Raw genomic sequence first — 60,948 nt, 5'->3', positions numbered from 1 at the left:
CTTCCCTTGGAAAGTGAAACTGGTGATTACTTAAATATCTGAAAGGCGTTTGAAGTTAATGCTGTGTTTTAACAATATATGAAGAATTTATCATTAACTAAAGGGCCTCTTCTGATACAAGTCTCCAACCTAAGTTTTGAGCTCAAATTTATTCCATTCTTCATCTGAGGATTCCAAACCAACTTTCATCAATTCTCCCACAACTGCATCTCACACCAGAAATTAGGATGCATTGTAATGCTTAAACACTCTTTAAAGATCCAGTCCATCTACTTAAGTTTGTCTAAACTGAATCAATTAAAATGGATAATTGATTTGATTGTCAATATGAGCTTTTATAGGCATGTTCTCAGGCAAGTTAATACACAGATGTCACTTATCAGTTAAACCCAAAACACAGTGTAATATTCTTTTCTGCTGTGTTAATGCCATACATAAAGTTCCAGCATAACACTTGCTTGCTGCAATTAACACTGCCTTTCCTCAACAAATATAAATGCCCCTTTATTATTTTTTCCTACAGCAACAAAAAATCCTCAGCTTTTAAAAATAATTTTATAAATAATTTGCCTTGCAGGACACACAACACAAGAAATGAATATGCTTCATATTTGCCCAGTTAAGCAGAACCTTCATTACTGTGATCTTTCCTTGGTGTTTAGTATTTAGATAAAATAGTATGCAGTAAGTCTTTCATTTAAAGGCAAAATTTTATTCTGATTACAAGATTTTCAAGATACATCTTGAAAAGGTTTTTGTTGACAAGAATAACTATCTTGACTTACTGTTTTATGTACCAATGCTTTACGCGTTTGTTGATATAAGCACAAGCTTTGAATTCTGCTTGCAGATGTTTAATAAAACAAGGTTAACTGGAAAGGCAAGCTTCTGATCAAGTTGTCATACATTTCCAGGAATATCCTTACACTGGAGGAACCCTTCATGGAAAGTAGTATGTTCTGGAAGCATGGTTTCATAACGCAGAACAGGATTATGCTTTTTTTCCAGTCTATTTTCCAGAAAAGTGATACTGCAGCTCTGCCACCAGGCTAGAGACTCACGATCCACCACATTTTCCAAGAGGCAAGTTAAAGATCACTTACTTGACCTGACCAGATACCAAGCCAAGTTACTTGTAGAAAGAAATTAATATTTTTTGCCATTAATAATTTAAGTTTTTAAATAAATATTTATGTGCCTTTTAGGGCAACTGTCCATTCTGGTAGCATCTGCTGTCCCAACAGCTCAGTATCCTTAGCACATAGATTTAAAAAAAAAAAAAACAACAAACAAAAAAAAAAACCCCAAAAACTTAGTCAATTCTGTTTCCACAAATAGTAAACCTGTCTATCTCCAACAAGTCCTTCTTTGAAGACCTGTGCTTTAATTCTGAACTGTCTTGGCTTATATCTTTTTCTTCTCCATCAGGAGTTGTCAGAAATTGATCAGAACTGCTTGTTACAAGTAAAGACGGCGTATTCTCCTTCTGATGCACAGGCTGACTGGTAACTGATGTAGATCCATTTTCATCTGTGGAAATTCCTGGTGGAACAGAAGACAATCACAAAGATAATCATGAATTTAACACAGACGTACTGATGCATCTATAACATCCAGATTCATCCAAAGCTGTCCTGAAAGTGTGCTGTATCAAATCAGCAGAAGCAAGAGAAGAATGCTTTGTGGAAGCCACTACCAAGCCACTGCCTCTTCTTGGTTTTACCGTAAGAGATTTCCTTTTCTAATTTGGTAAAAGGATAGAAAATTAATTCTACATAAGTTCAGATAATGAGCAAGAGCATAAGCAGCAGATATTAGGGGACACACTGCATTCTTGTGGTTTACATAGTCATTTTTGTTGGTTTAGGCAAAGAGATTTTGACAGTCATTGTGTGAATCACACAAATATTTTCAACTGAAATGAAGAAAAGGAATCTCTGTAGCAGGAACTAGATGTGCTTAATCCTCTACATAAGTAGAATAAACCTGGCTTCTCTAGGGATAGCTAATAAATGACTCATGCACTGCTACACACTTTAATAGCACTGGCTCCTAAAGCAGTTCTATTAAAGATGTCTATTTTTATTCCTGCCTCTTACTTCAGTGGAGTTGAACACTGGCTCCATTAACCTAAGACATTTTTAAGTAATATCCATGTATTGTTTCCACATTGTGTTAAAACATTTAAAGAATTAAAATGCACAAGCAAATGACAAGGAAATAAATTTTTCTTATTTACTATCTCCTCATAAAGACTGTATTATTGTTTCTAAAGGAATCTGAAAAAATTGGACTAATGTGGAGAGTACTGCAGACCAGCCCAAGGGAACATTTTTTGTCAGAATGGCAGCATTATCCAAATTACTACAAAAACTTACTTCTGTATAGCATGTCTTCACAGTATACCATCTACTACTTGAACGTACATGGATTACTCTCTATAGTTTTATGCAAGTCAAAGGTACTAAACTTGCATTGAGAAAGGAGACAAGTAATGCTAATTGTAGAACTTGGTTACCAAGATAAGTATTTTCTAACCCAGCAGCTTCCAGAGAAAGCTGGCCAGCCTATAAATGATTACCAGTAATTAGAACTTCCACCCTTCAAAAGCAAGTATGAAATTTTATCCTTCAAAATTTTAAACTGTTTCTGTGGACGAGGTTGAAACTCTTATGAAAATAAATTGACTTACATTATAAGCTGAAAGAAAGTAGACGAGATTAATTCCCTCACCCTCATTCTACTAAGAGATAGGTTGAGAGACTGTATTGGAAAAAAAATCTGGTAAGTGGGGCACAGGGATTAACCAATACTGCAGAGCCCAGCAGTAATAATGCAAATACACAGAAGCTGGGGAAGGTAACATCATTCTTTCAAATAATTGAGGTTTCTAGTAAATAAAGAGCTGTTAAAAAGTATAAAAAAACCCCCAAAACTGTTAAAAATTAGCTTTTTCACTGATGGAAGTTAGGAATATTCTAAATAAAATCAGCAAAAGCTTTTTGATTGCTACTTTTCAATCAAAATCTTTCCATTTGAGGAAATAAGCATCTCTGCTGACTGACCTGGTAAAATTGCTGCTGCTTCAGCTAAAAATAGGCTTCAGGATTTATTTACTGTGAGTAAGTTTAAGGGTCAATCTGAGTAAGTATGACTTAAGTCTCATATGCAAGTGTAGTACTAGAACGTTTAATTAAAAATTGTCATTATGACGGTCATCTAATGAAATGCAAAAGACATTCAGACCAATTCATATTACATTCTTTCATCAAGAAACTAAAGCAACCCTTTAAATTTAAGCTATTTAAAAATAAATGTCCACACCAAGTTTCTGCCTGATGTGATTTGACACAGGTGAGAGATTTACTACTAAAACAGTGACAGATTCTTAACACTGCTACTGCTGGCGAGACACTATGACGACTAATAAGCACCTTACATTTCAAGCTGTTCAAGTCTTTGGCAAGCAATAGAGTGAACACAATAAAAGCCTCACTGTTAAGTTCTCTAGGGCTCTCACTGAGCTCTTCACAGAGGAAGATATACAATCCAATTTAGTTGACTGGAACAATGAAGGTTTCTGTTTCCTTCTATAACTTGTGATAGGAACATAATGATGCCCCATTCCAATTACATATTAACCACTAATGCTGAGGACCTATATGAGAAAACCACGCTGCACAGACTTGAAATGAAGCAAGTAGAGACCAGCCGAAATTCCTATTTGGATTTCAGAAAGCTTTTCCTTAATGTGTTCATGACAACTACAAGTAATTATACCTATTGTGTGCCATGTTTTACATTAATTTCCATAAGAAATGCACAGATTTCTTGCTCATTAAGCTTCAGCACTGCCAGAAAGGATGTGTAAATATTTCCTTATTTGTGTAGTGACATGGCAGAGGGGGTTGGACTAGATGATCTTTAAAGGTCCCCTTCCAACCCAAACCATTCTATGATTATGATTTCAAACAGAAGCGTGCTACTGTTCTGATGGTTCTATCACCTCCACATATCAGGGTGGGATCTTATCAGAAAGATGAGTACTTGCAACCAAAAGAAGATGCATGAACTAAAAGCAATAAATTCTATTACATTTACACACTTGTGTTCACAGCTGTGATACAGTACAATTAAGGTCCAGCAACAGGCTTACTGTGCAGCAATGTCATACATCTGGTTTAACATTAAATTTAGTCTGAAAGCAATTATCATTACAGTTAAAAACAAAACAGGGCAGTTAGCCTTACCTTGGGTAGATTTAAACATGCTTTGCTGTTTGCCAGCTGGCTTCCCTGGGGTGGCAGTCAGGACAGGATTGAATAATTTCTCCTCCATTTTTGCCTCCTTTACATATTGACATGATTTCCCCAGCAATACAATACTGTTAAGGACTTTCAGAGATATTAACCTGAAAAAATAAAAGGATTTGTTTACATATTTGCATTAGCACATTAAAATAATTGCATATTATTCATACTGCAATTATTCGTATTAAAATAATTGCATATGGTTACTGCTGTCTTGGAAGGATTACCTAACAAATTAAATCCCTTCAATAGCAACATCAAAAGGTAATTTCCTTTTCTTAACAAAAACATCAAGTTTTATCATAGTTTAACAAAAGGACTACAAGGACAGTTAAGCAGCCATTTAATACATCAAATATTTAAACAGAGAACTAAAAAGGGCCTTCAACAGTGCAAGTCCAAATTAACTGCACTACTGTTAAAACTGTAGCCTTAAGTGTGCTCAGCCAAGGATCACTAGTGGACTTTGAACCACAAGAAATTAAGTATCCAGCTTTCACAAATTACAGGCTAATCATAAAAAGTCCTTTTTCACATCACAAAAGACAGTCCATGAAACTCAACAAATCCAAAGAGGCAGCGCTGCATTACCATCATAGCACAGCCCAGTTGACAGCAGATTCCTTTTCTATTATCACTAACTTGCAGCACAAACTTCACAAATCATTTAAGTCCCTTTAATACCTGTCTTCTCACTTGAACAGGAAGGTCTCATCTACCATCAAGCGCTTTTAGATTTACAACTCAAATGAGCTTTGTAAAATTTAAGTTCCATTACTAGTATTACACGACACGCAGACCAATGTCCACTCCAGGGTGAAAGCAGAGGTGAAGCAGGTGAAGGCTCACTACAGAACAACAAAGAAATCTATTCTCTGTAGGATGAACATAAATATCCTCTACACAAATCGACCTATATAACAAAAGTGAATGAAATGCAGACTCTAAATTCATTCTCCACTCTGAAAATCTGTTTATTAGTACATCACTAACAGACTAAAAAGCAGACTTGAAGTGAACATTCACAGATCCATGGAGCAGGTCTAACCACTTAATCATAAAGTGACCCAAGCATGTTTCAGCAGCAACTTCACTATCTCTCACTGCATTAATGTAAACAGAACTTGTCAAGCAGAAAAACAAAGCACACTGCACTTTTAAGGGATTTCTATGCAATACATTTAACTTGTAAAAGAAATTTAGAGAAATAGAAGAATGAGCAGAGCAGGCCACTTTCAGTACTCAGAAGAAACTGACATTTTAGCATCCAAGCAACCACAAAGAAGATATCATTTTATACAAGTTGAAAGCTGCAATTGTCTACAATTTTATTAGGTTATTGGGAAAGATTTTGTTTCTGAGAGTTGAGAAGCTCTCCTCCATGTTTAGTAAGTTTTAGAGGTGTTTTTCCTACACTCTTTATGTAACAAGCTTTTGTTCTGAGAGAGTAGGTGTTTACAGCATAATTTGACTCTGATTTAATGAGATTAGAAGTTAAAAAGGCCATAAATCAACACTTCACTGTATCAGTTCCAGCTTCTCATGGAAAATTATGCAGGAGTTTCTAGTGATTCTCCTTTATTCTTTTCTGCCAGTCCACCCCAGGCTCAAATTTCTAACAACAATGTAAGTTTGCAGTTGTACAAAATCCTAGAAAAAGAAAACTCTGGTTTCATATGCTGGGCAAGACTCTTTAATAGCATAACTTACAGTATTACCGTTGTTAAATATTAATACAAACCAATGTCCTCCATATTAGAGTCTCAATACTTTGCCCAGTTAACTGTTTCAGATTTTACCACATTGTTTCTCACATAGCATAGATATGATATTACTAATCATTACTAATCAGATGAAAAGCTGAAATTTACGTTCAGAACACAAATTACTTGAAAGGTGCAAGAGGTGAGTTAGCTCCACATCTAAGATCATGGCAGAAGTAAAAATCTGTTCTTACTTTTCAATAAGGACAAAATAAACCAAAATGTATTTACTCTTGTGACCTATGCCTTCGAAGAGCAGCATTTAATCCTTCATATTAATCACATTACTTCTTCCTGCCCTCCATCCTCCAAGCCACAGAGACAGGGAAAAATCCAGGGCTGGGCTGCAGCAGTGCAATGGTAGATGTAGGGAAATATTACATGTATTGGGAAAAAGGAAAAACCACTGAGCAGAATAAAGGTGCTGTGCTTGGTATACCACAGCTTGAATGTGATGATCAGGGGCTAGTGCTTTCAATTATATAGAGCTGGCTTTAGGGAGAACATGGGCACAGCATGTGGTACGCCGGGGAAGAAATCGAAGTATGGTCCAGAGGAATATGGCTAACATTTTAATATTTGGCCTATATGCAGTATCTCAAAGTCCTAGTTATCCAACACTAAAGAGATGTCTCTCTACACTGATGTGGACTAGACACATCAGACCAAGTTCTACGTTTTTTGCTGATCAAGATCAGATTAGAGATAAGAGTCTACCTATTCATAAAAAACGTGTAGCAATCCCGTTCTTTTCAGAAGGTATTGTAAAACAGCAGCCTCCTCTCTTCCGGTGTACATGCTGAACCACTGACCCAGACCTAGAAGCCTTTTACTTCCCAAGTCTTGTGGCCTTCAGTTACGAACACAACTTGGGAGGGCACTGGAAGAGTTATTCCCACAATACTGTAGGCAGGCTTTCTGTACTGCAGCAATCTGAATCACTTAATTCCTGATGATCAGTTTTAGGAGGACTCCCAGTATCAATCAGTACTGAGAGACAACAAACGCTGACACAGTTCAGTATGCAGCCTTCCTAGAAACTGGCCATACCCACATAGTCAGTCTCCAGCAAGTGCCTCAAGACAGGCAAACTAGACTGGATTTATAGTACAACTAAACGCATCTCAGAAGTACGTATCGACTACTGGGAAGTTAAGGATAACACAAGTATAAACTGACTTGGCAGTGAAGGGATACTTGCAAATCATCAGTTTTGGAAAACAAATTGCCATAGGACATTATTTTCCTTAACTAAGATTACTTACTGACCCCCCCCTTCCCGGAAAGGCAAGCCTTGCATTTACTTTTTTTTCCATATAGCAGTTTCCTAACACAAAGAAACCTTGCATTTAACTACCAGAGAGAATTCATGATCTGCTCAGAGCACTTAAACTGCTTTTTTTTGTTGGCATACTGAATCTTTAGTTCTTTTCACAGGAAGTTTCATTCCTTAGAATTCAATTTCCCCTTTTATGCAGAGATATGGTGCTTGTCTGCCATAAATTCTTTCAATCATTTTTCCATTAGTTATTTTCATTACTGAAGTTACTTATTGAGAGTTATAATCCCCCAATGCAGTTACAGTACTTAGGGACCAATCCGCACTCTCAATTTTGGTTTATGAGCATAGGTGTTTTACATTTATCTTCTACTGAACATAAACTGCGTTTACACTTAGACCTAGAAGTATCAACAGAAGCTTTTTTCACATATCTCATCAAATAATGGTAAATACTTTTCAACTGTGTGCATTTACTTACCCACAGTAGAACAGCACAACACAAACATAAGCTAAGACTCCTTGTACTTTTATTGAGCTTGTTACGACCCTGATGAGCTGTTTTAAGAATAAAAGTTAAACAGTTAAAACATATAGCACACAACTATTAATAGAATATTTTAACAGACATTTGTTACTTGGTAAATTCAAGACAAAAGTAGAAACATTTACATTAATAGAATTTATTCTAATGCCTCCCTTGGTAGCACTAAGTATTCAAGATTTTGGTTTGAATAAGTATTATAGTAGCACCTAGTTGCAACTTTCCAAAACTACAGTCTGATAATGTTTCCTTCACCACCGACTTCCAAATAAAATAACAAGTGAAAAAAACCTCCCCAAAAGTCAAGGGCTGGAAGCACAGTTAATTTTTGAGGAAAATGTCAAGGGATGCTGATGCAGTAAAAGACAATCGGTGTTTTGCACTATGCTAACATTTTGAATACAAAATTGCTTTGTGAACTAGGCATATGAATCCCAAGTTTCAGTAATAAATGATCCTGAAATCTCAGTTTTACTTTGGTATTTCACAGTTAGGGTTCCAAGTTAGCAAAGCGCTTCAGTTTGTTTAAAACCTATTAGCATCCAGGATATCATATCCAAACACAATTAACTTGAAAAAAGCACTTCAATTGAATTCTCACTGGATGTACTGCTAATAAAAGAAATCATGACTATGATCACGATTATGGCGGTTTTTGTTTTGGTTTTTGTTTTTTAAAATCCTGGATAAAAACTAGGCAAAGCCTGTCAATAGTCTTTTTCCCCATCTCTACGGGAGAACATTATATTCAAAAGTTAACTCATATTGATATTCTTCCAGGAAAATTACGAATTAGCATCTTTGCTGGCAAAGCAAGAACACATTCCCAGTATTATGATAACTACTGCTTCTCTACACATGTATGGCAGCTATTTGCAGAAAACATTCTGCAATAGTTAATTCAGAACAGACAGCATGTGGACACAATTCCAATAATGAAGTGATTCATTTTATAGTAGCATGTCCATGTAACAGGGTCAGCTATTTTAGAATCATGTATTCTACAACAGCTCAGAAGCTCAGTGCTCCATATAAAAGAAAACTTAGTCATTAAACACACCATTACAGGGACAACCACAAGGACTCCTATGAAAAACCTAAAAAAACTAGTACACTACTGCTAACCTTCTGGCAACCAGCTGCTTTGACTATTCCGAGTGAATGAACAGGATAATTGCCAAAAGGAATAAATGTTTAATAAGCACAGATGTAGTTTAATTCCAGTGCTACAACTCAACTGCTTATAAATTCTATAAGACTAATACATTTTCAATTATCTATGAAAGGCTGATAAACAGTAACACATTTGTGAAGTCATAATTAGTATGTGATATAGGTTATACTGAATGCTAACTCAACCTTGCAGCATCATTTCAGTTACTTAAGATGATCATTTTATCCTCAAAACATCAAAATGAGCCAGCTATCTCACAGGCATATATTCTCAAAGTGAGATCTTATTGACAGAAAACTGATAGGGAAGATACAACTTACTAAAACAGCCAGTGGAAGAGGAATGAAACCCATTCTTCTGGAAACTGAATCACTATAATCTGTATATGCCTAGGAAAAAAAAGAGGAAGAATAATGAACTATTTATGCAAAGGAATGAGCTTATTTTAGCTTGGCACACTCTCTAGATAAGAATCTCTGCTAACAAACACTATACTGCTATAAAGTGTATCTATTCACATTTTGAAATTCAAATGCAGATAGCTGTACTCTCAGACAAAAATGTAATACTACCATGACCAGTAAGATTAGCTTCAGTGCTCTAAATCAAGAGCAACTGGAGTATAATACAAATCTCTAAATCGAGAGCAATTAGGACACTGAATCCAAATGGGCTATATTTCATCTGTACATTATTACTAGCTTAGAGACCTTTTTGTATTAATTTGACTTTGATCCTCAAATACTGTACAGAAAAACCCGTAACAGGGATAAAAGAACAATTATCCATCACACTAGCAATTTTAAATTATTCTACAAACATCTATAATTAGCCTCAGGATAATTGTGTTAAAATAATTTTGAAAATATGTTTACATTGGAACTCTTAAAACACAACTACTTTGCATGACACCTTTCATACAGTATTGAATGCCATGCCAAGGTTAGTGCCTATATGATGCTACCTCATTTTCCACAGAGGATCCTTACGAAGAGTAATGGATTTTCAGAACTAATAAACCATTTGTTTTTTTTTTTAACAAATTATTAATGATTAATTATTTGTAATTGAAGGTGTCTAACTTCTTTATGAGGTATAACTACCACATTCCTAGCAATAGCTATTAAACATGCCCAAGAAAACTACATAAATTCTTATAATAATGTTCATTTAATAGTTAGAGCACTCATCCAAGAGCACTCACTAATAGTTAAGAGACTCATCCAGGAAAGGTGTGCTGTAAATAGTCTTCCAGAAAACAGTACTAATGAAAACCACAAGTAGTCTGTGTGTTCTGTAAATATCTGTGTGTTCTGTAAATACCCATGCCACAACAGTAACATGCATGGTACAAACATCCCTATACATCTGTGCATGCTGTCTGTGAAAAAATAAGGTAAATTCCTAATGAATATTGTATTTTGATTCAACACAGTTAAAATAAAGCAAAAAGAACAGTAATTTAAAATTATCTCAAGAACATCTTGTTAAGCTAGCTTACTTCCCATATATCTCAAAAATGTCAAAGTTGTTACAACCATCCCCTGACTATAAATGTATTTGGAAGAGATTTCTCAACAATATATTAAATAAAGCCTGAACTGATGTGAACAACTGGATAAATATGAGAACATAAATCACAACGAAATATTCCTGTTGTCTCATATTAAAAAAAGCAGGGTAGAATTTCAGTGCTGTAGAAGTGTAACAGCTCTGTATGTATTTCTTTAAGTGTTTGTTCTAATCCCCCCCCCCCAATAATTATGTTAGTTAATACAAGAAAATGTCTTTATTTTCAGGCTTACATTTTTCTGTCGACTGCTAACAAGGTCAAATGCAAGACTGGCTCTGTATTCACTGTAGACCTGGAAAAAATCCAGCACATTGGATGTGTGATTAATTTGTTATCACACTTTATAGAAGCAACAGAGATATTAATAAAATATTTCTGTAAATTATAAACACTTATGCATAGGCCGAAGGAGTCAAAGCCAGTTTTTCTGAGATCTAACTGCACACTTCAACAGATGAGCCTTTATTTCTGCAATAAAGTAACTTCCATATATATACAACAAACAACACTATGCTATGTTTTAGGAATTGAATGAGACTTTATAAAGCATTTACTGAATTTGAGGATCATCAGAAACACAAAGTAAGAGAAAACACATTAACTTTTTCCTACAGTTGATAATTTGTTTTAAGCAAATGGTAGCACTGGGATCAAATTAAACAAATGAGAGAGCTTACTAAGCAAGTGATCCCATGAAAAAAGCAAATTGTATCAGAAGATGAATGAAGCTTTTCTTTTAAGAGTTCTGCATATTGAGACAGAAAAGCACCTATTTTAAGGATAAACGGCAGGGCAACTTGTACTGCAGGTGTTCAAAACTTCTGAAAAAGTCCAACCTAGCAACCATAAATCTTTAGAACTTCATACAAAAAATACGAAGTTTGTTAAATAAACCTTGCAAAATTGTCACTCACTACCCCCATTCTCCAGCTGTTTCAGCACACTGAAGCATGCTATGTTTTTGGCTATCATGACTTCATTATTGCTCTTTTCCACACTCTCTATATGAAAGTAGGGCATGCATAAATGCCTCTGGCATAAGGGAGCTTATTAAGTACATCTATTAAACTTGTTTCTACACTGCACAATGTAGTTACTTTAGAGATGCTGAAAAAGACTGCACTTCCAAGTTCTGATCTCATTTCCTAAAAAGTAGTTTTAATAGTGAAAAAGCACTAACTCATCTCTTCACAAATTTATCAAGTGCATTTGAATTCACACAACATGCAAGACAAATGGCCAATGCATCATGCTGCAACACACAAAAAGTAACCATATCTACTACTTTAAAAGAAGGACTGCATAATATATATGGCCTAAGAAATTTCAGGAGTGGGAAACTAGCATAACCTACTTCATATTAGTGCTCCAGGGACACTGGAAAAATATATCTCTGATTTCAGATTCCACCTTTAACACACATAGAACAACAGAGGTTCAGCAGCCTCACAAGATCTGTTTTTCCTAAAGCATGAATTTTAACCTACAATCCATTCTGTTAGGAAAAGGTATAAACTCTGTCTAGACTGTAGAATAAGTAACCTTCTGTCAACTTAACTAGTGATCACTTCACAAAATGATCTGCTAGTTATGTGAATTGTAGTTATTATGTGAACTGTTATACAACACTTTCAATAATTTATGGATCTGGAACTACTCATTTAGAAGCAGAGGTGTTTGTTCCACATTATAAAGATCCTCAGAAGTATATTGTATCAGGAAATTACCAAGCTTTCTCAAATGATAGCCTATACATGAATAAAACAATTTTTACGTTTTCTGCACTGGAACCAATTTTAGTATTTAAAAAAATATTAGCAAAATAAACTACAACTTAAAATAGCATTCCACATTCCAAACAGGATACCTACATCTGCTGTGATGTCATTGAATTTTGTTATAAAGGCATGTTTCACAATATCCACCGCAATTTCTGAAGCAACCACCATGCAAACATCTGGGAATAACACCCAAAGATGATCTGAAGGTTGGGAAGAAACAAGTTAGGCTATTTAATTTGATGCCAGTGTACAAAACAAAAATTATAACACTTTTGCTCAATGGTGAAAAATCCTCAAGAGTCTGAAGAGTCTGTAAACTTTACATCACCATTCAGCACATGGTGTGCAAGTTCTTGCTTATTCCATTGCTGTTCTAGAAACTTATCAGTACTACACAATCACACCACAATTAGGATCAGATTCTAAAGCCTTTGCTTAGTAAAGCTTTATCTCTACTAGGAAGCCAACCTCTGCACATACTAGATAGTAGATGTTCAGTATGTATGAGGAACAGACAGAGCACCTGCGGTTTTAGATGCTTAAGGTAAAATTTAGGTAGACTGGTAACATTCAAGCAAAATACACCACACAGATCAGGGCTCAAAATTATTAAAACAAAGTTTTAATAAAATAAAATCAAAATTTTACTCAATATTTATTCAATATGGCATTAAAATCCTAAGTATAATCAATATTCAATTATGAATGGTAATTTTTAGATAACCTTCTATCAAATTTCAATCTCACTAGCCTCACAAAATAAAATTCTCTAGGGGATCCATCATCCTCAATGTACTCCAAGGAAAGGGAAGGACTGAGATGAAATCATTCAGGACACTAATTGAAACATAACTATGCATGTTTGTAGCATAACAGCATATCCTTCTAGCAGAAAGTAGAGTCACTCTTACAAGAAAGCCAGAAATACAAAAATGAGAATCTAAGGTATTTGACAAATTAAGATTCCTCAATTAAATGTCCTGGTTACCTTTATCTTTCAGATTGAGGAAAAAGCAAGAGATAACACTTGTTCATAGCACAGGAATTTGTCATTTTGTATTTAGTTCTTCTACTACTTTACTCACCTGGATTCCATGAGAACTGTTCCATATTTCTTAGACATACAATTAGGAGCAGCACATAATTGGTGAACCTCTCCTTTATATCTAGTTAAAAAAAAAAAAAGCTGTCAACTCCAAAGAAACATTTATTTGCATACACTCATTCTGAGGTTCTACCATTTATTAAGTCTTGGATTAGACAATCTTTTCCACAAATTATTTGATCGGATTCGAGGGGAGGGGATGGGATACTGGGAATCTCACCACAGACAGGATCTCTGCAGTATGCTGTAGCCTAACTGGACATCTGTCCGATGCTGCATCAGCTCAGGGTTCCCAGCATCAGAAGGGACTTAAGTTGTGACTTGCTATCACCTTTTCTAATATATTAATAAAGTAGTCATCTTTCTTGATAAAATCTGTGCATTTCTTGTGGGACTCAAAAAGAACCCGCACCTCCTGGTGCAAAAATGGAGACAATACACTTGTCTGTCATTCCAAGTTAGTAGCAAGGCAAATTTCATTTTCTACAGATCACGGATATCCAAATTGCTACATACTGGGTCCAGTAGTAGGGGGGAAAAAAAAAAAAAAAAAAAAGTGTTTCAAGACAACTATTACACTTTATTTGGAAGGTTCCCACTAGTCTTTCACATCGCCACCTTAAAAGGGAATGGCAGGATACATCAGCTCAGTTCTGAAAACCATAAGAACTATAACACAAAAGCAGTCTGACTTGAGATGGAGTCCTATGAATTGCCCTCCCAGACTAGGCAGGGTCTTTTTTTCTATTTGGTGCCCTATCTCCAGAAATGACCCATACGGCTTGCTTCAGGAAGCATTACATTTTTAACTTATTAAAAAAACGTCCATGAAATTGTATTATTGAAAAATGGGGTAAAACCTAAAACGTAATATCACCACAAATTAGCAAGTCCGAAGAAGTCTTTTTAGAAGACAGAACTATTACGAAAATCTGTGAAGATACTGTTATTGCCTCTTACACCCGTTAATCACTAGGATAGTAATTTCTTTCTGGGCAAGTCATCTCCAAATCCAAAGGGTTCATTTCCTTAAGCACCTCGAATATTCTGTGCAGTTCTATCTACTGGTTTTAGGACACAAGAAATAGAACTGTTCAGAAGAACACAAAAGGATCGAGCTGGCCGAAAAAACATTTGACTTTGACTTTGTGTCAGCAGCTTCCATCATCTCTGACTACAGACCAACAACGTTCATGGTTGCAATTACTATCTTCTAGCATAACAATATCCCTCATTTCAAAAAAGAGGTTTCAAAATACTGGCAAGCCTGAAGGAAGGGAATGAAAAGCAAAGAACAACTCCTCCAGGAGAGGGGAACGTAAAGCACACAAAACTCAAGAAGAATGAGATTGCATGCACACATGTAAAAAGGCACATTTGGGGGTACACAAACTCATCTCTCAGTATGGGCTGGGGAAGGGTCAGAGGAATCACAAGTTTCCAAAAAGAACAAGTGGCATATATACGGGGGAAGAAACAAGGAAATCCTTCAGTAAAATAAATTTAAATACCAGAAAAAACAGGACATAGGTGAAGTCCTAACTCTAATTTCTTGGTTTCCTGCGAATAACACTCCAACAAGCCAAGTATGTTCTTCTATGCTTCTGAATTCACCAAATACTGCCCAAATTACCAGAACACAGTATTTTCTGATAAATCTAGTTATGAGATTATCACTTGGTGCTGTCACCAATGGATTAATATGCTGTCTAGCATTCCTTGATCTATATTCTCTACCACAACCATTAGCAACTTGAAAATAATCACTAGTTTTCAGACTTTTGCCCAAAGTCTCAAAACCGTTTCATCTTGTATTTCCCACATTGCATACTTCCACACTGCCATAACACACCATTGATCAGCAATGCATATGACAACACACAGATCCCATCTTCAGCGCTTCAGATCCCAGGGAGGCCTGTACAGATAGAAATTCTGAAGTGCGAAGTAAGGACCTTAATTCAGGCCTAAACATTAAAGCATGTCTCAAGCCAATCCTTCAGCCATTTATTACCTGCTCAGTATATGTTAGCTCACCAGTCCACAGGATTAAATTGAGAAGGGACATCGTTGGCCTTAAATTTCCTCTTATGCTTTAATAATAAACATTTTTCCCCCACTGATTTCTGAGACTGGATGACAGGCTAACACCTATTCTTCCCCTCTGCTCATTTTTCTTGTTCTCACTGGCCTCCCTTCTGTTATCTCTGCTGCCACAGCTGTTCAAGGCTGCTCAGAGTGAGAGGAATGAGTGCGGCTGCTCTTCATCCTCATCCTTCTCATCAACTGATTGCCAGAGATGCAAGCAAGGGAGAAAGGGCATTTTAGAGCAGCTTCAACAGTAAACCCAAATGATTCAGAAATTCATTTCATTTCTCACCCTCATGGACAAGGACAAAAAAGGCTTCAGGACATCCAAAACAACCAAGGGTAACCAGTTCTAAATACCAATTAGAATTTCAGAGTACAGAATATGCACTAATAATGTTTCATAATTTATTATGAACTTATTTGATATTGTATTATGTTTAAAAAAAATACATGTACAAGTGAGGGGAATTTCCTGTACCATGTATTGCCACTTCTTAGATGATGTGGTGAACTATAGAACGAGTGAGGCTACACCCCTAGATTCACACTTATGGACATCATGCTCTTAAAAAAGAACAAAGGGACAGTAAATTACTGTATTTGTGAATCTGGGGAAACAGTGACAAGCCACCAGTGTTAGTGTTCAGTTATAGAGTGCGCAGGTACTGGCAAAAGAAAATGTCTCTATTCTGCTTTAGCATGATGAAGAGTAAAGTGGGAAGAAAAATGTATCTCTGTTCTGCATTCTCCATCATGACAATCCTTAGTAACATTGATATAATGTAACGCATCCCACAAAGTGTTGGTGATAAGCGTATCACAAACTTGTTTTTCAGTTAGAATACAGTATAGCTTTAATAACCCTTTCCATTATAAGACATTTTAAATGGTCTTCAGCTACCTCCACAAGCACATGATTAAGAAGTTTACTTGCTCACTTAAGAAGTTTATGCTCCTAAGTGTTGAAGAACTGACATCTACCCCTAATTCAGACATACTTATCCCCCTGACTGGTCTCCTGTCAGCACATCCATGCATAGACTGCATTCTAATACCATGCTTAAACTCTACTCTTAATAGGGCTGGCCCCAAAGCCTGGCCACACATATTATATACTCCCCATATACAGACTATTTTGAAAGGTGACACTGAATTTGCTTGTGCTTCCATGCATCCACTGGTGGTGCAAATGACTACATATGATTAAATTTTTTTTGTTTCCTTTAAAATACATATTTCAGTATATTGAACAGGGAAAGGAAGAATCAGACACTCCAAGACTCAGCACATCAGAATTTAGGGGTCATGTGTCAAAATCTAACCACAATACACCTTTTTTCATGAAGATAAGTCATGTGTACCTATTAGGGTTGTCATGTGAATAGGGGTGGTAAACATTTATTTCAAAGCCAGTAACGTACATACTGCCATAAATGCAATAGGGAAAAAAAGCAAGATGTACTTTTTTTCTATTGGTTCTGTGAAGTAAAGTCCAAAAAAAGGATTGCACATAGCCATATCATATTTTAAATACCTTCACCCTGCCATTCCAATTCACATGGCATTCTATGCCCATATTAATAACATATTCTGCCCTTCTATAAATCCTTCTGGAAAATGGCGACATTCAGTTTAAAGGACTGATAGCAACAGAGACCCGAAGTTTAATTGCCAATGTGTCAAAGGGTATCATCACTTGTAAAAAACATGTAAAAGACTACAGAACTAGATGTGATTGGAAATAAAGGATGTTCCTAAGACAGCACTGCATCTAGTATGGCCTAGTGTAATTAATTAGCCAACATCCCAAACAATTGATTACTGAACACATTCAGGAAGGACCTGAACTCTGAAGAACTTTGTAGTGGTGACTAATAAGAAGGGCAGTGAGATCCCAGGAACATAGATCCTGAAGTGGCACTTCTACTAGAAAACAGTCTTTAGAACACCTAGTTGTTTCCTTCCAGATTCCCTGACACATTATGCAGGAATCCTTAATCAGGAAAGAAAAAATAATTTTGATCATGTTAATCCCACTGTTTATATATTTAGACCAAAAGCTGGTTATAAATCATAGTGTGTAAGAAGTGAAACAAGATCTTTTGGTTTACATGTCAGCAAATCCTAAGTAGCTCTAGTGACAATTCCCTTGTAACAAGCAACCAGAGCACAAGAAAGGATCAAAGACTGAACAAGGAATCATCAAGGAGGCACCGATCTATCTTAAATGTACTCCTGCCCCCAAACCCCTCATCCTTAAAATGAAGAGCTGGATTAGAATAATGGTATTAAAAAAACTAAACTAAACCTCTCAAATTCAAGAGACCAAAAGGTAAAAATAAAGGCTGTTCGGTATTTTGATCAAAACCAAAGAGACCGATAAATTGGGAACAAAGCAGAAAACAGAATTAAGAAAGAAAGAAAAAAAAAGAGTAAAAAAGCATAAAGAAAAAAACTGAAGTTCCTAAAGCTTCAGAATAAATATGTTAAATTTTTGAGAGGAGAGATTTAAAAAACAAGGAATAATCTGTCCAAACAGCCAACTGAAGCAAGTAACGTAATGCCCTGCACCTAATGACCTTCTTCAGATGAGGTACAATTGTGTTTTGTGAAAAATTTAGTTTAGAGCACAGCTTGGAATCAAAATAAGACATTTAAAAGCATAAAAGAAGGCAGCATGCTGGGCTTTCAACAGTGATGAAGGAGCTTCTCTTTATAATTTTGGTCTCCTCGTTCACTAATCCTGAGCCCTACAAAGTTAGCTTACAGGTATCTACTTCAAAAAGACAATGTACTGTTTAAACATAGGGAAATACTTCTTCCTGCTACGACAAATATAAGGTTTTATGTCTTCTGTATAGAAGTCTTTTCCAACAGCCACAGTACTTAGATTGCCTGGGTGTACATAAATTTCCTAGCAAAAGACAGGTGACAATGCGAAAGTAGTTTTGCTGCAGCAGCCGATATGGTTGCAATAGCTGCAGGATAGGTGCAATCTCAAGCAGCTATACAAACCCCAAGATCTTTATTGACCTCCTGCACCTAAAAGATAACAGGTTTGGTTTTATTAGATAACTGTGTAAACAATGTATATCTCATAGTCTGTTCAATTAGTTTTTATGTAGATGATTCACAGTGCTTTTAGTCCTGAAGTTTTAATGAATTAGCTGTTACAGCAGAATTTTACATGTCCACATGAAGGTGAGAAGGATCACTGACTCCACTGACACTAAGTCCACAACTGGAAATACTGGGGAAAAATAGTACAGCCACACATCAGCTTGATATCCACAAGCCAGTACTGAGCACAATGCCAAGTGAAAATTATTTCACGATTTCCAAATCTAAATTGGTAGTTTGGTGGCACTTCATATCCTGGTGTCTTACTACATAGCATCTTCAACACCATGCAGAGCTCTGCAAGGTACTTTAATACATGATATAGGACACGCCTTAGAACGTACAACTGAAACAGTTCATTTCTGTTTTCACACTCTTATTCACAAGATTACTTGCTTTTGAATTCTATTTGTAGCAACTTCTCTTGATCACAATGTCTACTCGAGGTCACTGATATCTTACTTTTCTGCTAGTTCCTGTTTTTCTTTTGATTAACATGTTAGATAAGAAGGGAGTTTCACCTATTCATGACAAGTTCCTCAGATGCCTCTATGAGATTGACCTTATTTTTTTCCCCGCACAAATTAGTATATTTAGCTTCTGTGTACTGATCAGTACCTTTTCACTGAATTTAAACTACATTTGAGACAACAGTAATATTTTGAGCAGAGGCCCATATAAGGTGGGGCAAGGGGACATCCATTCAGTCTAAGTTTAATCAGCTGCTGTTGCCATGTTACAGCAGAGACTGCAGACCTGAGAAAAGAGCTGGAAGAAAACTGAGAGAAAGGTGGGAAGTATACGGGGGAACCTATATTCAGTGCTTTATTTCAGCAGTTTAGTTGAGTCCAGGCATGCAGTTTAAGCATAGTGTTCTAGGACACACAAGGCACTCCAAAGGCTAACTGGAAGCTCAGTCCACAGGACCAGACTAGCTTCAGTTCCAGGGGTAGGATATAGCATTGGCACAGCATGCCAATGCAAGATGCAGTACTATTTCAGCTGCAGGAAATAAAACATTTAAAGGATAACAAAGTTATTGGAATACATGAACTGAAGCAATACTGATCCATCCTTACTGAAACTGTGATGCAGTAAATCTGCTCAAGTTCAGAAGAGATGAGAATCTCTCCTAAAAACCTGTCTACGTTATTTATCTATAAGAAAAACATTGCTGTTTATAACCATACTGAGAAGTGTTCCAGGAAAAGTTATCTGTTTAAAGGGAATAAATTAGTTTGTTTCGTGCACTCTTCTATATATCTACTCACCTGCTTCCATCCCCATATGGTATAATGAATGTCATCGCTTTTTTTATCAAGTGATAAAGGGAGACCTGATATTTCTATTACAGGTCTTCAATAGTAATGTCTAGCAATAAAATAATGATATACATTTCTTCTAGCATACTATTGCAGGTGCTTTTTATGGAGGAAATTACTAGCCATTTCTAATAGCAGTCCCTCATTTATTTCAACATTTAAATCAAGAAAGAGGTCTCGCCTTTCAGTAGGAGAGCTAGGTGCCTACTTGTGTTTTCTGTGAATATTGTGATCAATGAGAGAAAATTTAAGAAAACTCATTTATGTTTTCTGTCATATTTTAGTAAACATCACTTTTAAGTGTTCTCAACTGTGAAGTTAAATCCATTTAATTTTAAAACCAGAAATACATACTATTAGTACAGAATTAACTAACACCTTATCAACCCAGCTGGGAAGATTATTTTTGCGGGGGTTTTAAGAACTTCTATGAGGTAGATTAAAATTTAGTGCTAATTTTTCTGTTATGTGATATATTTAAGATTTTATGTAAATAGTCTTTCATCCAAAGCATCACAAAACAATTGCCATTCAACATTTGCATGCAATACCATTGTAGTTTGGAGATGAATTGGACAAAAATCATACAATAGCCACAATTCAAAACCTGAAGCAAGCCTGCTGAAAGTTTAACTCTTGATAAAAAAAATCCAAGTAATCTGTTTTCAAATAAACAGCTACTTTTATTTTTTTTTTTAGGCTATTGAACATATGAGTTCTCTGGTTTAAAAAACTAGGAGTTGGAATGAAAAACAGTGTTCCTGAAAGTGGAATCCCAGTTGCATCCTACTGAACCAAACAGTTATAAGGGAGATGAGGAATTCAAGTCAGAATGCTCAAATTCACCAAGGTAAAGTTGTTTTAACAGTAATATTAAATAAATGAATGAAAAAAAAAAATCAGCCTCTCAATTCACATTTTCTCCTGATTAGCACAGCTATACATACCGCTATTTGACATTTGAAAAAGATTGTTCTTCTCAAACTTCTTGAAAACACTTCCTTTTATTTCAACGAACTGTAATTTTTAAAAACAGTTAGTTAGTTTTTATTGATAAAGGACCGATATAAACAAATCAGACAAGCAAATAATATGCAAATAGACATATGATACACAAAGATGAAGGATGCTGAAAACAATTAGGGTACCTATATAACAAAGCTACAGACTTACATTATTGGACATCATGATGGTAAGCAGTGATTTATTGTGGGAGTTGAAGGCCACATTAAGTGTTGTTGCTTGAACCATTATAAGAATAGCATGCAGGACTAGATAGCAGGGTTAAGGAAACATATTTGGAAATAATTTTTCTGCACAACACTACTGAGCAGCACTTAAACTCAAATTTCTATTTTGTTTCCAAAATTTAACAAAAAAAGTTCTCTCTCCCTGTCAACTAGATTTACACCAAGACAATACTTAAACTTATGTAATGTACAGTGCTTTGTAGCATGTAATAATTACGCTAATTTTTCTTGTTCAAAAAGAGCCCAATGACATTAGCCAGGAGAAACAGCAATACAACCTGAAGGAAAAAAATTCAGAATTAGACTAAAGATTTCAGAGAAAACAGGGTAAAGTACAAGAATTCTAAATTCATCACCATCTAAATGCATCGCATCTGTCAGACTATGTATCTCTCTACAGATCATTTTCATCAGTTCGCTGTAAGGTTACTTCACACTAAACTCATTTGCATCCTGAATATGCATGAGTTTACCCCTTCAAGAAAATGTTTTCAAGCTAGGCGTTTGTAACATTCCACTAAATATCAAAACCCCATGTCTTCAAGACCCTGTGACCCAAAATGCTCAAATACAAATCAGAAATCAAAGTTTCCATGAACTATCCAATTACTGGTTTTCATTTTACTACACATTAGGTATTTAAAAAGCTGTCTACCACCACAGTGGTATACCATTATTAAAGTTTTTTCTAAAAGCAGATTAAAAGGTTTTTTTCAAAGCAGGTTAACAGGGTTTTTTTCATTAATTTTAAAAACCTGTAGTACTGGCAATCTTCCTTTGAAAGTAAAGGAACACTGATTTAGGAATACTATCAGTTTTTCAAATATATTAAAATAAAACAATGCAGAGCAATTACTATGTAATTTAATTTAGAAAATTTTGCAATTTATTGAAGAAAAAGGATACAGACATACAGCACTGCCATGAAGAAGTGAGGAATCACACCTATGTGAGCTCTTTTTCTTTCCTTAGGTTCTGTAGCTGTCCAATAAAGAGCATCCAAAATATCTTGTCCAAATGAAGAAAACAGACGATCAGCCACCTAAATATGAAGAACTTTTTACTGACTTAAAGCAATATTTTTCCCTCCAACACTTGAATGTGCTGCCGTAAGTACAGCTCAACATAAAAAAAGTTTCACCTATTCATCACTTTTCATCTCTGTTCATTCCATTTCCACTCTGGATTTCACAGTGATACCGTTCCTTTTGTATACTCAGCAGCTTACTTTCCTTCTCAAATTTACTATCCCCTTTTCAACAGTATTTACAATATATAACCGTGTAATGTTATCTTAAATGTGTCCTCGAAGACATCGAAGTACAGTTTAAACTTCAGCCTTTGATAAAGCAACACGTATGTTGCATCAAAATATCTTCAGTATTTTTTTCCCACCCCTCTGGGTTTAATAGGGGAAAAAAAATAATGAAAAGTGAATTTCAAATGTGTGATAGGGAACATCATCAGCTTACAGGTACAAAAAGGACTGAAATTAAGATCTGGCTGTACTGTTTCCTTACATCTTGGAATCAAGTATATACTAAATACAAATCTCTGCATAAAGCAGAATTCAGAATTAAAAGTACTGTAAGACAACAGCAAGTGATCAAAAGGGACTAGAAATTCTGCCAAAAAGGGAAAATTAGTTTGAAAAAACTACAAACATCTGAAGTGTAACCCAAAGAATATATGCATAAGTAGGACACAAAACTAGCAGTAATTCTGAAGACACGAAAACCATGGACGGCAATCTGAGTTTGTAATTCAATACCACAGCAAGAACGGTCACGTGGAGTTCCACCAGTTCTCAACACTTTATCATCAGCAAGCATGTAAAACTGAAGATCATTACAAGGAAAGACTTTTTTTTCTGCTTATACACTACAGTTCAATAATTTTAAAACTAAGCGGCACAGGACAACAGAAATAGCACTTCAAAAATTATATTTGGTATCACAAGGCACATGTCTGGCTAAAGAAAAAAAGAGATACCTTTCACTGCTTACTAACTCAACCAAACGGAAATAGTTGAATACGAAAAACTGATTATCTCTACTTAAAGACAATTGATATTTTCTATTACTGTCTTTCTGTAAGACAACAATTTTGAACATGTTAAAACAATACATAGCAATATAGAACTAGGTGCACAACGTACCTGCAAATATTGAACCATACCTATGAACTAGAAAATAAGTTCTTGGGACAACATAGGTAAACCTAGATTTGGGATAATTTCCTGACTTTGTTAATTAAGAGTTCTAAAGGTAAATATACTGAAGGGAGAGAAGTCATACACTTTAACTTATTCAAGCCAACATTTATTGAAGTTTCCTAAAATACGAAGGCTGAATTAAAACAAATTTTTACTGGATGTCTCAAGTAAACTGTACTATATGCTACTCTTTAAGCATCACCTATGAAATAAAATGAACAAACCCATATGCTGATGAATTATCACAGATCTGAAGTTCAAAACCCCATCAGTTTGAGAGATATTTACAGTGGTATTGTTTTCGGCTTTTAAATTTTGCAAATTATGATGGTCTGCATTATTTGGTTCCTGCTCATTGTGATGACCCATTGAGTAATTACACCTGGTGTAGTAACACCAACTACAGAACGTTTAGAGTTTGGTAAGTTTTTGTTCACAATATTGTGAGGGTTTTAATAGATAAAATGGTGGCTTTGCTTTCCTTTTATTTAAGCAGTCCTTGTTTCTTAGCTGACAGTATAGAAAATATTAAAACCCACCACACAATATTGTTGTTTGCTTTTCCAAATATGACTTACCTAAACCCTACATGCCGGCTCCAGGCTCCAGCAGAATTCCATGGTGAGTGCTGTCACCAGCATAACGCACACTGGGGCTTCACAAGGAGCAGGAGCCGGTGGGTCTGAATCTAAAAAAGAAAAGTGTCATTTAAGCCAAATGTGCTGAATGCTCCCCTTAGGCTGTCTATCTGGAGCATTCAGCACATAGTTTTAAGATTTTGCATTCCTCGTATCTCTCCAGGACAATATTCCCTGGACTTGCCAACAGCCGAAAACATTAGGACATTGTAAACATCTCTGTTGCTCAGTGATTTAACTAAATTAAAAAGATCTTCCTATTTTGAAAACTTGTGAAAATATAAAGTTTATTACTTTAAAAAAAGCATATTTAACAGTTCCTTAAAAAGCATTGCTTGCATTAGTAGCAAGGACTTATAACAAAATTCACCGAAGTAGTCTAAGCAAGCCAATATTCAAACTCTTGAAAGCTAACTATCAACCAGGTCTTTCAGTGGGATCCCATGACATTTTCTGCCAATATTGTGGCTGCAACCTACCATGGTAAAAATGCCCCTTAAAGAACACGCCCTCTGCTTGGCACGTTGGGTTTCATGAGACACCATGGAAATTAAACACTGTCTTCAACTTCAATGTCTAGTGCAATTTTTCTAATAACTATGAGTGGTAACAGACTTCCCCCTTTCCTAAAAAAAACAAACTCAGGCAGCACTTCTTAGTTGAGACACACACTTTTGGTTCTGCCAAACATAGCAAAGAAACTCAGCTCTTCATTCAAAATGGAATGGCATATGGCTTCCAATTCACAGCAAACACTGCAGTCTCTCTTCAAATTAAGTGGTAAGCACATAGTGCTGTACTTTCTCAGCTTTAAGAGAAGTGACTTGAAGTAGTCTTGAAATAAAGAGAAATCACTATTTTGAGCACACAGATTTATTTAGTAAGTGATAATCTCTCACAGATTATGGAACTATATATGGATGACTATTTCCCAACACAACTAAAATGCACATAGTAATGCAGTGCCAATTTAATATTTGTACATGTTTTTCAGCGAATCTAAAATCAAAGGAAACAAAACCCTATGAATAAACAACTGAGGTGGCTTGTATGGTATTTATTTCACTTAGGATAATGAAGTGTGTTCCTTACGCAATATTTTCATATTTTATGAGGAAAAAAAAAATGTCTTTAGACAAAATATTCAGATTTTGCACAAACTGTAGCCCCATTTTAGCAGTCTTCAAAGTTATGACAGATGTTCAAACAACTGTTAATAGGTTATTCAGGGATCCCAGAATCCTAGGTATAACAACTCTTGTGTACAAAGCTCTGACTGAGCCCTTTCAAGAGGTTGTATTCCTAATAGGTCCTATATTTGCAGGGTGGAGATAAGATTGTAGCTATGAAAACATTATTTACTTTGTGAATCATTGATCATAGAAGTGCAATTAAAAATCTCATGCTTTGCATTAATAACAAAACAGAAACAATTTTTGTGCCCAGAATTTCTCTTACCTCTCAAAACAGAATTTCCTTTTCTTGTTTCACTATATTCATTCAACTTAATGTTTATATACTCAGGCTTTTGTCTGCTAGCCAGGACTGAGAAAGGTTAAGCAGTAACATGTGTCCTTGCACACAATGAAAGCTATACTTCCATAATGAATTAAAAACCAAATTCTATGTCTTCTACCATATTCCTTCTCTGCTTTCTCTCAGGATCTTACAACTATTTCAAATCAACAGTTTCTACTTTTCTCGAGTTCAAAACCTCATTCATTCCACTTCTTACATTTCAGTTTAAGACATTTCTTCTTCCATTTCCAGTTCTCAATTTTCATTCAACTAAACTGATAAATAAGCTCTAGGAACTAGGCAATATGAAACAGTATCTACAAAACTTATTTTTCACGAACTTGTCTGTTTCACTGCATTTAGGCTTATTATCATGGGTGTGTGCACATTTGTGAGAATACAAGACATGCCATATTGTAAGTACAAATACTGTAATAAAACAATATTTTATAGTCTGAAAAGAGCATGCTTGACATTCTGATGCCAACATTCTTACCTCAAGCATGTTATAGATGATGTAGAGCTTTATGACAGACTGTCCCCTTATCAGATGATACATCATAGAGTAGTCAACATAGTGCATCATGAAGTAGCAGATGACCAATATAACTCCTTTGAGAATGTCACATACCTGAGCAGGTTGTAGCAAACGTCTATCACTGAAATACAAAGGGCAAAAAGTTCCACTAAATGTCATATACCCACAAAACACAAATGTTACCAAGTCAATAGGAATTTACAGAAGCTGTGAATCAAGGATATATTTTAATGTAGTTTATTACTGTCCCTTTCCTGGCCCCTCACTCCAACACATAAGGAACACCATGACCATGATACACATTTATAGATCACACTCCTGAACAGGATCACATTCTCTTATCTGCCACATCCATTTAGTTAAAATACTGTATTTGTTGGGTAAGAGCTGCCACTCATTAAGAAGTTTCCGCATGCATACCCTTTGGTTTTTAATTTACCTTCCCTCTTCCAGCCAATTCTACTTATCGTTTTGACTTCCTCAGTTACAGAAATTGTATTTGCTATAACCAAAAGAAATGAAGCAGTCATCTTCAATTTCAGTATAATGAACCAGATGCTGAGGAACAAGTTCTAAACACAATTCCATATCTTCTTTTAGTTCTAAGCTCTGCAGCAGTAAATGCAAACAATTTGACATCAGAGCTTGAGGTTGATCTTGAACCAATATAGAAGTTTTCTATCTATAGTCCCACAAGTAACCCAGAAGATTAGACGAATCATTACACAATTTCATCCTATAAGCTAAAACTACAGGAAGAAAATAGTTTTATCTCAATTGCCACAATAGCAGCCATAAGCACAATGAAATTGCAAGACAGTCTTAACTTGTCTTACTTAGTTCAGTATTAATAGGAAGCAAAGCATTTAAAAAGCCTTTAAGTTAAATCAAAAGGTTATTTGAGAATTAAATATAAAAAAAATAGAGAAATAATTTCCTATTACGTGTATTTATTTTTAATATACACTGAAAGGCTTTTGCAGAAGTTAACATTTCACAAAAGTCAGAACCAATTAGCAGAATGCAAGTTATGAATTTTTGTTTTCTGTATTCTTAAATCACTAGGTTATCCAGAGATTAGACAATGCTCCCATAAACTGGTAACACATTTAGAGAAAAATTAGAATAAGTTGATAAAAATTCATGCTATTTTTAAAAAACATCTGAACAGTTACTTATGACCTCTGGGAATCAAGACATCCTACAGACCCCTGCAGACAAGTCAAAAATCCCATCTACCTGACTCGTTCTATTTAAATACAACATTAGAGCTAGAGTGTTATACTTCAGGTTTCTTTGTTGTCTTCCATTCAAAAGAAAAAAGCCCTGAAGACAGCATTCATGCATTATAACACTCACGGAACCACACACTGTCATTCTACAATAGACAAAGAGATCATGCTCATTTTAGGAGTAGCAGCGAGAAAGTTTCCAGAACTCTCAGCTTTACAGTATTACACTTTGAACAGAGAGCAACTGCTCCTTTTATTATATACTTTTTACTGCATAATCTGTATTAAAATTCATTATATTCTGAATAATAGAATTCAACCTGGTCCAGCACACCAGAACTACTTACAGTGGCTTTCTCTCCCTAAGAGACATTTTCTTGCTTTCAGGAGTCATTCAGTAACAGTATCCACACCACATTTTATTTCAGATTAAGTCTTTGACAAAAAGCCTCAGTGAATTTTCTTCCTTTCCCCCACAAATTGAGTTTTAACTGAAACACCCACTTAAAAACTTAAAGAAAACGGAAAGTGTCCATTTTCCAGCACATACAGTATTTGCCTGCTGCTTAAAGAACCTATGACTATGCCCTTGCATGACACACAAAAAAATGCACCCTCTCCAACCTGCAAAATTACATTTTGCAAGTTTATTGCCCTATTTAACTACATCCGACTTAAATGATTATACTTATTTAAATATATCAGTATATATTGAAACATCTACAGGATTTAAGCAAGCCCATAATTATGATTACCACTCATATGCTGAGTAACACAGTATTTTCCTTTTTCTCCAACCTACTTCAATTTTGGAAGTGTACCCAGAGTCATTTCAGTACAAGTCTCCCAGCCAACACTCATCCTCCACAATACAGATTGGGATAAAGTGGTAGAGGTATTATTACTCCACAACAGTAATACCAGGTCTTAGCATTTGAAAAAGAGAATCAGAATTTGTTACTCAGAAATTAGTATCTTCCTTCTTCCAGCCAACACCTACCTTATCATTAGAGAAGTAATGAGTACATGGTAGAGAAAATCTGACTAGCAAATGAGGCACCCACTTCAAAAGTCTATGTTTTAAAAGTTTGGCAAGGTACCAATTTTTACAATGGGATGGTCTCTTCTTGAAATGCACTAGTAAGCAGAACCTGTTTATGAAGTTTCTGAAGCAGCCCAGAAAGATTCTTACAGCAAAACGCTTTGATGACCACAAATCAATACAGACTGAAAATTATCATGTTAAAGGTTTTCTGGCTTACAAATAACATCAGATGCTTGACTACCAGTACAGTCACAAGCTACAGTTATTCTGTACTGTTAACCCTATCGCTCTTCTGCCTGTGTTGATTTTCATCAGTATGACTACACTCGAGTAAAACCAACTCAGGTGAAGCCGATGTAAAAGCAAATAGCAACCATCACAGGGGAATACAAACTCTAAAAACAGACTACATCAATCAAGAGCACAACTGCTCTTCTAAAGGCGGTCTCAACTCTGAAAACTAACTCAAGAAAATAATGCCATATAAAGGTGCATCCAAACTTGCACACAGCATCCTATACACTGGAAAGATGAAGATACTCTGAGAACGTGCTGTGTACAGAACAAACTGACTATCACTATGATTCAATTCAAAGGCTGCCCAAAAGGGTCAGATCAACTACACTTGATTGCTGTGCCCCACAGGAATTAAGCTTTTGTAGAACAGAGTACATTAAAATAATGTTTTTAGAGAATTTTACCTCTCAAAGTGACTTGGATTTAGTTTCTCAGTAGTCTGTACATCTAGAAAAAACTGCAGTAAACACTGCACTTCTTTCTGACGTTTTAACTAAAAACACACTCTATTCATGTTCAAAGTTGTGCAATAACTTCTTGTGCTTCTCATCCACACAAGAAGCAGAACCAACAATAGTGCTGTGACTACTTCTTCAGAACACATCTTTAAAAGAAGTCACAAAAATATCCTCAGTTTCAATTTACTCAGTTTGATGACAGAAGGGCTGTCAACATCTCTAACCCCTGGCCAGTACAAGGGATTATTGCAAAGGCTGAGTGCAGAAAACTGCCTTCTAGAAAGTGAAAAGAGTAAGAAGATCCTGGCATTTAAAACATATTCCGGTGTTCTTTCATTGTACACTAAGAAAGACCCCTTCATATTGACTAGGCAAGTAATCTATGGTCTACAACCAACACGTTTCTGATTGAGAAAAACCATGACTACTGCATAAATCCACAAAAGCACTTTTATTGCAGCTGAATCTTTTTCTGCTCTGGCTAATAACATTTACAAAAGGATATTGAGGTGTGGCTCTGAATATAATATGGGATAGGGATAATTATTTCCTACAAAGACAAGGAAATCAAGCAAATGGATTAAGTCTAATGATTGTCACCTTTTGGCAAATACACAGAACTGCCTGCAAAGCCTGCAGTTATGAAATTACGTGGTCACTGTTCAGTGAGAACTGAACATTGCAGTTTTAGTATATGATCAGACTTACATTGGTTCAATATATATTTGTCACAAATCATTCCTATCCTTCGCATTAAACTGTTTAATACATGTAAACACACAGAGGCTGATGTGATTTTATTCCTGTCATAAAAAGTCTTAGCCCATGCATTATACACATTACATTTTCTGCATTCATTTTTCTCAATATGTGTTTCTACTTATTGTCTCCAGTAACTACCTGGTGACAACACTGAAAAGTACTTTCAGAACTATCTTGAACACTAAGTAATCAGACCTCATCATTAATATCACATACAGACTCATCTGCACCATGAGTACTACAGAATCTCTAAAAAACAAAGAAAAAAGCCAGTATCAGCTATGACAACTATACAAAGGACAAGAAACAAACAAGAAATACATAGCATAGTGCTGAGAACACTTTCAATACCTCATTTGAAAGTAGGGAGCCAAGAGGCAAGAACTAGACAATACTGAGCTACTGTACAACTCTAGAAACCGTTGAATAGAGATACGAGAAGTTGAAACAGCTTAGCTCATTTCAAAGGACTTTGTATTTTTACAGTTGTGCATGAAGTGTGACAAAATACAGAGGGAAAGTTCACATGAAAATTAGTTATGGGTGTTTTTTCTCACTCACGAGAAAAGGAGAACAATAAATAAAGAACATAACAACTATGTTATTTTATATTTTATCATTCCAGTTACAAAACAGCAAGCAGTAGAATCTTTCTATAGAAATCAGTTGGTCTTTTCCTTCAAAGCTATCCCAGGCATACAGTGATGCTGCAGAAGTGAATTAAATATTAACACTTTCCCAGCTTCAGTGAACTCTGCTTTTAAAAGATAGTATCATGAGAGCCTTTGCCCAAGATGCAGTTCCTCTAATATTACTTCAGGATCATCTTTGTATAACAGGTCAGCTATTTCTGGGTCCTTTGGCACCCCTTTGCACATGTTGAACAGTATTACAAACTAGTTCGCAATTCCAATTTCCAATCAATTTCTTCCTTCATCGACAATGTAGTTCGTAGACAGCATTCAGCACCCGGGTAACTGCGGCACAAAGCATGCTCTGTGGGCTCAGATTCCTTTCAGCAGCATTGTCCTGTGCTCTCGTCCTGTGCTTCCAGGGAAAAGGAGGCTGAGGGGAGACCTTATCGCGCTCTACAACTACCTGAAAGGAGGTTGTAGTGAGATGGGTACTGGTCTCTTCTATCAAGTAACTAGTGATAGGACGAGAAGAAATGGCCTCAAGTTGCGCCAGAGGAGGTTTAGATTGGATATTACAAAAAATTTCTTCACTGAAAGGGTTGTCAGGCATTGGAACAGGCTGCCCAGGGAAGTGGTGGAGTCACCATCCCTGGAGGTGTTCAAAAAATGCATAGACATGGCACTTCAGGACATGGTTTAGTGGGCATCGTGGTGTTGGGTTGATGGTTGGACTCGATGATCTTAAAGGTCTTTTCCAACCTAAACGATTCTATGATATCCTACTGGATTCCAGAAATAATGTTACATGAACTGTTTCACAATTTGGCTGATTACACAGCTGAATACAATTACAACTTTCACATCTCAAACCAGTAAATACGTGGATTCAGGGCATTTGGTCCTTCAAATGCACCTTATTAAGATATACGATTTCTGTCTTTTCACGTAATTATTTCTGCCATTATTCCATTATTACTTCTAACATTTTTGCTCTAAGTCATGCTCTCCAAGATGCTCTTTACAGAATTTTACAAGTGGTTTCATTATGCTAAGCCTCAAGTTCCCACATTTAGCTGTACAGACTAGACTACCAGGGAATCAAATTTTTAAATTAAACTTCTTCAAATATCAAAGTACCTTAACAGTAAAGAGTAGGGCTTAATCACTCTTTCTATTATCCGCTATGTAAAATCTTGTATTGCTTTAGTATTACTACCGCTGAATACACCAAGCTGTTTAAACATGAGATGATCCTTCAATCTGTATGAATTCAGAGTGAAAATCCAAGCATTCCTCTACAGATAAACTCTCTCACACTGTAACACTAACTAGAAAATTAAGACAACACAAAAAACACACGCAGGGCCTTCAATATTCTACAGCATATACTTAACAAGATGTTCAAACTCCTCAGCCTTTGGGTACATTTACCATTACGTCTACTAATTGACAGAAAATCTCCACTGAAACAAACCCTTATGTCTCCAAATAATGTAATTATACAACTGCATGCTTAAGGGGATATACAAGCTTATTATTCATTTTAACATAAGAAAGTGATGTGCAAGCCTTACTACTATACCTCCCTATTCCACGACAGCACGATTCTGTTTCAGCCCAGTCAGTTACCAAAAGAAGCAGCATGCCAAGCTCAATGCTTATCATACAGTGTTTGAGGCAGTCGAAAGTGAAATTACGGCAAAATTTATACAATGCACCGACTGATATCAACCAAGACCTAGGAATTCAGAAAACTGGTCTGTTACAGAAAAAAAATTACTTTTTTCAACACAATTCATAAGCTCAAGGTTTACTGTTCATGCTTCAAACTTTTCAGTTTATGGTTTGTCCACCTTGACGCACATTTAGAAAGTGTAAAGCCAAGTCTTTCCTCTGTTTAGAAAACCACTGCATCTGTGTATGTCCTCCCCCTTTAGAAAGCTAAAACGAAGCAACTTCCCATATAAACAGTTAGGAAGAAATACTTTGCCGTTCTATAAAATGAAATTAAAATACTACAAATTAGAATATTCTGGTTACCCACAATTTGTTCTATACATTTTAGGAACTACAACAAAAAAAAAAAACCAAAACCCTAATTTTTTTTTCATGATTACTTGTGACATTTGTAAGAAAATCCACTCGAAGTGTTACAAAATTAAGAGTCAAGCTTATTTCAAGATATACATAAAACAGCTACCCAGTGAAGAAGAATTTGATGTGAAAACCACTGTTCGTCATAAGCAGTCTCCTTAAATAAGTTTAAGGGACTAGTTACCTGACTGTCATTTTCAAGGTATGTCTATTTGATACCATACTCAAAAGGCCATGATCCACATTTCATACAGTAATAAGAGTTCTGTCTCCATCTACTGGTTGAAAAATATTAGGTGCAATCATTCATTAGGACTATGATCATACAAATGGTCATACTACTGATAAATAATGTTTGTGACTGTTTCAACCAAACAGCATGTTGGATTTCACAGTATTTTTCCTTTAAGTTATTAAAGAAGCAAAACAGCTCAAGGCTTTCAGTGTATTGGCATCTACCCCACCAATCCCTTTTTAGTTCCAACAGCTGTACAATTGAAGTTACTTAGCATTAAGCAGAGCATTATTAAAAGTAAATCACAGTTTACTGATATTTGGCTTTAATATGTTATAAATCACAAGTACCTAATGCAGAAGTTTGCTTAAGTGACTGACTGCCAAAAAACCCAAGATTGGGTGTTTAGTGTTTTAATACACCTTGCTTATTGAATTTAAAGTGATTAAACCACTTGAAACATAAAGCGCACCCCAGGACAAACAGGAATTTGTTCTTACTGTATAAAAAAAAAGTCTAAATAATCTCACTACAATTGTCTACGATATGTTTTTCAGCAACTGTCATTGCTAAATGAACAATGTTTCCACTATATTGTATACAAAGTAATTCGTAGGCAAGTATACTTGTGTGATTACTTATTTACTTCAGGATCCGATGCATAAACGCTCTGCATACGTTATTTTAAACTTAGCTCTGCACAGACTGTCATATGCTATCATACAGTTTCTTAGTCTTTCAGGCTTTCTGGTGCTCTTCAGCTCTTCACTAGTCTGATTATATACGGTTTTCCAGACACCTTGCAGAGTTGTTTGGTTTTTGATTTATTTTTTTTAAACCAACAGGAATTGAATACATTTTTCCTGTTTGATTTTACAGTTTACTGCATTTTTAATTGGTTCCTTTAGTATAGTCTCATCCAAATAATTCAGATTAAACAATTACTCCTTCATAGTTAGCACAGACAAAATTTCCAATACTGATGTCACAGATACAGTAATCTGAAGATACGAATACACTATAATTGCAATAATGCTTTAGATGGATATTTTAATCTCAATAATGAACTTAACCACCTGCATACATATACATTTATAAACTCTTAAGATAACAGTATTATTTCTATAAACATTACTGTACTTCACACTATTAAAAAAACCTTTTCATTTATATAGGTTTATTATTCAGCTAATAATGTACTGAAGAAGTATTTTAGCATTGAGGTTACAAGTTTGAATAAGTATTCTACAGCAAACCTTTTCTAACTGTATTATTTATTCAATATTAACACTTTAAAATAGTTAAACAACCACTGAGGTTTATATTAATAATGTATTTCAGTTATTGAAATGGTGGTCTAGTTAAAGTTTTGTTTAGATATCTTTTCTTTCTCCATTTTTACATCACAGATACTTGTAAACTGAACTGTGGGATTTTGTTTTACATGTAGATATTTAGTCTTCATCAAATTTTTAATCCTTCAATGTATCCTTCATTAATGAACTGTGGTATCCTAAGTTTCTAATTTTATATGAAGCATTAACAAGAATGATCAGATTAACACATAAGGAGATACTTCGCTGTTAGCATACTAAGTAAAGATGTCAGAGAAAATAAAACCCAAGCAAGTTTGTCTGAAGGGCATACTTCCCCATACAGCTACACACTAAGAATTTTCAAAATGCGCAAAGTGATCTATTGGAAGTATTTTCCTACAATTATGCTCAAGTTTGGAATTAAGTTTGGCTTCAGGAACAAAAGCTATTTTGATCAGATCTAATATCCAGTTTGAGACTTTAAAAAGAGATACAGTTTACAGTATGCAGGACTTCACTGTTGTAAAATTGTGAGATATACAGACTAAGTTCTGATAAAAATATGTCCCAAATGAAGAATTCTAAGATACAGAGAGCTGAGTTTGCCAAGATTAGATGGCATTTCATTTCTCAAACAATAAAAAGCCTCTACATGCACACAACACAGCACGAGACCATGCTAAGAATGAAACGAAACCAACCTTGCTGTTAGGCCTCGATGAGAGCTGTCTCAAAATAAAAAAAAAATAATAAAAAAAAAGGTTTCAAATAAGTGACAACTAGAATTAGCTTTCATTAAGCTTTTTTTTTTAATAATAGAATCAACTGTAACTGAAGTCAGTAAACAAGCATATGCTGAAGTGCTGTATTTTATTATGCAGAGAATCAACTTCCAAGTCTAACACTAAAATACCTGGCAATGAACTTTCAGAACTCCCCAAAATTTATGTTAAGCATTAAAAAAAAAAAACAACACCTGCTTGAAGTACGCACAAAAATACAGCTATGAACCTCACTGAAGTGTTACTTAGAATAAATGTAAAAAAGCTTAAGGCACTATAAACTAAGTACAGCAGGGGCTAGTTTTTCCAAGATATCCTATTTTAAATTGGGCCAAACTGGTCCACAGGCACTCTATCTACAAAATCACAAAAATCTAAAAGATCACAACCTATTTCCACAGTGATGTGAAGTTGCATACGAAAATATACCTACCATAAACAGCGTTGAATCAATTTCATGTGTTGGTTATTAAAACTAAGTGTTGGTTTTTCCTTTGAAGGATGTTAGTTAATTTAGCTATACTATTCATTTGTAATCAGTCTTTTTACTGATTACATGTAGATGTGCGAATTTGGCTGACAGTATAGAAGGAAAAAGAAAAATCAGGATTTACTCACCAAGGAGGAATCCCTGTGACACCACATTCCATCCTATAAAGGAAGTGAAAGTGCTCTTCCCTTCCGTCTGATTTACAAGAAAGAAAGAAAGAGAAGGTTGTAACGTTGCTACACTATGCACTGTTATGGAGAGGAGAAAGGAGTACTTGATCTGAGTTTACGACAAAAATACTGAACGCACCTGCCTTTTTTTTGGTTGGTAGAAAGCCACACGTTTTGGCCGACAGGTGCACTACTTTCTCAATGAACTTAACCAGACAATAGGAAGTTTATGTATTTAACAGCTATAGTCCTTAGCAAAAAAAAAAAAAAAAAATTAGGTTTGGGGGTAGGTGCGCAACAGAGGTTCAAATTTATTTAATAACCTGATAATATAAACAAAGGAATAATGTCCGTAATAAGAATGTCAGTATATTTGTTTGGTTTCTTTGGGGTTTTTTCCCCCCAAGATGTTTTCTTTCTACAGTTTCTTTCTTGAAGTAATGCTGTTCTATTTATTTCCTACTGGAAAGCATAAATCTATGATTTCACAAGAGGGCAATGGGAATTTTAAGAGGTACATATAATACAACTGAAGTTAATGGTGTTATTGCTGACGGGACCTAAATTCACTCATTTCAGGGAGAAGAGAGCGGAGTACTAGAAAAACACAGAACACATTTATAATCTGTATCTATTTCCACATGGAAGAAGTGTAAAGATCTCGTCAATCCATCTTCACATATACAAAAATTCATAATCTACTTCTGCATTTTCTTGAGAAAGCTAGAATTTGGAGAAAAAAAGAAGTCTCACTTTCTGTAACAAGTCCTTAAATGCTTTATGGACAAGATGCAAAATGCCTTTGAGAGTAATTAAATTGGGAGTCCCATCAGAGCTTCAGTATCATACAATTTTAGCTTTCGTATCACAGTGTTTTTCAAATAATACAGAAGAGCTTTTCTGCATTCCCACATGAGTTTTTATCGGTACGCAACATATTTTCAAGAAAAACAAAAAGTTAGCTCTATAAAAGTGTTCCAAAACAAGCAGAGATATTGAGCTGACCAGAATCTCTGGGTCTGAGGTATTAATTTAAAAAAAAGTCTCAGTTGTAAAAGAAAACCACAGGTAGAATTAATTTTAGGAACCTATCATCAAGGACTGTAATTCTGAAAAGAACTCCACTTCTCTCTCTACCTTAGATTTGGTGTTCCAGCAAAGTATGTGCTTTTATGTTGTCAAACAATATTTTAATAAAATGAGAGTAGTTTACAAGATTTGAAGAGAATAATTTAAGAAACTTCTTTCTATGACTTGGAAGAAAATACAGCAGAGCTAATTTTTTTTTTTTTGTAATTTCAGCAGATGCACTTTATTTTTGTGAAGTGTTTGTTAATTTTAAGAGCACCCTGCTATTTACAAAGCACAGCAGTAATGAAGTTGCACCTGCCAAAATCACCACAATCTGATGATTCAGCCTCTGCCAGTTTGACCACAGCCATTAACCAGTTTAGTTTATTTAATGACAGAATCTTAGATTCTTCTGACTGAAGTTTTCGAAGTTTTAGAGTCTCTCTCTAAAGTAGCAATGTTAACACCAATATAGCTCTGACAAATACACAGAACTAAATTTACTCAAAAGGAAAGATCAAGTGATGAGGAGTGAAGACTTAGCAGTCAAACTGAAGCACTTAACACTGTCTAGCCAGAAAAAGGAATCAAATTTCTTTAAGAAACGTTAACTCTTTGTTCCCTTTCAGAGCTCTGTAAAATGGAGTATTAAAACATGTGGAAGAAGCTATAATGCACTCCCCCTACATTTAAACACTGCACACAATACCATCCATATACAGGAATTAGCCCATCTTACATAGAATGTGGGTTTATTGTTTTAAAGAAATAATGGATAATATAATCTTTTTCTACACTAAAAAGAGCAGAAAGTTATGAGGAAATAAATGAACTGAAGAGTAAACTGGAAGGGAGACGGAACACTCACTGTTCAATCACTTCACTGAGACGTAGAGAAAAAAGTCAAGATGAAGGGAGGAGCACTTTTATTTACTACACAGAATGGAATATGATGTGGCAGGTTCAAATAACAACTAGTCATGTCTCTCAACATTTACTTGACATTTTTGAGAAAGAGCAAGCTAAAAGATAAACAGCCACCTGCTTTGTAAGTACCTTTTGTAATTACAGATGTGATTTACCTATTGAACTCTATTTTGTTACAAACGCATAAAAATATACTTCCTGAGCTAGAAGAAAATCCCAAATCTTTTTTTACCATAACAAATCAAATCAGCATAACCAGAAAAACACCCCCCCCCCTCCAAATCAAAGCGCAGGCTCTGAATATTTGGAAATAAGAATCATTACACCTGAGAAAGTCCCATTACATACTATAAACATGAATTGTGAACCTTTCAGTAAATCAGCAACTTTAAAACATTAACGAGTTAGACAAAACCTCAAGTGGTGAACAAGTAAAGAGATTCTAGGGAAATAAATTCCATAAACATTTGAGGAAACTGTGACAAAAACAACTGCTTCAGGAGTTGTTACAAAACGAAAGCCTTCTTCACTCAAGATAATCTCAGTTTTACTGCATCTTACCTGATAACACTTTAAAGTTAACATCGTCAAGTTGAATAGATTAAACTGGATTCTATCCTGCCTCACACACTAAAAATACCATCAAGCGAGCAGACTGTTTTAACACTGCAGTTGCACGTACATATATATACACACATACACACACACGAGCGTGTATGGTATTTTCAATGTCGCTTTCTTCAGTGTATTGAACAATACCCAAAACCAGCAACTGGTCTTTCAAATTTTTAACAGTAGTTTCAGAAGAAAAGAAAACTTGTTTGTCAAAAGGAAAGCTGAGTTTATAAACAAGGAAGAAGACTTTTTAAACAGAAAAAAAGTAGTAAGATCCCAATGATATGTTAAAATCTATTACATTTACCTGAATTTTAGTATTTTAGCAATAGCATCCGTACAGATATTTAGAAATAGGCACATAATTTGACTTGTCATCAGGCTAAAGCTAAATAGCTGTCATATTTTTTACGCAGCTAGGAAAATTCTCTTAACATAATGAAAGTCTGAGATTCAGCTCAAAATTAACAACACAATAAAATATTAGAGACTGCCACCTAGTGCCTATGTTTAAGCATCACCAAAGTAAAAACTTCAACTTTATACTGTAAAATATTCTTTCTTATGCAAACAAACTAGCATTTGCTCTAATCAGAACATACTTCTAAACTATGCATCTAAAAGCGCTTCACATATAAAAGAATATTAATAATGCAAATGCAAGCAACTAAAAAAAAAATTAAAATAGGCTACAGTAAATCGACTTCAAGTTTGGGGAAATCCAGATTGAAAACCCTCAAGTCCTTATTTAATCAAGGAAAAATTACAACATCAGTACAAATACTCCTTTTCTTTTAGGCTACACTTAAGGCTTACATAATCAGGTTTACCGTGAAGTAGCAACTTCAATGAAGGAAATTAATTCTATCCAATTTTTGATGCCTACGCCAGCAAGGCAAACCAAAAATCCTAATTATTAGCAACTTCTTCTTAGTATTGATCTGAACGAAAAAGCAAGGGATTAAGATCTAAGATTTCTTAATATTATTCTGATTAGTTAGTCCCATCCAATTACTCTCTAAGATTCTTTGAAGGAAAGAAAATTACACAATTTATACAGGGATCCTTTGGGCAAAGTTTACCATGGAAATAAGGAAAACTTTTGTTGTAAAAAAAAAAAATAAAAAAAAAATCAAACTTCTGTTTCAGTATCAAAGAGTCTCTCAAAAGACATAAGCCAAGTCATTAACTCAAGTCTAAGAAATCTTAAAATGCTGTTCAAATAGATGTTAGTTAAAAGAACAAAACTATAGGGTAAGGTTACATCTCTGTCCTTTACTAACCTGAATATGCCTAAGTGGTGCTGTTATCAAACTGTTGTGTCTGAAGGAAACAACGATGGCAGTTAGTGACTGGTAGCAAAGCTTAAAGGTCCCACACGCACCTTTGCTTTGGCTAGTTTAGACCAAAACTTCTATTTTACAGTGGAAGAAGTCATTAGTAGTTCAAATGGCACTGAAAGGCCATAAAATTAAGCAGACACATAAATAGTGAAACATTATTTAAGGGTATCAACACCTTTCTCTTGAATCAACTTACCGTAAGCCATAGCAAGGCAAAGTGATGAACCGGAACATTGCCAGAAAAACTCTCAAAGGAAGCAGGGTGAATACATACAGAAAAGCATCCAGGCACAAAAAGATTCCAAAAAACATCAACTAAATTACAAAAATAAAACAGAATTATGTTAGTAGTTTATAAAGAGTTACAAAAAGTTCATAAAGAATTATATTATGAAAAATACATTTATGTAAGACTAATTAACCAAATAAGCACAATACTCTCACTTGTTGAATCAGCTGAACTGTACGAAAAATAACATGCTATGCACTTGGAAGACTATTCAGCAAAAATTCTGCACCACAAGGTCCAAGCAGCAAAGGCTTTTGCAGACTTCCATGGCTCACCGAACTCAGTCTTTATTAACTAGATGAATTGCACTTGGAAGTAACTAACTCATTTTCCAATGGTGACTTTCCTCTAAGGTTACAGAAGTTAGTGTTTTTAACCTTAGGAAAAAAAAAACAAGTAGAGCTGTGTGTACATGTGCACAGCCATTTTCTGCCTACCTCCTTTTTAATATGCTTCCCCCCCCCCCCAAAAAAAAATTCTTTTACCTTGTTAATTTTATATTGCACAGCTAATTACAGCTGTGGCAGTTGTCCTTCAGAGAATATCCACCTTTTTCATACAAAGATGACTATAAAATATGAAGAGGTAAACTTCCAGTTGCCCTCAGTTTAAATGCTTTATCCTTAATTTACAGAAACAGTTAAAGCCATTTCATTATAGCCACAAGCCAAGCAACTCTATATAATTAAACTAGACCTAAACTCTGCAATTAAAAAGCTCTTCTATACCAGACTCTCCCCACACGACTTTCCTTCTTTATCTGCTCTTTGAATGTATCTAAGATTTACCTGAATGGGACTCTAGCCATATGCTTTTACGCTTCTGTCAGACCAGAAGCTAGCCTTTTTTCCTGCAAGGAAAATCATGTAAAAAGGCAAGCTTAACTGGCTACACAATTAAGACTAGCAACATCTAAGCAGGCCTAGATATCCATGACAGATATGCATTTACATGCGAAAGCTGTATGTATTGCTGATGGGAAAGGAAGACACTGGTTTGGGGGGAGGAGGGAAGTAAACCAAAGCCCAAGTACTTTCATCTGCCACAATCTCTTTGCCTTTCCAAATACCTTCTTTGTCAACAGGCAGTTCAATGTCCAATCACCAATACAATAGGTACCTTTCACTCCTACTCCTCGAGCATCCTTTTAACTGAAAGCAATCCTACAGAGTACACTCCATGGCATCTATCTGCAAGCCACATAAGATGACTGACTCAGGCACAACAGCAGTGCTATCATCTCTGAGCTGTTGCTTTCCCTTATAATACTATTTCTACCAATTCTGCAGTCTGTACTTCAATACCATCACGACATTAAGGTCTCCTCCCTGATATTCACTCATTCACCTCTAGTACCATTTTCTAAAATTTCAGCAGAGAGTTATCATTCAAAATTATCAGGAGCAGTGGTTACAAATAATGGATGAATTTATGCATTGCATTTTAATATGCCATTAAGTTACCTATTTATTTGCTAACTTTTAAACCAGGTGCTGAATATCCAAGCACTGAGAACGACTGGAGCTGAACATGTATCATCTTTTTTTTAAATTTCTTTAAACTCCTTAACCCCAAGCAAAATAGAAAGATAGTCTGTCCTTTTGCCCCTGTATTCTTTGAGGGCATCTTTATAATCTAGAAAACAACTCTGCATTTTCTTTTTGATTTAGACAGACTTTTTCTCTGCCTGAGTGTAACCACCGTTTTTCCCATTCTGTAAGCTCGTGTTAATATTTCCAACTGTTGCTTAATGTCCACATTTTCCTAATTTTTTACTACATTGCACTTGCATATTTACATGCACTCATTGAAATATAATCAGCACTGAACCTTCCACTCACTTCTGTAAACATTATTTTTGCTGCCACATTCCAGATGCTGAGGAGCTAACAGAAAAGCTTACAGAGCATCATCATTACTATATTTTAGCAAAAGAGCACAAAGTTTAATTTTGAGATCAATTTACAAGTGTTCCCGTAAGACAGCAGGAATAGGGACCACCTTTTCATTTAGTACAAATAACCTATTACAAGGAAGAGCTTCCACTAAAACTGCACAAAAAGCTTGAGTGGAAGTAGCTTTTATATTACAAATTATCTAGCTTCTCTAAATAAAAAAGGGGTATTCAGAACAACAACAACAAAAAATACTACCCTTTTAAGATCATACCCCACTCTAAAATTATGTATATGTAATAAGTGCAAGAATACCTCCCAAGATTAGGCTTTGATAAATTTACTCCAGTTTATTCTCACTCTACGTGATTATGATTTTCATTCCTAGTCTGTAATTGTACTATTAGGTAGTAAACAACACAAGCCATTAAGAAAATTGTCCTCCTCCTTTCCTAGTGTCTCACATGCTTTATTTCAATTAAGCAGACTTTTTATCACACAGTCAAGTGATTCGTGCAATAGGTGATGATCTGTACACCATTTAGTGTTCTAGGTGCTCACCATCATACTTTTCCAATTTTTTTCATGGGTATGATTCAATTTGATATAGCTAGTATATATACTAACCTGGACTAACCCCATTGAAAGAACTAATAAATTTATTTCATAATCACTCTGTAAAAAGCTAGCTACCACTTTTTAAATCTACCTGCTTATTACTCAGTTTCACATTCTTTCATATTCAAAGTACAGACTGAAGTTTGATTTACCATGCAAAAACCATCAACTTCACCACTTACAGCATCAACCTTATTTATGAAAGACTGTTGGCCTTCACTTTTTCTTACACACTGGAAGTTTTATTGGAAATCTACGGTGATGATCCTTCAGAATAATTTCTGTGGCTTGGAGACAGCACGTAATAGTCTACATAATTACAACAATTACTGCTATATTGTTCAGCTGAGACTCTACCATAACTGGAATATTCTACCATAAACTGGAATGGGTAAACAGTGAGGATGTGAAGACACTATCCCTGGAGATTTTCAAAGGCCAGCTGGATCTGGTCCTGAGCAACCTGTTGTAGGTAATACAGCTTTAAGCAAGGGCTTGGACTACATCATTTCCAGAGGTCCATTCCAATCTCATTCATCCTGTGATTTTCTGCAGTAACTGACTGGGAATTTAGTTTTGTAAAACTAGGTCCCATCATGGTCCAAGGATTAATTTAATGATAGTGAAGAGGGATCCTGAGTGCTGCTGACAAAGAGAATCCTACTCTCCCTCCCTCCTCCACTGCTCTTTCATCTTCCTGTCCCTACCCCAAGCCATACAGCTCTCCTTCCGCCCTTGTGTAGGCTCTGGATTTTCAAGAATATTTGCTGAGCAATTCAGCTCACCATCCTAGCAAAGAACAAACAGAGTAAGAAAAGTGAAGCATTCACTTTCAAATTATGAGCTGATTTAACTCTTAGAATGGTCCAACAAGCACCACAGCTCATGCAAAACAGGCAGCATGTGTAAGGCAGGAGACTGAAGTGGGAGGAATGGTGAAACAAGACTCTTCCTTCAATATAAATTAGAGTTAAATTGATTTAGCCCTACCATGTAACTTCATCCCTAGAGGTTTTGAGAATTTTAGCAATATTACTTTTAATGGTATCATTACACTGCAGCCTAGCCAAACCTCATTATCAATGTTGCCTTACTCATCATCCTTGAGCATATTCCTGCTGTCTCCCAAATCAAAATGGTTAAGCCAGAATAAAACTCTCTTCTATATTAGAGCACTGGAATTGGCCTGCTGCAGGGGCAAAATTATATCTAAACTGTCATAAAGGAGGTGGCAGGAATGCCTCAGGAGGGGCCATAGCACCAGGATGGAGAGGAAAGATGCGGTAAACACTGGCAAGAAGCAAAACAGAAGGCTATGAAAATTAACTCAAAAACCTTAGACAGAAAGTCATCCATCACCATATTTTTAAAGGAGTGAAATCTTCCCACCCTCAAATCATTTTATACCTGAAAAAAGCTTTAAAGATTTTTTTTTTTTTAATGTAAAATTACATTTTGCTGTAAAAAGTTTTCTTTTGCTTGACTAGGATCAGTGACATCTTTATATTTTAATTTGTCATCTGCACTTGAACGTTAGTCATGTCCATCTCTACTGATAACATGAATTGCCAACAGCAACAAGCAAACATAGGCAAAAACCCCCAAAACACAAATGTTTAACTTACTAACACTGAAAAGTAATCATTACAGCTGTTTTAATTCTTTTTTAGTAGCAAAAGTGTTTGAATAATAAATATTTCTTTAAATAATTTAATGCAAATCTTGAAGTATACTTCACCTTTTCCAGTTCTTTTGGTATCCGCATGCACGTGTATACTCTCTCTCTCCGCTCTGTGTATTTTGCTTCATTGTGTTCAAGGAAGTAACCTCTTGTTAGCTCAGCACTGATGAATCTCAGCAATGAAAGATCTACATTCAGGAACACACATAAGCAGAAGATACTTCAGGCATGATCTCCAAAGAGTGAGAAGACTGCTATGCTTTCATTGCTTGCTACATGTTTCATTTACATCACACCTAACCCAGAAGGTTTCTGCTGATCATAAGCAGAATGTCAAATAACTTGGTATGGAAGGACCTTTATGAGAAGCAAGTCCTATGCTCTCCCATTTCCCTGTTGCCTCTCAACAAACAAAACAAGCTACTTTTCCCAGCCAACCATTGTCATCAGACATCCCACTTCTCCAAAACATTACTCAAAGCAGCTACACTGAATGCAGTATGCTGAGTGGATCTAATCCTTATGTACTGACAGTCCTCCTAAATTTACTAAGCTCTACTTCAAGACTTCTTAAAAGCTATTTTCTCTCTCATCAACACTAGGAGCTTGTTCTTTAAAATAAAGAACAACTTTCTGCAAGATCAAAACACTGATGATACATGATCCCAAGTGATTCAATGCACAAACAGTACAAGCATGCTGATCATTTGATGATCAGACCAAACTCTTTCAAGACCAAAAAGCCATCAAGCACGTACAGGTCTTCTGCATTTTAATGGCTGTAGGTAAATAAGCCAGAGGCTGACTGACCCATGTTTAGTCAACTCATATGGCTTCTAAAAAAGACTTTGTGCAGAGCAGTCTTGCAAAAGGAAATAAAATATGAAATTATAATTACGAAAATTCAGGCTGTCAGCACAAGGAGGTTGAGCTTAAGCTTCGACACTCACTGACAAGGTCTGACATTACGACCTCCTGGTAACACTGCAGAAGTGACAGAACACTACAATAAAGTTCAACATTTCTGGTTATTATTGGCATTTAAAAATAGAAACTCTCAGTGTTCACACAACATCCAAAAGATGGAAATCACTTATCTGGACAGATAGGTGAAAAGCTACAGAGCATTTATCATGACACAAGAACATGCTCACAAATAGTAAATTCAGATTTTAGCCAAAGCCTTAGTGACTACTGGGGTGTGTGTGGACCTTGCACAGTACAATGTTCCACATTTTGGGGGAGGAGGAAGAGACTGCATAATACACCCTTAGTAAAAGAGCCTAGATAACAGCTGTTAAGAGAGGAATGCAAGTATAGATGCTACATGTGAAGAGTTCACACAAAACTGTCTGAGACAGTGGCTTCTCAATATTCACCACATTGAAGATGATGAAGACCATTAATTGGAATAGTAGCCAGAAAATTACAAAGAGTTTTAAAGCAAAGAAGGAATCAGCTCAAACAGAAGTATAAAAGAAGCAGAAGAGGCAGGGTGTGCTTATAACCTACACTGCCTTGGGTAGAAGGCATGTGTATTGACTGTGATTAGAACTTGTGGGGATTACAAATGGGCATTTTGAAGTTTGCGGTGGTACATTAACATTCTATGTATGTCTAACATTGTGATTTATCATGTTGCTGATACTGATCAAAGCTATATAATTCACTGACTGCGGGTTAATTATGTATTGTTAATAAATCATTATTTGCTTTAAGCTACTTGAACTGAACAGTTTTTCCCTGTATGAGCTTATTTAGATAGTGATTTTGATTTATATGTTACTGATCCACTTCTAGTAAGTAGGCCAAAGCCACTGTAAACCTTAAAGGTATTTATTTTAAAACAAACAAAACCAACACATAGTTTAATGAGTAGTAAAAAACCTAATATTTACAAGTAAAGGTTCAAACAAAGTTCATTCCAGTGAAGTAAGGCAGAAGATGATATCACTAAATCGTTGTTCAGATCTCTTGCAAACTTGTTTTCTGCAGTCTTCCTTTGTAACACTATCACTTCTGACTTTCTTGGTTTTCCCAATTCTTTCTTGCTTAAAAAGTAAGAAGAGATAACCTTAGGTATAAACACACCAATTCACTACTCTGTTGACTGCTCAGGTGTATTTTCTTCCACCTCAGATAACCAACCTTCTTTAACTTAAAGATAATGCATCTCGAACAACAAGTTTCCTGCAAAACAAATATATGCAAATGGGCAACCATTCAGGGGCCTACTGTTGAAAAACAAATCATTTTATGTTTCCTCCACCTGGCTAGACTTTCATCCCTAGTTAAGAGAGACTCACTCCTCATGACTGAGGCTGATCAATACCCAAGCTGCAGACTGTGACTGCAAAACGGGGATGCACTGAAGCACAGTCGCTCAGCCACCTCCTTTCTGAGCACTTACTGCCACCCAATATCAGCCCTAGTTCTGTGCCAGCTGTGAAAACAGATCAGTGGCTGACCCTGTAGAAAAAACACAGTAAGCAAAAGAACAGCATGAGACACCAAGGCAGGACAGAGTAATAAATAATTTGAAAAATGGCTTAATTCTGCTATCAAAGCATCATTTTCTTTTAAAAACAAGTAAACACTCTAATTCCTACTTCAAATTCCTTCCCTACTTCAAATTTCCCTCCTTTGCAGTCAGAAAGTTTTAGACTGTGGCCTAAGTTTAAATTGTTCAGATAGCATACTCTTAATGCTTAAGGTATTCTCATTTATCTCCCCACCTCAGTTCAGAAAAGCACAAGCATCTTCAAAACATAAAAGGCCACTAATTCCTTCAAGGTAAAATGATAATGATTTACCTAAGTTATACTTCAGTGCATAGCTACACAAAGGATAACCATTAACTAGAAATGGAAAGGAAAATTTGTGCAAATGCAAAATGCACTGCACCTCAGTAAGTTTCTATTGGTATATAATCGTAACTTTAATCTTAAATGCAACAATTCCAGGCACTCACTTTACTGCTGTCAATCCTAAATGCACATTTCTTCCATAAACACTCAAATAAATCAATCGAGACTAAAACAGCACTATATATTTTTTTTAAAGTATTTCCTTCTCCTCTAAACGACTTCTCTGTACAGTACCGCTCCTGCTTTATCATCAGGAATAAACCCTACTTCTATTTACTATTTAACATATTGCTACTATTAGATGAGTTAGAATTTTTAGTTGCTCTACGAAGCCTGTTGTTCTAATGTTTTTCTGTCCTGAAGAGTCAGAGCGCGCCAATGATTTTTAACTATTTTAATTTAAAATCAATTGCTGGATCATAGTTAGGAATTCCACCCCCCCACCCCCCCCAATAACAAATTTCCTTACTTTTTATAAAGTTATTTGTTCAGCTGCCTTTCAGGCACATCAGTATACATCTTGACCATTCTTGTTTTCACCACAATGCAATTCATAATACTACAATCAAGCCAATTCCTTACAACTACGGAAATTACATCAGCTTCATCAACACCACAGAACTGCAGTCAATGATGCTGCATGTCCTATGACATATAACATGTCAAAAACGGACACAGCACCTGTCAAATTCAGAAGGAAAGCATTCAATTGTTGGCAGATTATTTTAAATTAAGTCCTAATTCCTAATTTTTCTTTTTTCTATTTGATAAGACCTGGGGTATCGCATTCAAGCCAACACTGATGCAGAAAGCCTGAAAACACGAACATCACTTTGATCACTTTGCAGATTTTCAGCAAGCCACTCAATTAAGAATATGGTGCTAATAAAGTTATTTATAACCTTACCAACACTAAATCAACCCTGCCACACTGAGTGACAATTTTTACAGAAGAAGCAGGGCTGTTTTCAAAAATTACTTTGTAGATACCTGAAATAACCAGTTCAAATGTAAATGTAAATATAGGTGCAGACTGATATCAACGGCCGTGACATTTTCCCTTACTTTTCCCTATAAAATCCTCAGGTAGCAAACTACATTTAGTTTAAAAGACTTCTAATAACCTGCATACAACTTCAAGGCTCTAACAGGACCGTTATTTTCAGTAGTGGAGGCAAAGACTACGGCACTCGTAGGTACGCGTACATAACGAGAACCGCGAAGACAATTAAGCGTTTCTCACACTTCGGCAAGAAAGTTAAGCGAGCCCGCAGCCCTCCCGGCCCGAGGGGGGGTCTCAGGAAACAGAGGGCCCAGGTCTGAACCGCTCCGCTCCCACCAGAAACCGCTGTGCGACGCGCTCGCTGCAGTCACTCACTCCTTGGCAGGTATCGGACCTAACAACCCCACTTTCAACTTCAGCCTGTAACGCTGCGATGGATGATGCCCGTGTTGTTTAACCCCCCCCCCCCCCCCCCCCCGGCGACCGCCAGGTAGCGTACTGCATGACAGGGCGCGGGGACTGCGCTGCCCCCGGTCTCCCTCCTGAACACGCCCGCGTGGAGAGCAGGGGCGCAACCAGCCACGCCGAGGGGCTTTACTCCGCTGACACGGCCGGGTTCGCCGACTAGGGCAGGGAGAGAAGAGGCAGCGCAGCCGGCGGGGAAGCTCCCCGCCCGCCCCCGCTACCGCAGCGGCTGAACGTCGCCGCTCCCCAGGCCCCCCGGGTCCCGGCGCACTTTTTGAAGTCGCTCGCCGAAGTTTGCACGGGCGGGCGGCCGCGGCTCCCTCAGCCCCGTCTCAGGCGCCCGGGCCGGCCCCGGCCCCTCGGGCCGAGCCGGGCCGGGGCGGTCGGCGAGGCGAGGAGCCAGCGCTGGCGGCGCGCCCCGGAGGCGCCGCCCGCCCCGGGCAACACCGCCGCGGCCGCCCCGGTCTCCCGCGGGGGCCAACCCGGCCCGGGGGCCCTCGCTGCCCTCCACCCGCCCCGGCACGCGGGAGGAGGCATCTCGCCCCGCCGCCGCCCCTCACCCGACAGGCTCCGCTTCTTCTTCCTGCCCCGGTCGCTCTCGTAGAAGCCCAGCGTCTCCGTTCGCTGCTGCGGAGACGGCTGCCCCGGGCCGGCGGCGGGCGGCCGCGGCTCGCCGCTCCCCCAGAGAGTTTTCGGCTCCCCCCGGCCGCTGTCCTGCTGCTCCGGAGCGCCGCCGCGCCGTCCTTCCCCGCCGCTGCCCGGCGCGGCGGCGGAGGCAGCGGCGTCTGCAACGCCGGCCATGTTCGCCGCCAGCAGCAGCGCCGCCCGCGCCGCGCCCGCCGCCCCCGAGCCGCGCGCCGCGCCGCGCCCCTGGCGGTGAGTCATCACCGCGCGACAGCGGCGCAGCCCGGCCCGGCCGCCGCGCGGGGGCCCAGCGCGGGGGGCGGGGGCGAAGGCGGCGCGGCGCCATCTTGCGGCGCCACCGCCGCCGTTAACCGCTTGGGCGCCGCGACCCCCGCGCTCGGGTCTCGCCTCCTCCCCGCGCCTTCCTTTGCCCGGCCTGCAAGCTTACTCTGGTTTTATAGGTAATAAAGACACTTGTGCTAGGGGAGAGGTCCAGCGGGCCCTCTACCGTTGTCGTGAGAAACGTGTGTAATGGTCACGGCTTCACCCGCCACGGGGGCTGGGAGACAGTAGTTCAAAACGGTTGCAAATAACGTGATTAATCTACCCGGAGCCATGCAAATAAAGACCTTGTTCAAAAATGGAACATGAGAGGTGAATTATTAACTCTAAAGCCAACAGGATGTCAGCGAACGGCATAACACGCATTGCACTAGACTGGGCACTCGCGGTCACGGACTCACGCTCCCTGTGTTTGCGTAGCTCTTCCCGCAAGAGGCCTCTGGAAGGAGTCGCCGCTGCCGAGCCCACGTGCACGAAGGACGGGTGCTGTTGTAGCCACCTGGCTCGCATGGAGCTCCCAGCACCCCGCCGGGCACAGGAGGGCACGCACCGGTGCTCGAGGAGCCCGCAGAGGTCAACGAGCCCCACCAGCCCGGGAGCCAGGGTCTGAAATCTTGTGGTTCATGAAGTGCTGAGGCTGGAAATGCCGTTAGTTACTGGCAGCACGATGCAGGCAGTGAAAAGGCTTGTCGGAGGCCATAGTAACAAAAAATAATTGTTCCTGTCTCAAAGTGCTTATAATTTATACAAGAGTAAACATGAATGTAAGAAGCAGGGAGCTCAAGGTAACAGTGAAGCACTTGTTTGCAGGAGGAATTCACGTGGGCACGAGGACAAAATACCTGGCCTGAACTTCAAGTACAAGATCTCTTTCACATTCAGTTCCCATGTTCTTATCATGCATTCAGATGCCAGATTCAGTGAGCTTAATATTTAGCCACTCGTCCTGGGAAAACAAAGAGTGTTTTATTCTTTCTTTGGAAGGCCATAGTAGTCATCCTCTAAAACTCGTAAGTTAACTGTACAGTTGTCTCAAAGAGCATTTCAGGCTTCGGATAGACTAGAGGTGCCCATTTCCATTGCCCTTAGTGGTTCTAAATGCCTAAAATTAATTAATTAATTAATGCCGGTAGGATTAATCCAAGTCTTGATATTTTCAGGCAGTGGAGTGCTTTTTACAGGCACTTATAATGTGTAATAAGAATATCATACAGGGAGCTAACAGTGATAGCTGTTACTACACATTATCAGTTTGGGCTTTCTTCTCCCATCTTTTCTCTGCGGATGTAAAAAGCAGTTGGAAAAATAGGATGCAGAACACAGAGCTCCAAAAAGAGCTGACAAATTCCCTCAGCTGGAGTGCTGTTGCAGCCCGTGCAGTTACATGACACCCTGAGATATACTCTGCTTCTCTCCTTGCAACTGTGTATAAAAGCTATATCCATCCATAAGATGCATTGCATGATATTTAAGGACAACAAATTGTCACAACCTTGTTATCGGTCTCACCCAAAAGAAGGTGTTTCCAGCAAGAAGCATCATCTAACGACCAGCTATGTTCTTCCTTCAGGCCCACTGAGAAGCAATCTAATGAATTGCCAGCACCAGGTGTGGCAGCACATACATTTTCTATTCAGGGGTTGACCCAAGATAACCTTGCTTAGTTTACAAGATCTTCCAGTTTTCCGCTTGAAGCAGTTCAGCTGAAAGCACGATAATAGTGTGACTGCAATATGGTTCAGCTAAGAATTCGCTCATAAATTTGATGCTTCAAAAAAAGCACGTTGAGCAGCTACCCTCAAGTTTCTACCCACAGAGTCTTTCTGTATGTTTTTTCTGTACTTTACATCCAGTTTGTAACTCATCATTGGCCGGAATTTTAATGTGTTCTTTTCCACATGCAAAGATGTGTGTATTTCAACTATTACATGTGATATTTTGACAGGCGAGCCACTTCCAGAAGGTCAACCCAACTGCAGCAAAATCCAGTCTTTAGGTATTTGAGTTCTTGAACTAGCCAAGTCAGAAGGGAAAAGTTGTTCAGTGAAAAATGTTAGCAGTGTTGATATAGGAAGTAGTGGTTCGTTACGGTGTCTGCTGTTGGGAGTTATCTGGGACCATCTGCTCTTTGGGCACGAGAAGCTGTATTTTGTTGGTTTCCATAGCTTATCTGCTGAGACATGCTACGGAGTGACTCTGCAGCAGGTCAGAATCCACTTTGCAGTTTCATAACCATTCACCAATCCTTTTCCTGAAGCGATTTTCTTAGAACAAGGCACAGCCCTGTCTATGTTCCCACAGCTGGAGTTTCACTTTTTCCCCCAAGAGATAATTAACAGATAGGGGGGAAAGGGAGGATTGTTTCAAAATAATGACTTTTTCCAAGGAGAAAAAGCAGTTTCATTCATACAACAGCAAAAACCATTAGGATAGTCATGCAGTGAATACAGACTGGGAATTAAGAGTTACTTGAATTTTATTAGAAATGTCAGCACTGCTGATCTTTGAGGCCTTGCACAAGGTACTTCATTTTTTGCCTTAAATTTTCCACGTGTATGCTAGAGTAATGTTTATCTACCTATAATGTATCTTATATATAATCATCACAGAGGGACTTTTGCTTATTTGATATCAGAAAAGTTTATTCTGGCGCTGGCAAGTATTAAAACTTTTATAGTGTGTCCAGCTCAGTTGTGCTTTAGTCCCAGAGTACTCGTTGCTGCAACTACTTTGTCTCACTTAGTGAGGATGGTCTTTTTCTAAAGAACATTTTTACATGGTCTAAAACTCCTCCTTTTTTGTAATGTTTTTTTGTTTTCCCGAGAAGACCCAACAAAAGGTCATTAAGAAGAAGACTCAGAAAATGGATAATCATTTTTACAGTGCTTTTTGCTGGCAGAACTTTGTTGTATTTTCAGACCTTGCCATCTATGTAATTTACCCCCACCAACTCAGATATCCCCTCAACATAGGTGGTCTATCAGTGAAGTGTGCTAAAAAGAGGTCAAGTAAGATCTTCTTTTTAGAGAGCAGTACAAACATGGAAAAAAATCTGTCAACAAAATTATATCTCAAACAAGAAGTAAATTATGGACATAGGTTAGGAAATACGAAAAAAGTCTAGAGAGAAGTGTGGAAATTCAGTGTACTGTATCAAGCAGAGGTAAGTGAAACCAAAGAATACATTAACTAGCAATAAAGAAGAGGCAGGTGTTAAAATGATGATAATAACAATGCAATACTCATAGCTGTACGAAACAGTTATGAGTAACTGCAATACTCATAACTATATGAAAACATCTGGTATCTATCTTCCACTGCAAGCGTTTTGTCAGTGAGGCTCAAACTTCTTTAGACTTTGCAGTATCATTCAAAAAAGACTAGATACTAAAAATGTATGGTTTAATGGCTTAATTTCTTAAGTCTCCTGCAAGAATGACATTGAGATACAGTCTTCAATGTGATTTTCAGTCATTCTTAATTTTTAAAAATGTCATCACTGAGTACACCTTCTCGGAGGAGGCAAGTCAACAAAACTCATGATGAATCCAAAGTGCCATAATGCTGTTTTTTTTCCACAATAAAGTATGTTCAGGCCCTTTTGTAATATAAACAGGTATTTGGTTTGTGACTTTTAATTCATCGATCCACTTAGTATGTGGGTGCATATTCATTCTTCTAAAGGCAATGCATCTCTTAGCAACAACTGATATTAACAAACTTAGTTCTAAATCTTTCAGAATCACAGCTGTCATGTATTTGCAAGGTACAAAAGTATTGGTTGGAAGTATAATCTAATTCTGTCTCAGTTCTGTTTGGTAGCTGAAGTTAAAAATATCTGTTTACGCCCACAGGAGAAAAATCATGTAAAGATTCTTTCCTCCATTTTATGTTCAACATCTAAGCAGCACATGATTTTTTGCATGGGATAATCCACACATATGAAAAATAATCAGTATAAGAAATTGTTGTATAGACACTAGCAACCTACCTGTTTCACTTATTAATTTTTTTTCTTATCTCAATATAAAATTTAAAATGCTGGAGTTTTCCATATTTTTTCCCAGAGTTGTAGGCTCACTAATGATTAGGTTGACTCTTAGGTAAGCTAAGGGCATTACTCAACATCAGCATGTCCTTGAGTAATGCAAGTACAAATCATGTTATGCAATACTACAGTACCTGAAAGTCGGGTTTGACTTCTCACTGGTACATTTCCATTATTTGTTTGCTTTGGATACTGTATTATATAGCACAAGAGCTGCTGCACAGTTAAAATCAATGGTGCTTTCCAGTGACAGCTTGATTTTCTACACTTGCCATCTTTGAAATTTTTAGAAGAAATAATTATTTTGAGATACTTTTATGTGGCATCTTATCCTGAGACCATAGTTCGAGGAGGACTGAAGGGCAGAGGTACAGAAAGTTAGTTCAGTATTACAGGTTTTTAAAAGCATGCTCACATTATCTTAAAAATAAATTTCATATTGTCTGATTTTTGTTAAGAATTCTAGGAGTTGCCTAGTGTAATATTTTTATAGCTCTTTCCCTGTTAGATATCTTGAATGTTTTTATCAAGGCAATACTTTTTCTGTGACTGTCAGTGAGTCTTTTCATGCCCATGGTCTGATGTCCATTTCTCAGTGTCAAGATTTCTTCAGGATTTATATCTTGAGCAAAATGCCACAACTGATATTTAAACTGCTGCCTCTATTGGAGCACAGATACCTGAACCTCTGACACCTATTATGTAAGAAAAGCAGCAAATGGTCTTTTCAACATCAACATAACCGAACTCAGTGATGTATGGGGCATTTCATCTCAAGGTTCACACATTTGAAAGTAAAGTAACAGCGATATTCCTAAATCTTTTCGATTCCAGGTTACTTTATCACAATCTCCATCCTGAAGTGCTGGAAGAAAGGTTTTGTAATCTCTTCTTTCCTCTTTTTTTCTTGTTACATATCTGTAGCTATACTACATAACATTTGAAGATGGCTTTACACATGACAAGATGGTTCTAAGTGTTACAAAAGAAGAGTGCAGCTGCCTTTGACTCCATCCTTGGCTACTTCTCAGCAGAGCTAAGCCAGACATGAGGTGTGAGGGGAATAGGTGGGAGGAAATCAGTGGAGAAAATGCAGATGGAAAAACGTTATGAGGGCTCCAAAAGTCATGAACTGGGAAGAGAAGAGCACCTGGGGAAGAAGGTCTCAGCACCTAAACATGAGTTTCCTGTACCGAAGAATGAAATTCCCAGTATCAAACAGAAAGTGGTTGGTGTTTTGCCTAAGTGTCAGAAAATAAGTTACCTCTAAAAATTTGTTTCCTAATGTATAAGTTTCAGTCTACCATTTCTTTATGTTTTTCCAGTCCAGGCAGCAGAGGTGAAATCCCAAACTTAGTGGCCTGGGTTTTGTGCTTGAATTTACAGTATGAGTTTTCAGTCATGCCAAATCCAAGTGGAGATGGAAATCTCTGTTATAAGAATCATGAGCAACCAGAGTTGCTGTAAACAGTCCTATTGATTTCAATAGTTGAAAATCTCAGCTCAGCAAGAGCATTTCTATTATGATAAAGTATGGAGATATATACATACATACAAGCTTTGTGCCTAAAATTAGATTGTGAGATCTCTGGATAGGATCTTAAGTCTCTCACTTCTGTAAAGCATCTCTACTCAGAAGAGAATTCAAATGTGTTAGATTTAAACATAAGGGTAAGTGCTTTCCTGATTTTAGGCAGTAAAAATGTGTTCTTCAAAGATGCTGAGCCTCCAGTAGGACCAAATGAATCAGTTAAGAGATTCTGGGACTGCTAGTTTAGATTCCTATTTCTGAAAATCATGGCTCATTTTGTAATTATAGTTGCACATGAAAAACATGAACCATAGCATACATAGAAAAGGAAATGTATTGCTTATAAATGTATAACTAATGGCTTTGAGACCAAAACTTCAGTCATTGTAAGTCAAAGTCATGACCTTTAGTGGACTCATGCAGTTTTCATGAGGTTGGGACTGGTTTTGAATTATTTCAAGTTTGAAAGAAGAAATGTTTTGTTGTTTAATTGTTATTTGCTATTTAAATGATGCTATAATAGATACAGATCACCAAATCTACTGTGTACAATATAATGAAGGTGAAAAACTTTATGCAGAACTGCTCTTCATGAACACAGATGTTGTTTTTATATATATAAACACATGCAAATGTTTATTTACATATAAATGACAACAGAATACTGACATCAAGGTCAACTTTAGGAGCTAAGTATTGTTTTAACATTAGAAATGTTCTAAAATCAGCCAGTGTCTTTCAGGCAAGGATTCAGTGCTGTATTTTTTTAATAATTGTCATCCCTTGAGATTGGTTTTTGCTTTACTTACTGTTTTTATTATTAACTCTTATAATCCAGTTGTCAAACATGACAACAGCATTTGGATCAAATTCAGCTCTAATTTAATTCCAGTATCGCCAACGTAGTCTGCACAATCTTTTATATGTTAGTGTGCAGACATAGATTTTTGATGTATTCACACACTGTGTCTATCAATATATCAAATTGTGTCTATCGATAGCACAGTTACAGCATCAAGGGAGTGATTTCTTATGTCACGCACCAAAGACCCTCTATGGTAGCATGATGAGATAAGAATATGTTGTCAACTGGAACTCAAAATTTCCCATCCTGTTTTTTGCTCAAGTTTTATATTTTGAAGCAGGCAATTTTAATTTGGCAGGCTCCGTAAAAATCCAATTACCATTTGGAACTCCAGGAGGTTTGTTCTACCTTGATGAGTAACAAGATGCACTGGAATGTGTTTGGGATTGCTCTTTCAGCCCTGGCAGATCGTAAAGAAAGGCACTTACACTGAAAATGCTTGATATTCCTGCAAAGTAACCCTACCTGCCCTACATTTGCATCAACTAGCAGAGCATTAACTAAACATGTTTTTCCTTTCCATTTTCAAATTATTATTGTTGTGACATCCTGTAATTTACAACAAGTTATATGCACCAAAGCCACATTAAGAGTTGACAGAACTCAGGGAGGGATATCAAGAATAAAAGCTGAGATTCCATCTGTCAGCCACGGAGTTCACATTTGGAATGTGAGAACATAGGTATTGGGGAAACCATCAGCTGGTTAAAGAACCCAGCAATTTAATTGAAACAATAGGAAATATATTCCTTTTTGGAAAATCTTATGAAAGCACATTTTCAAACACAGGCAGCTGACTAAGAAAAAAGTCCTGTAAATGATGTCTCTTAACACTATTACATTTAAAGTACTGTCAGCATTTCTGTTACTGGGATTTACTGTGGAGTACTAGATTAACTTCTAACTCAGCCTTAAGAATATATGCTTCTTTACAATCTAATGGCTTTTTTTGGCCTAAAAAACTTGCACACGTATGCATTGATGTTCATGTGTTTGTTTAGAGCACCTGCACACAGAAATGTGTGTTCACATAACCAAGTACCCATATGTTCTATAGAGATGTTTACAAGCAAAAAGAACCCTAGACAAGCAATTACCCAACCAGCTTACACAGAGATGACTCCCATGCATACGGATATTTTTGTGGGCATTAGTCAGCTGCTTGGTTATGATAACTTGATCCAAAGTCTGACTCTGGAGTTATTTTAGTGACCAAGATGCACTATTTTAGTTCTGCATTATAAATCCCTATAATATAATTGCTGACAGAACCTTTATCACACCATTGCTAGCAGATCATTTATGATCGTTATGATCTGCTAGCAGATCATTTATTCATTCAACCCAGGAATAAATGCTTGATACATAAATTTCAGTAATTGCAGCCCTGTCCAGTCAGGACGACCCCTTTCCAAATGACTGGAAGTTACATGACTCATTCCCTCCTTTGTATATTCCCAGCTGGCACATTCAGTTCCCTCCCAGTACTCCTATATTTCACAATCCATAACAATCATTTTCCCCTTTCCTTAAGTGAGATTGTTTGAAATAAAATCAGGGGAATTATCAGTTAAAATAAGAACAGTTGAATGTTTGAGTGTTCCCCCTTGGATGAATGCAGAACTATCATCTGAACTGCAAGCAGCATACTTTATGGTAATATACAAAGCACACCTTGTTTAATAGAAATATTTCACACTTCCAGTAACACAGTTAAATTGTATGTGCTGATGTGTCTGCAGAGCACAAGCATACATTTAAATTGGAGTCCATGATATGGACAAGCAAGACTAATAAAGCAATACCTGAGAATTAACAGAAAAAAAAAAAATAATGTTCACAGAACTACTGTGTCTTCTGATTTACTCTTTCCTACTCACAGCATGTTCCTGGCTTCTGATGCTGTGAGTTAAGATTGCTCATGGTGCCAATTCACCCTTTTTTTCTACAGTGTGCCTCCACGACAGATCTTGTTCTCGCCTCCTTAGCCATGTTTGGCTCATGTCCTCAGTAGTCAAATTTTTAAAACTTTGCCTGAATGTTATTGTTGACCTTTTAGACCTCTAGCCCAACTTGAGTGAGCGGGTGTAACGCCTGGCTGAATTAGCCGCATGATCAGCATCATAGTGTCCTGAAGGCACAGCCAGGAGTTGAGTGTTTCATTCTGGAGAATAACTGGTGTCCTGGGAGAGAGGAACACCCTCCCATTTGTTTGCGATGACCGCTCAAACACTGCGATGCTAGAAGCCGCCTGTTTTAGGAAGTTAAGGAATGATCTGATCTTGAGCCAGCTCTTCCTGTGCAACAAAGCCTGATTTCTGTGGGCGTTCGAGGAAGTAGTTGAGCAGATAATTCAGCACTGAGAAAGTGAGAGCACTGTGTCTTACTGGGTTAGAGGCAGTTGGAGGTGACAAGCAGTTTTGCAAGGGAACCACCTGTATTTAGAATTTTAGGTCTGGGTTCAGGAGTGTCATTTTAGACGCACAGGCTTAAAAATTGAAACTTAAATTCAGGAGTGAGTTAACAACTGAACTTCTCTTGTGGGAAATGGATTTCCAGGTTGGGAACAGCTCTAACACTTAGGCAGTTTTCCCATTTACTAAGTATAGCTATTCATTTTAATTTGCATAAAGAACATGGATATGCAAGTCCCCAATTACTTTAAAAGCAATATTTCAGCTGATACAGTGAAGTAATTAGTTCAATGAGGAAATGATATTACGTAGTGGAAAGCTTGGTTTGCCAAGGATCAATTTGTTGACATTTGAATCCAACTGGAAATGAAATGCACAGAACAAAAAGTAGACTACTTCAGTAAAAAGCCATCTCATCTATTTGGAACAAATGAAAAGCATGCCTACTTCTCAGCCAGAGGGGCAAAGTAAGGGATTTCTCTGCAGTAGAAGACTTACAAACGGCCATTTAAAACATGAAGGGAATAGAACAGTTTATGATCTAAGCACTGGGAATCGATATGTTTCTTTTATTATTCCAGAAGTAGAATCATTATTTCTGTAGCACTTTTTTCCTATATATAAAATGAGAATACTATTACATATGCCACCTTTTCACACAACTGTAATGCTTGATTCAGTAACATCTGTTAATATCTCTGAAATCCTCAAACAGGAAATACAACAGGAAGGCAAATATCATAACTTTGACTTACATCTGGATTTCCTTTGCTTGATTGTTGCAGTTGTTTATGTACTGTCATATAAATTCATAGCATCTCCCCTACAAATAAAGCACAACAAGAATTTGTTCCAAGAATTTTCCTGTCTAAACTGGAGATTATAATAATAATAATAAATCAAGTGATAACAATGAAAAATGAGTGAGCTACCAGGGAACGAAGAACATAGCTGTGAGAGGTAACAAAACAGTTGCTATTATATACATATTTTGTTAGTTCATGCAAGTAACAAAGGGAAAGGACAAGGTGCTTTTTACAAGCAAGGAGGTTTTCTTTCTCAGTACAAGATGGATGCGAAGGTTGCTGATGTAACAGGTAAATGTAGGATTATATAAATTGTCCAAAGCACAATGACTTTCAGTTATTCTTGAAAATTATAGTGGTTTTCAATCTTTTTATCAACACAAACTTGGATTTAAAATATATAGGCTCCACATTAAAATTTAATTTTTGTGTTTTTCCTGGAATAATATAAATAGCTACAATAAATTGATAAGAACCATTAATTCCTATTCTAATTAAAGATAATGGTGATATCTAAGATCATTCATATCAGTGTTGGATAAACACTCAGAAAGAAGCTAGTAAGGGTTCACTTTGTCCTCTAGAGATTGTGTAATCATGCCTGCCAGAAATAACTATATAAAAAAAATCTGCTGAAAAGCATAGGGACTATCTCCACAACTGAAATTGAGTCAAAATAGGGATAAAGAAAAGCTTTTTTAAACAGCAAATAGCTATGCTATACAACAGCTTCAAATAGAAAATGAAGATATAATATTCAGAACTGCATTGGTAAAGATTCAGTTCTGTGGTAAGGATTACTCTTCATTCTTTTGGACATGAACCAAATTTTAACTGATGTGAGTTAGAAAAATCTGCCCATAGGAACACTTTTTATTCCAGCTTGGTATGTTTCAGGATTTCTTGCTTTTTCCTCCTAAGGAATCAATTGGGGTTGAAGATAGGATGCTGAAGGTAGGATACTGCCTCATAGTAAGTAGAGGTATCATCAGCTGTGGCCATGCTTATCTGTTTATCCAAAACACGCATAGATTTTATGAATTCCAGTATGATAGGTCTTTTAAGGACCAAACAATGAGCAATTGCCAGTAATTGAGAATAATTCTCCACTTAGAAAAGGGGCCCCAGTGTGGCTGGCTGCTGCCTTTCCACCTTTACACTCCCATGAATGAGCTAGGTCAAGTAGAGGACTAGCTCTGGCACGCCTCTCCCCTCTGCTATATTATGCTTTCACACCCTTTTGCAGCTTTGACAAAATCAGCACAAAAGGATTTCAAGCTGACAGAGATCATTCATGTCTTGGTCATCATCAGACACTGGTCTGTACCTCACGCTGCCATTGTAACCAGGACCAAACTGGAGGCAGTACCAGGGCATCTGACTTCACCCGGGCTTCTGCTTCCATGTGGTCTCAGTGGCTTTTTTTGCATCGGCACTCAGAAAGGGAAGATTGCTTCTGGGTCTCTCACCTGTTCCTAATTTGTAGGTTCTGAATTTATGCTGTTTTGAAGGAGAAGAAAGTGCAGAGACTGATCACTTCTGTGATGAAGAAATTCCATTAGGTCCGAGTATACGTTCTTTATATAGGTATTTAGGAAACATCAGTGACGTAGCCTATTGAATCTGCATACCTCTAATAATGATAACAAGCTGGCAATCTACGTTGACATTAAGTGATTAACATCTTTAGTAATAATACAAAGCATTGTGAACTGTGGAAACAATCAACAATTAAATATATTTTGTATTCTAGGCACTTGCCCCAGCTAGGTTAACAAAGAATGACTGCAAAGCAAAACCAAAAGGC

At 36.9% G+C, this 60,948-nt stretch overlaps 1 protein-coding gene across 5 annotated transcripts; it reads right to left on the bottom strand.

Moving 5' to 3' along the window:
- Positions 1-691: 691 nt before the first annotated feature.
- TAPT1 (transmembrane anterior posterior transformation 1) lies at positions 692-49,360 on the bottom strand. 5 transcript variants are annotated; one of them, XM_052780413.1, is made up of 17 exons: positions 49,072-49,360; positions 44,234-44,364; positions 39,890-40,008; positions 39,634-39,673; positions 35,696-35,762; positions 34,997-35,024; positions 26,180-26,342; positions 22,219-22,354; positions 21,236-21,333; positions 21,010-21,079; positions 13,510-13,590; positions 12,515-12,624; positions 10,876-10,935; positions 9,391-9,459; positions 7,834-7,910; positions 4,251-4,411; positions 692-1,542 (listed from the first exon to the last, which is right to left on the bottom strand). In XM_052780413.1, the coding sequence occupies exons 1-17, from the start codon at positions 49,310-49,312 to the stop codon at positions 1,313-1,315; spliced, it is 1,881 nt and encodes a 626-aa protein (XP_052636373.1). In that variant the 5' UTR covers positions 49,313-49,360; the 3' UTR covers positions 692-1,312. The 5 variants fall into 5 exon arrangements, with proteins under 5 accessions (XP_052636373.1, XP_052636374.1, XP_052636375.1 ...); XM_052780414.1 differs by lacking the exons at positions 35,696-35,762; positions 39,634-39,673 and having other exon boundaries at positions 34,997-35,020; positions 49,072-49,359; XM_052780415.1 differs by lacking the exons at positions 34,997-35,024; positions 35,696-35,762; positions 39,634-39,673 and having other exon boundaries at positions 49,072-49,358.
- Positions 49,361-60,948: the final 11,588 nt, after the last annotated feature.

The sequence above is a fragment of the Harpia harpyja genome, chromosome 2 (genome assembly GCF_026419915.1).
Source record: "Harpia harpyja isolate bHarHar1 chromosome 2, bHarHar1 primary haplotype, whole genome shotgun sequence".
Classification (NCBI taxonomy): domain Eukaryota; kingdom Metazoa; phylum Chordata; class Aves; order Accipitriformes; family Accipitridae; genus Harpia; species Harpia harpyja.
This window is presented reverse-complemented; position numbering and strand designations above follow the sequence as displayed.

Coding starts and splice junctions, on each gene's coding strand:
- TAPT1 (XM_052780413.1), bottom strand. CDS start 49,312: ATGGCCGGCGTTGCAGACGCCGCTGCCTCCGCCGCCGCGCCGGGCAGC. Junction 12,625..13,509: donor ACAGTTCTCATGGAATCCAG/GTGAGTAAAGTA, acceptor CCCAACCTTCAG/ATCATCTTTGGGTGTTATTC. Junction 4,412..7,833: donor GTTGTGCTGTTCTACTGTGG/GTAAGTAAATGC, acceptor TTATTTTTTCAG/GTTAATATCTCTGAAAGTCC.